The sequence below is a fragment of the Musca autumnalis genome, unplaced genomic scaffold (assembly GCF_047663935.1).
Source record: "Musca autumnalis isolate F117 unplaced genomic scaffold, ASM4766393v1 scaffold_5, whole genome shotgun sequence".
Lineage (NCBI taxonomy): Eukaryota > Metazoa > Arthropoda > Insecta > Diptera > Muscidae > Musca > Musca autumnalis.
Window position 1 is genome coordinate 114,617,560 of NW_027412088.1, and position 72,089 is coordinate 114,689,648.

The window sequence follows — 72,089 nt, forward strand, 5'->3', positions numbered from 1 at the left end:
CATACAGTATCTCCACCTTAGGCCATGTTTATATTATAGCCTTTTGCAGGGTTAACATTTTTAATGAGAATTTTTTTGAAGTATACGCAAAGGAAATGGCATTTGAAACCCAGTGGGTTTGATAAATCCGGTTATATATAAACGTGTACTATTAAATTGTGGATAGGAAAGTAAATAATTGTTCCGCTTTAGTTCAGAATATTTTATGGTGGAAGATATAAAATGTTTGGCCCGGCCGAACTCAATGTCTGTTTAATTGTTAAATATATAGAGGAGAAATTTTGCGGAGTAGTTATATGAAGGTTATGCCTAAATTTCGAAAATTCAGCCATTTTGATAAAATATTACGGCTATAACCCTAAAAATAATGAATATTGGGCCGTACCGATCTACGGGAACAGGATCAATGTGTGGACCTACATATATCGACAAATTTCTGTAGGTAGTCTACCTCCAATCCATTTCGAATAAATAATGTATATAAAATCGGGCGGTACCGTTCTATGGGAACCCTATCAAAATGTGGACCCAATCCGAACAATTTTTGCAAGAAAGTGTTCGAACACTAGGAAAACCGATAGCCAAATTTTTACCAATTTCATTGAGAGATGTGACCAAGCCCCAAAAAATACCAGAAATCAGGGGGTACCGTCCTACACGTACAGAAAAAATATGATTCATGCCACCATATTTTGAAAGAATAATATGTATTCTAGATATATGGTAACGTCTATCATACTCTAATAATATAATTTTTAAAGTATTTTAAAATAACATGGTAGTTGAGCTGATCATATAATGTTCATATTCTTACCACTGCATTTTTGGAGCAGTATACATGTTGTAATATTTGATTGTATGGGAAAATATTATTTTGGTGATGGTTTTTAAGTATGGTTTTTAAGTATTTTAAATTCAGTTTTATTCCTTTTAGAAAGATTTCTATACAACAAACAAATAAGTAAAATAAAATTATATTCTGTAAGTGTTGATTTTGTTCAAACATAGAATTATATTCATTAAAACTAATTAATACTTTTAGTTTCAAAAAATAACAGTCTTCTAATAGGCATATGTAGCTTATGAAATTTGATTCTAAATGCAGTACATTTATATGTAAGAATTCATTTTGGTAATTAACTCTAAAAGCCTGATAGTGAGAATCAAATCCGTGTGTCAAAAGCATTTGAAGGCATAATACAAATTTATCATCAATTAAACAAATATGAGTGATTAGCCCAAATAATGGTATATTGTCATCAGCGTTTCTTTGTATTGGAGATACGAAAAGGTACTTATAAACTGTTCTGAATAAATTGTATGATCTCCAGCATTTTCTATGGAATGGCCCATTTCAATTTTGCCATCCAAATTATCGGAATAATTTATCAAGAAACCAAATAGTTGAATTTGGTATTTAAAGTATATGATTTTTAAAATATTAATTCTGTTATTAGAGCTGTTTATAATTTTGTTTTTAATTTCTTGTGAACAGACTCAAATCTCATTGAGGAAATGTGTTTGAAAGGCCCAACATTTTTCATAATATTTGAGTAGTGTAGCAAATTATGAAATTTTGGTTGCAAGGTACATTTTGTAAGCTTCATATACAAAGAATTGTGTTCACATACTAATTGGTGAAAGTGTTCGGGTACTCCTTTCTGAAAACCTGTCTCACATGCTATGGAAACTATTTGCCTCAATAATATATAAAGTGATCATTCCTCGCAATCAGGAACTAAATCTCCTACCATTAAACTTAAACATTTAATAAATACTAACGTTTCGGAAGCTGATAATTTTAGTTTATTCTTTTTCTGAATATCTGGACTTAATATAGGCGGCTTATTTCTACTAAAAATGTTTAACATTCGATAATTTAATTGTTCCAAACTGAAAAACCCATAGTCTCTTATAAAACGGGGCAAAATGAAGATAGGGACGTAGTGACACGTCCCCTCCAATAAATCGTGCATTAAACTACACTATAATTTCTCGTTACATTAAACTTTTTCAAATTGTTATTTTTATTCTTTTTATATGTTTTCCCTCAAAAGAAATTGCCTCGTCAAATTCTATTGTTAAGCTCATTTATAAACGCTTCGAATAGGGATTTGTTACCAAATCTGGAGCTTTGTTACCACTGGAGCTGGATGATTGTGACTCTAAATCATAGGTAATTCTTGATGGTGAGGTAGAAATATGTTCACCTATAAAAAACAGAAATTATAATAAATTAGTATGTACAATGTTTAACAACATACCACTTGATTTTACATCTAGTATAAAATCCGTCGAAGTATAAAACTGTTGCACAAAATCGGTAAATACATCTTCTTTTATAATAAATTGTTTATTGAAATTTACCACTTAGGGTGTCGGGGACAGATTGTAAGTTTTCTTGACTGGAATGTAAATGTATAAAAACAAAGATTTCAATGATGATTAAAAGAAATCTGCCGACGGAGATATACCTCAGCCTGTGCAAATTGAAACACTTTTTTCACAAAAAAACTTATGTATTTAGGGGGTTTCAAAATTTTGGTCGAATGAACCGACAAAAATGTTGATTAGGATTAAAGTTCAAAAATTTTGCAGAAAAGGTACATAAAGGAATGGACCGACATAGACCATGGGGGTGCCATAGGGGATTTTTACACCCTTCGGGCTGTTTTCTCAAGAAGTATGGACTTGCCCCTGAAACAACTTTTACCATCGTAATTGGGGCAGCGAATGTAAGTTGCTTCAACAAAAATCAATATCAGGTCTTAAAGTGAACTTATCCAAAATTTTGTGTGGGAGGTACGGGATGGAGTGGACAAGTATAGTCCATATTCGAACATGATCTATATCTGGTAGATATTATGAGAATGTGTAAAGTGTGGACCACATCGGTCATTCCCATCAAGAGTTATCGTGCGCACAATTTTTCCGAATATTTTTGAACTTTTGTGGGGTTATTACCAGGGTTTCGGAGTCGAGGTATTTTTGGGTCGACTCCGACTCCGACTCCAGACCAATTTTTTTCACGACTCCGGCTCCGACTCCGACTCCGGGTCGACTCCGAGTGTAATTTAATAATGTAATAGTTTTAACTTTTTCCATTATTTGGGCCCATATAGGCTAATCTGTAGGGTTTTCCTAACATATTCTTTAGAAAGAGCATTCGTTCGGATATAATACTCAACTACAGAACAGAAATATGAAGTAAAATTAATACCTATATTGTTTCGTCTGAATCTTACTTTACAAAACGGCAACAAAATACAAGATATAAAGCATTTGTCGGTTTTACCGGTTTTTTTGCACGAGTATATTCTGCAAGGAACTCTTCCACGTGAAAAAATTTTTAAGCTTTTAAAATATGTGAAAATATAGTGGCAATACAAAACAAGGACTACATGCGATAAAACTTATAAGCAATTCATGTATGCCAATGTTTTAGAGTGCTTTGAGAGCCTTAAGGGGTGACATCCAATTGAAAGCCCAGTAAAACCCATTTTCATGAATTTTGTCCAAGAAAACTTTTGTGACAGATGTTTTCTTCATCAGAATGAGCATAACTTAATCTGCTTTCTGAATTTTTTGTTAAAAATATTAAGAAGTTTTGTGGCACATCGAAATATAGTAGCACCCTATAAAGTATATATATTCTTGATCAGCATAAAATTCTAAGTCGATTTAACAATGTCCGTCTGTTGAAATCAAGATACAGCTCGCAAATTTTAAGATAGAGCTCTATAATTTTCTTCTATTACTCCTAGGGTGGTTGGTATTGAAAATTGGCTATATCGGTCCACGTTTTGATATAGAACCATAGAACCGTACCTCCAAATTTTAGATATTTTGAAGGTTTTAGCTTAATTATACAACCGAAATGGCTGCGGGTATACAACTTTCCTTCTGAGATTTTTTGGTAAAGGCCCATGTCTTCATATAGCCTCCATAGAGTGGTACATCCCGATTTACGGTATTTTCAAGGCTGTGGCCTAAAATGGATGAAATTTTGTATTTAGTCTTCCATGGAGGTATTAAATATTCTAGAAGAAAATTATAAATATATTTTCATGTCGTCATATAGCCCCCATAATAGCGTACTTCTCGATTTTTGGTATTTTTAAGATTGCGCTCTCAATAATCGAAACTGCTGAAATTTGGTATTTAGTCTTCGTTTGGGGTTGTACAATTTCCACCTAAAATTTGTCGGTATTACTCTACGATTTTCGGTATTTTGCTCAACCGAAATGACTGCGGTTTTGTATTTAGTCTGCGTTGTAGTTGCAAAACTTTCCTCCAGAAATTTCTCGCTAGAAACCTTTGTAGAACGTACTCCCTATTTTCGTGATGTTGAAATTATTCTTCGCTAAGGTTAAAGAACATTGCAAAAAATCAGACAGTATAGGTCCACGTTTCGGTATAGCTCCGATATATATTTGTATTGAGGCTACAAATATATATCAGTTTTTCTTGAAATTTTAAGTCAAAAGTGTCTATCGAATTGGTTGTTAATTTGAATTTTGCGTTCCCAGAAGATAGAAAATTTTCCCACAAAAAAACTATCCATATATGTATATCTAGGCTTAGGCCTAGCCTCCACGAACCGGTATTGCCCAATCTTATGTTTTTCAAGGTTTTTTTTTTATTTAAGTTTCGAACCGAATTCCGTTAACGGCCGTTCTTACTATTTATTTAAGTGATTAATCGAACGATTTTGTAAAAATATTAGATTTTACGGAAATTGGTCATACATAAAACGGACAAACAAAATTTGAAAAATAAAATCTATCGATTAATTATTAGATTTTGATGTCATTGTTAATTTCTTATAACTAGGATTTTATATAATCTTTTGTATAGGCTCATCACAATATCAGATAAGGATATGAGGTTGTAAAAAATGCATGACCCTAGCAAGCATCTGAAATTCATACATAGTTGAGCCGCTCAGTGCACACATTGATTAGCTCTACTTTTAAAAATATTAAATTTAAGTGTCAAAGCTTATATAGAAGACGTTAAATCTCCAATTATAATTCGATTGTCAAAGATCTTTTCTTTTGGTTTCAAAAAATTAAAGGATCAATTGGACCAAAAATCAAGAATAGATATGATTAAAATAGAGATGAAAAGACTAGACTTCAAAGGATAGTAAATATACTGTAAATCTTCCTCTAACTTAGTATAATATTCCGTTTTTAAAAATAAATAATGGTTTTTGAAAAAAAATTTGGTGTCCCGAATTTAATGTTATATTTCTATAATGTAAAAGAAAATTCGCCCGGAGTCGGAGTCGAGTTATTTTTTTCGACTCAGACTCCAACTCCGACTCCAGCAAAATTGCTCGACTCCGACTCGTAGACTCCGACTCCGAAACCCTGGTTATTACCTGAAGGAGTGGACCGATATGGCTTATCTACGAACTTAAACTAAGTTTGGAAACAATATTACGAAGGCCAAATTTTGGCCGGAATCGGCACATCCGTTCGAGAATTATCTTGCGCTTCCACCCATAAACATGGTGTCATAGGGTTTGTTTTTCAACTTTCAGGCTATTTTTTCAGGAAGTATGGACTTGCCCCTGAGAAAACATGTACCTTCGTATAGGGGACAGTGAATACAAGATGTTACAACAAAAACCAAGGCGATTCGAGAGCAGGTCCTAAACTTAACTTTTCCGAAATTTTGTGTGAGAGGTACTCGAAGGAGTTTACAGATTGAGTCCATATTGGAACCTCATATAAGTCTAGTAGAAATTTCATAATGTGCAAAGTATGGACCAAATCGGTTACTCCCTTTAAGAGTTGTCGTACGCACAAATTTTTCGAACATTTTCGAACTTTTGTGGGGGAGGTACCGGAAGGAGTGGACCGATATAATCCATCTTTGAACTTGAACTAAGTTTGGACAAAATATTACGAAAACCAAATTTTGAACCGAATCGCCAGATCCGTTCGAGAGTTATATTGCGCTCCAACCACTACACACGGTGTCAGAGGGTTTTTTGTAACTTTCAGGCTATTTTCTCAGGAAGTATGGACTTGCCCCTAATGAAACTGACAGCGTCGTATAGAGGACAGCGAATACAACTTGCGTAAACAAAAATCAAAGCGATTCGAGACCAGGCCCTAGAGTGAACTTTTCCGAAATTTTGTGTGAGAGGTACCCGAAGGAGTTGACCGATTGAGTCCATATTGGAACTTATCTAAGTTTGGTAGAAATTACACGATGTGCAAAGTATGGACCAAATCGGTTATTCCCTATAAGAGTTATCGTGGGTACAAGGTTTGCGACAATTTTTGAACATTTGTGGGGGAGGTACCTGAAGGAGTGGACCTATATGGCCCATCTTCGAACTTAAATCGAATCTGGACAAAATATTTCGATACCCAAAATTTGAACCGAATCGATTGATCCGTTCGAGAGTTATCGTGCGCACCAGCCTGCCAGACAGACAGACCGACGGACGGACATTGCTAGATCTTCTCAAAATTATCTGAAACGGATATCGTACAAACATACTTGAGGTCTAAAACCATTATTTCGATGAGGCACATTTTTGGTCGTATCAAAGTGTAAATACCCTCTTTAGCCTAAAGGCGGAGGGTATAAAAAGTCGATTGCACTGACTTGCCGTCAATACTTAAACTTCATAACAAGAACATTCAGAAAAACAAAAGGCAATAACAAATACAATATGATGTTCTCTCTGCCGTCTCTCTGCGTGTTCCATATGCCAGGGCGAACAGATGTTTATGCTAAAAAACAGCAACAACAAATGTTTATGTTGTATCTTGCTTTGCTTGTTATTTTGATCACTTGTATGCGATTTATTATACCCTCCACCATATGGAGGGTATAATTAAATTTGTCATTCCGTTTGTAACACATCGAAATATTCGTCGGAGACCCTATAAAGTATATATATTATTGATCAGCATAAAATTCTATGTCGATTTGACTATGTCCGTCTGTCCGTCCGTCCGTCCGTCAGTCCGTCTGTCTGTCTGTTGAAATCAAGATACAGCTCGCAATTTTAAAGATAGAGAGTCAAAATTTGGTACAAAAGTTGCTATTACTTGCAGGATGGTTGGTATTGAAAATGGGATATATCGGTCCACGTTTTGATATAGCCCCCATAGAACGGTACCTCCCGATTTTCGGTATTTTTAAGGTTTTAGCTTCATTATCACACCGAAATGGCTGAATTTTGGTACGTAGTCTTCTTTAGGGGTACAAAACTTTCTCCAAGAATTTTGTTGGTGTCGGTCCATACCTTCATATAGCCCCCATAGAACGGTACCTCCCGTTTTTCGGTATTTTGAAGGTTTTCGCTTCATTATCACACCGAAATGGCTGAAATTTGGTACGTAGTCTTCTGTAGGGGTATACAACTTTCCCCTAGAATTTTGTCGGTGTCGGTCCACACCTTCATATAGCCCCCATAGAACGGTACCTCCCGATTTTCGGTATTTTGAAGGTTTTAGCTTCATTATCCTACCAAAATGGCTGAAATTTGGCACGTAGTCTTCTTTAGGGGTACAAAACTTTCTCCCAGAATTTGGTCGGTGTCGGTCCATACCGTCATATAGCCCCCATAGAACGGTACCTCCCGATTTTCGGTATTTTGAACGTTGTGGCCTCAATATTCCACCGAAATGGCTGAAATTTGGTATTTAGACTTCGTTGGAGGTACTCAAACTTACCCTTTAAATTTGTCGGTATAGGTTCACGCCTTTATATAGCCCCCATGGAAAGGTACCTCCCGATTTTTCGTGTTTTGAAGGTTGTGTCTTCAATATTCCACCAAAATGGCTGAAATTTGGTATTTAGTCTTCAATGTGATATAAAACTGTTCGCCAGAAATATGTCTGTACAGGTCCACTCTTTCATATTGCCCTATTTCTGACTAAAATTCGTCGGTATAGGTCCACGTTTCGATATAGCCCCCATAGAACGGTACCTCCCGATTTTCGTAATACTGAAGACTGCGACGTCAATATCCAACCAAAATGGCTGAAATTCGTTATTTCGTCTTCCAAGAGTAATAAAATATTCCAGAAGAGTATTATCAGTATAGGCCCACGTCTTCCTATATCCCCATAGAAGCGTACTTCTTGATTTTCGGTATTTTTTAAGTTTTAGGCACATTCTCATACCGAAATATAGGAAATTTGGTATTTATCTTCTTTGAGCCTAAAAACTTTCCGTAAGAAATTTGTCGGTATAGATCGACGTTTTGAAATAGCCCCCATAGAATGGTGCCTCACATTGTTTTACCGAAATTGCTGAAATTTAGTATTAAGTCTTCTTCATACACGAAAGGAAACAAATTATTCCATTTTACTTCAATACAACTGGTGGTGGAGGGTATAACAAGTTCGGCCCGGCCGAACTTAACGCCGTTCTTACTTGTTTTAGATTCACTTTGGCAGTTTTGTTGAGATGTGTGTTTTACTTACTATTTGTATGTAAGTCAAGCTTAATCTCATATTTGTTGTTTTCAAAAAATTGGGTTCTTTGTTTCAATACAAAGAACTAAGAGAACTGATGAGTCCAAGTGGCGTTGGACGAAACTAGTCTACTAGTCTTCTCTGCCATCCCCTAAAGTAATCAATTTTAACTACATCCCACTTTAAACTTGTTTTTTTTTTTAATTTGAAAACAACAAATATGAGATTAAGCTTTACAAACATACAAATAGTAAGTAAAACACACATCTCAACAAAACTGCCAAAGTGAATGAAAATGTATTTTATATGTGTTTTATTTACGTTTACTTTTGAAACCAGGAAATGGATATATTGCTTAAAAAACAAAATACAGGAGAATGGGGTTAACTCGGTCAAATGATTGGCAAATTTGGTTGCGAAAAGTGTCTAGATTCTCGAGAAGGTTTAAGTTTCACTTTCACGCTACAAATGGACAGTATAAGCTCTTTCTACGCTGAAGACACAATGAAAACCCCCGAAATATTGAGCCTGGAAGAAACACGTCGCGACAAATCAGTGACATCAAATTTAAAATATTTTAGTGTCTGTTTTGATAAATTCTGTCAACCTATTCGATTTTGGCGTAATAACTTCTTAACATTCGAAACTTTATTTAAGGGGTTACTCCTTCTTGTCACTTTCGAAAAAAATTGATTGCCTTTTTTGAAGTAAAGGGTATGCTGCAAAGATTTCAAGTCCATCGGAGCAAAATTGGCTGAGATATGAGCATTGGAAGGGAATAATTTATTATGATTTGTATGTAGCATAGAAACTTTAAACGAGTGTTTCTCGAAATGTCATTTTTGATGTCGGCGCCAATGATAGCTCGAAAATGAATTTATCGAGATTCTTTTGGTTTGGTGAGCTTATTCAATATATAAAAAGCGAGACAGATTTGTTTTGTTTATTGTTTGAAGATTCAATCTCATGTGATAGCTTAAGTCTGGAGTATTCCCTCAATGGCTTAACTTTATTTGATGTGTTTCAACATTTTCTGCCCGATTTTTTTTTTTTACAAAAAAAAAGCGCTTAAAAACGCCCACAAAAATATATGGGCGATCTTCGTAGCTATCGTTGGCACCGCAAAACGCTTTTACAAAAAAGGGTTTCACAGGTACCCATTTAAAACAACACTATGCAATTACAACAATACTATGCAATATTTTTTAACAACAAAAATTCCCACATTAGTAAAATATGTGCCCTTTCAGATAAATGAAACAACTACTTAAAAATTGGTAGTTTCTTTTGAGGAATGCATGAAAAATTACTTTTTTTGGCCTGCACAACTGGACTAACCCCTTAAGAAATTCGCTACCTCGAAGATCTCAACACAATTACAATTTTCATCTTTCTGAAATAATTTAAATGAAATGAAAAGGCTCCAAATTGTAAAAGATTAGATCCGTTGCCGTACTTTGCAAAAAAAAAACAGCCAAAAATGAGTTACACATATACATTTGATCAAAAAGTATGAGAACGGAAAAATGGCAGAAACGTCAAAAACTGGAACAGATGTAAAAGTTGGCGTACCCTTAGCCAGTCAAAAGCCGCAAACATGTTTCAGAGATTCCATTATGAAGAAGAACATACTTATTGATGCTAAGAGAAAAACATTTTCTAGTTTTTAGTGCATTTATAAATAAAACATTGTAACTTAATTTTTCAATTATTTACTTTCTAATTTTTTAGTAATTTTTTTTTATATTCAAGTATTGTTGTCCAAACCTACAAAGTGTGCAAAGTTTTGTAGTACGTTTATATATAACCGGACTTAACAAACCCACTGGGTTTTAAATGTCAATTCCATTGCATATACGTCAAACAAATCCGCATAAGGAAGGTTAACCCGACGAAAGCCTATAATATAAACAGCATATTAGTTCGATTGGTCAACTGTAAATAGTTAAATAAAACACTGCAAAAACACTTAATTTTTATTTTTATAGTTGACTGTTTAAACTTATCCCATGTTTATGTACTTCGAAACGAAAATGTATGCGCATTAGGCCGGGGCGATTTTAGAACCTTATTGGGCCCTTCGCGTTACTGGTTCCTGGGAATGAACTGAGGAAAAAAGTCCACTATACCATAGGTCTACGGTGAAAATCGAGCCTCCCGATTTTGACTTTAAGTTTTTTATCCACGTTTTTTGACATTTTGGCATATAACGGCTAAACCACTGAGATTATCGATCCAACGCAAAGACAAAAATTATAGCCAAGATAGTAATTAAAAACTATCTAATACATCGCAAAAACTTTGAAATGCTCCTTCAGGCGGTTTTGGCCTTGAGAAGGTGCAAACTTTTCGGAAAATGTCGATAAATGGCACAGTGCTACAAAAGTTGACCAGAAAAAAGTCAAGCGTTCTGATTCAAAATTCTATTGTGTTGGGATCCATGGAGAACGAAAATGCCTTTAGTTCATTTGGGTCACTTCGTTTTATTTTTTTATAACGATAAAAGTAGTTAAAATCTGGGTTTTTTACATTTTCAAATTTAAACGGGCATATCTTCTTTTTGTAACAACGGATTTCTATTGATCCTTCTTCCTTTTAAAGGGGTGAATTATATCTTTCGAACAAGCTGTTATTTTCGGTTAACAAGTGGCTAAGTTATAGTGGTTTAAGTCTGAAAACCCCCACAAATAAACTATAATTGAATTTCTCATAATTTTCAAAAATATTTAAAATTTTTTTTTTGTTCAATATTTATTTTGAAAATTGTGAGATATTCAGTTATATTAAAATTCATGAATCACCGCGAAATGTTCATGGTAGACTCCTATGTGCATATCTCGACGAGATAAAGCGATTTTGGGATGTGTGTCCGTCCGTCCGTCTGTCCGTCCACTAGAAAATGTAATCAAGCTACTGGCCGCAATTATGGACCAATCGTCAAGAAATTTTGTATGGGGGTCCGGTTCTGACCAGAATAGAAACGATTAAATTTTTAGTGTAATGACTAAAATTTTAGTATCTTTACTGCTGGAAGACATGTTCCTCCTACGTAAGTCATATTTGAAAGAGGAACTCTCGACCTTTCAAGGATAATGCCAGGCATATTGGATAGTAATAGGATGGTATTTAGCGGGCGAAAGTCGACATTTTTGTGGGAAATATTCAAATTTAATTTTTATTGCATATTTTTAATTCTTGGGGCATATTCAGACAAATTAGGAACGCGAAACATGAAAACTAAATCTTAACCTCTCCCTTGATGAAAATTATAGCACAATAGCGGTTAAATAACAGAACTACTGAGGAAAATATAAGTGGGTTCCTTTATCGTTATGGTTTGTTTGCAAGTAAGTATATTTACCTACAAAATGACGCAATCATTCTGGAAAAATTAAATTATTTGGTAAAAAGCAACGCAATACCTCAAAATATTGGTCTTTTTATACCTCAGCATTTAGGCTAACGAGGGTTTATACACTTTGATACGACTAAACATGTCAGCAAATTTCACACTTTATGACCTTGTAATTGGACCATGCTACTTTCTTTACGTGTCCCATTGGAAGTTCTACTATATTGAAAGCATATTTCTGCAGCACGGTTAAATAAATAGGAAACAACGTAAAACTACAAAAATACAAATCTCAAATTTAAAAAATATTTATTTATCAAATATTTACATATATTTTTTGTTTTCTTTTTTGAATGAAAATAATGTTCGAATTGAATAAGATATATACCAAGAATTTTTGTTTGCTAACAGAATGTTATTTTGCTAGTTTGCTTTAAGTTTTTTCGGGGTCTTCAACTCCACTTGTAAACACTAAAGCTAATTTATTTATTTTTTACATAATAAGCTCAATTTTAATGAAAGAAAGAATGCCTATGTATTCTTTCAATATGTCGATTCTAGTTACCATTTAACTAGAAATCAAAACTGAACAGGAAACTAAAATACCCTGTTGAATGCCTTGGAGAAATATCTCATTAAGTAACTAATATTTTTATCTTTCACAGTTTTATTTCATTGTAGTTGTTTACTAAGCCAGAAATATCAATTAATAACAGGTATTAATTTGGATTGTCAATGACACACAAATGGTATATATAATAATATAATAATATCTTGATGTAAACGAATCGAAGAAATAATTATTCATTGCAAATGTGATTATAGATAAATCCTTTCCAATAAACAATTCGGGGAAAAAATCAAAGCCTATATAAAATGTCAATAAATTATATCGACGATAATTTTTGAATTATAACTAAAAGCAATTCGGTAGCAATCACTAGGATTAAATTAGCTTGTCTACATTGCACAATGGTCCCAAATCCAAATGCGATGGATTCATATCTTCCAAGAGGTCAAAATACCAAATTTCAGTCGAATCGGTCTTAAAGTGTCGCTAAAATCCACAAAATATCTAAAATCGGACGGTACTTTTATGTGGGGGCTATGACAAAAAATGGACATATTTTCAAAAAAATTATACATACTTGTTTTCTACACTCTGAAACCCTTAAACATACATTTTAAGGAAAATCGGTTGATAGATGTGGGTATTACCGTTCGTACAGTCACAACAGGTATTTACAAAAAATTCTCCCATCTTAAAATAGAAAAATCCACTTTATTTTAACTGTGGCAAATTTGAGCACGATTTGACTTCTGAATTTATTAATACAGACCCCGTGCTAGCTTCCAAGTTCGATTTGGAGGTGGACAAATTTGGACATTTTTTAACAGTTTAAGTATATTGAAAGATCGTTCGAGTGAACAGACGTGTTTTTATTTCGCTCCGTCAATCTGAGTTGCTTCTGTGTTTTTTTAAGAACATTATAAACTGAAACAATGACCACACCACCTGCAGTATTGTGTGCAAAATGTTTTAAATCGGCAAAATCAAATGCTATCTCTTGCCACATTTGCGAAGCAAAATTCCATTTTTTATGTGTTCAATTGGATGGAGAAAAAGAAAAAATTATTGATCTGTTTAAAAACTATAAAAACATTGTTTTCAATTGTGACGGTTGTCTGAGTGCTGCTGCTAATATGGTCTCTATGATTTCCTCTCTATCTCATGAATTGAGACAAATAAAAGAGGCAACGCTAGTCGCTCTTGTTGATGATGTGAAAAATGTGCATAAAAGGTTCGATGAACTTTCGAAAAACCTTGAAAGAATATGTAAGCAACCACCTAAACACACCAACTTAAATGAGCCATCAGTATCTAATGCGAGTAATAGAGTTAACCGCCAAAATTACAACAACATTATCACTGAACAACACACTGTTGAGAATCATCAGTCGCATCATTTACAATGTGATGCTTCTTCTTCACTCTCATACCCAACTGCTTTGTCGGAGGCTAGATCAAACCTGTATGACACTGATTGGACGAAAGTGCATAGACTCCATAGCCGACCAAGAAGAGCGAGCGCTTAAATTGTTTATGTGTGGGTAAAATTACACTGACAGAACAGGGTGATGATTTTCATATTGAGTGTGAAATGAAAAATATATTGTTGGCGCGTTCGCTTTGTATGACTTAAATTAAAAATAATATAAATAACTTCATAATTTGAAAAGTATTTTTCTTCATATGTTAATTTTTTTGAGAGAAAAAACTAATTGTATATAAAAATGATTTTTTAAGACTTTCTAAGCATACATAAATTTTTTATTGTTGCATTGCAGACGAGGCATTCTGCGTCATTAAAAATATTAATACAAAACAAAAATCATTTTCAAATTCTTCCCTCCACATATTTGCTGTACAACTGCAAAATCTTTTCTGTGTACCCAAAAATAAACAAATAAAGCGGCATCAACCTGCTTGCATGAAATTCAGTACAAGACTGAAGTAAAAAAAATCAAAACATTTGCTCTCTTACTTTGCGTTCGGGTCGCGTGTGTGTGATTTGCCGAAAAACTTCGTAACCAAATCAATACCCACGAACGGGTTTTAAATTTTAAATGTTCTGCCGAAAAAGAAATTCCTTCATTTGTCTTCATTCAATACAAGTGTGACGCCAGATCAAGTTATTGCGTATATTGAGAAGCATTCAGGCATTCCTAAACAGCATATGGAATGTTCTCTCCTTGTTAAGAAAGATGTTGATGTGAACACTTTGAGACATGTCAACTTCAAACTTGGAGTTTCAACTAGTTTTTATGCAGAGCTGACCAAACCAACATTGTGGCCCGTAAACGTTAGTGTTCGCCCATTTATTTTTTTCGAAAGAAAACCTGCAACCCTTCTAACAAATTAATTAATGTATCTGGCCTAAAAGTTTTTTACCAAAATGTCTCAGGTATGCGTTCCAAGTGCAATCTGCTATATAACTTCTCTGATCAATCGGATTATGATATTTATATAATTGTTGAGACTTGGTTAAATGCTGATTTCTTTAATGGGGAATTGTTTAATGTTAATTTATTTAATGTCTATCGTAAGGATAGAAGTTTTCAAGCCACAGGATTATCTCGCGGAGGAGGTGTCTTAATAGCTGTTAAAAAGCATCTTAAGTCTTATACATCTAATAATGTTAGCATTGATAGTTTGCTCGACCAACTTTTTGTTTATATAATATCTAATAATAACTTGAAATTATGCATTGGTGTTTCATATATCCCTCCAAATAGTACTTATGAAATTTATTGTGGTCATATTAACAATATTAATGCTGTGCATGAGAAATCGGATATTAACACTCATTTCTGTATTTTCGGTGATTTCAACTTAAATAATATTGTTTGGACAAATGATGGTAATAATATTACTCCTTGAAATATGAACAAAGATTTTGAAATAGACTTAATCGATTCATTGCTAAGCATTGACCTAATTCAAGTCAATAACATTTACAATAAATTGCACAAAATACTAGATTTGCTGTTCATACCGTCAGAAATAAAATATAACATACATGAGTGTTTAAATTCGTTCTCTCCCAGTACAGTTCACCACTCAGCTATTATTATTGAACTTCTAACTTATTCCTTTATGAAATATAAATTAAATAATAGTATTGATCGCTTTGATTTTAAACATGCTGATTTTGTTGCACTTAATTCATCGTTAAGTATGATTGATTGGGTATCTGCTTTAGAGGGTCATAACACAAATGAAAGTTATGATATTTTTCTGAAAATTGTTTTAGATATTTGTGACCAATTTATTCCTAAAAAGGAGAGGACAATCTTATCTCATCCATGGTACAATAAAAATTTAAAGAAATTGAAAAATCGCCGAAATAAATTATATAAAAGGTTCTTAAGTTCATCTGATTTGCTGATATTCCAGGAATATAAGTTATGCCAAAGGGAGTTTAATTTCTTGAATAAATTTCTGTATAATCAATACATCATGAGCATCGAAAATCAAATCAAACAGAATCCAAAATGTTTTTGGAATTTTATAAAATCCAAGAAACAATGTACTGATATTCCTTCTTCGATGGTCTATTATGATAAATCTTCGGACTTTCCAGAGGGCATCGTTAATCTTTTTGCAGACTACTTTAAATCAACATTTGGTAGGTCTTCCATTGACAATGGTAATAGTTCTTCTTTTCAATTGTCTCATAATTCATTTGATGTCAACTTAACCAGAATAACATTATCTGAGAGTGATATTCTTCGTGGTATCCATAACGTTAAAAATTCCGTTAACGTAGATGCTGATGGTATATGTGCAAATGTTTTGAAATCCTGTGCCTCTTCAATTTCTTTACCGCTTCAAATACTGTTCAACAAATCTCTTTGTGAAGGCGTATTTGCCGATAAATGGAAATTCACTAACATTAATCCTATTTTCAAAAAGGGTTCCAAAGACAATGTTTTATCGTACCGTCCGATATCCAAAATTACAGTAATTTCCAAAATCTTTGAAAATATCATTCACGAAAAATTAAATTTTGCGTTCAAATCAATAATTATTCCGCAACAACATGGCTTTTACAGCAATAGATCTACGATCTCCAATCTTTCTGCGTTCACTGACTATTGTATAAGATCGCTAGGATCTGGGTGCCAGGCTGAAACTATTTATACCGATTTTTCAAAAGCGTTTGATTCAATTTCGCATTCTTTATTAATACATAAATTGTATAATTTTGGTGTCAGATCCAATTTTCTTAATTGGATTAAATCGTATTTTTCCGACAGAAAGTGTATTGTAAAAGTTGGTGCTTATAGTTCTGTACCATTTACTCAAACTTCTGGTGTCCCTCAAGGAACTATCTTGGGGCCCTTATTTTATAATATCTTCATTAATGATATTTCCACATGCTTTAATCATTCAATGTTTCTTTTATATGCCGACGATTTAAAAGTCTTCCTAAAGGTGAATTCTATAATGGATGCTTTAAAATTGCAATATGACTTGGACAATCTGCTAACATGGTGCGGTGTCAACTCTTTAAATCTGAACCTTGATAAGTGCTCACATGTGTCCTTTAGCCATTCAAGAAATCCTCTACATTTATCATTCTATCTCGGTAATCATGTTTTAAAGAAGTTAGATGAGTTTGAAGACCTGGGCATAATTTTTGATAACAAGCTCTCGTTTATTCCCCACTTAGATCATATAATACCCAAAGCCTATTCCGTTTTAGCTTTCATTAAACGAAATTCTGCGGACTTTAAAGATCCATATACCACTAAGTTGTTATATACTTCCTATGTTCGATCCAAACTAGAATATGGATCCATATTATGGAGTCCATTTTCAGTTACACATATAAAGAGAATTGAAAGAATTCAAGTGAAATTTATAAAATATTGTCTATCATATTTGAACTTTACTCATCCATTGCCTAGTTATGAGTCCCGTTGTCTCTTAATCAACTTAGAGACCTTAGAATTCAGGAGAAAGTTTCAAGCTATGATGTTTATATTTGACTTGATCAACTCAGATATTGATTGTCCTTACCTTTTAGAACAAATACCGTTTAATGCTCCATGTCGTCAGTTGAGAAATATCAACATTTTTCATGTAGATTCCCATAGGTGTAATTACGTAAACAACAGCCTTATTAATAGGGCTCTCTCAAATTATAACTCATTGAATAGAATTACTATCGTTGACTTTTGTGCAACAAAACAGTCTTTGAAAGACAACATAAAACGATTTATGTATTAATTACTTTAGAATTAAGTGAAACAAATATGTTATTAGACTAAGATATTTATCCACAGCCTGTAAAGAATTTGAATCTATTGGCTGAAATAAAGAAATAAATAAATAAATAAATATTTAAAAAATATTTGTAAAAGTAATTTTTAATATATATATATATATATATATATATATATATATATATATATATATAAACGCTAATTTTAAAAATTTCATTGTTCTTTTTGTAAATATTATGAAAGTACTCATTAACAGCTTCCCGATTCATACTAACTTTGGTCTCACTTCTGTATATTTGTGCAGCGACGCAATACAACAAAAATTGTATATTTTACAGCACAAAGTCTGTTTTATTTTTACATAAAAAGTGTCAAATTTGATACTGCGCCAATCAACGAATACTAACGCTATTTACAAAAACTAATTATTTTCAGATGACTTTATGTGTTTTTTATTATTCTGTGCAAAAAAAATTAAAATTTCGAAACTTCAAAAATCGGGTTTTGTCCAAAAATTTCCTGATTGAAACTTATGTGCAATGTTAACATGGCAATATAGCAACATGTTGATCGTTATTATTTGTTCAATAGAAAATCCAATTCAAATATTTGTTTGATAAATAAAATTTGGTTTCTAACGCATTGAAATACTGCCCATAGATACACATTTTATTATACTCTTATGAGGTGCTAAAATCATCCTAGATATGTAACTGTTGACTTTGTAATCAGTTCGCAAAATCAACAAAAAGTGCTGTAAGTAAAATAGATTAGACACTTTAAGGCCTATCTTAAATTAAAGTTAAGTTGTCTTAAAGATAGACAAATTACATTTATTTTTCAGAAATAAAATGATATTTGGATATTCAGTAAAACGATGTCGTCGTTTCCATTTCCATTTAAATTCTAATATTAAATAAGCATAAGCAAGCAGCAAAAACATGAAGCAATCGCAAATTTATATTTTTTATTTATTCTTATTATCGCTTTTACTTGCAAATACTTCGCAAATTTTTTACACCTTCTTGCTTATAATTAAACATGCAACAATTACAATTTTAATCTCATGCCCTACAAATGTATAGAATTTCTAAATATAACACTGTGTGTAGTTTTTTGAGTTATGTTTTATTAACCATATTCTGACTCCACAGTGTGATAGAACACAAAAAACGAGAAGACACGTGTCTCGCCGTTTTTCCCTATCTCATCGACTTTCGCGGTTATAGGCCTCCAAAGTTTGAGGCTTTGATGTAAAAAGGAAAACTTCATCTTCAAGGTCAAAATCGCCATGGTCAAATTTCTTTTAAAGTTTTTTCTCAAGTTTTGTTATACATCTATCAAACCGATGAGATTTTAATCAAACAACCAACTACAAAAGTGTGCCTCAGATCTCAATAAACATCTTTGTAGAATATACGAACTCTGTAGAAACGGATCTTAATGGTCAAAATAGCAAAACAATTGCGATTTTATCCTCTTTTCGCGTCTTCTGCTCCATAGATACTAAACCGTTCAAAATTCAAGACAACAATCAACAACAATAGTGTAGGAAAGGCTTCAATAAAAAACTTTTTGAAATATGCGAAATGTCTATGAAAGGTTCTTAATGGTAAAAACAGCAAAAATCTTTTGAAAATATTAAATTTGTATACTTTTTTCTCCGAATCTGGCCCAAAGATACCTAACCGCCCAAAAATTAAGGATACAGTCAACCACAAAAATGTACCTAAGATTTCAATAAACGACTTTTTAGAACATATGGAGATTCATAGGGCTGAAATTCACGAACAATTAAATTATTTTTAACATTCCCCCTTCTCTGGTTTGGAAATAACAATCTGTTAAAAACTCAAGGAAAGTGGAAAGGTTTGTTATTTACGGACCTGAACAGGAAATAATGATCTAAAATAATCGAATTTAGAGCTTGAAGGATCGTTCTTAGAATCTTCATTTGTTCTAGAAACTTGTTTGTTGAAATTTAAGAACCGTTCATATACATTTGGCATGTTCCAGAAAGTTGTTTATTGATGCCTTTGCTACACTATTGTGGTTGATTGTTTTCTTGAATTTTGAACGGTTTAGTATCTATGGAGCAGAAGCCGAGAAAAGAGGATAAAAATCGCAATTGTTTTGCTATTTTGACCATTAAGATCCGTTTCTACAGAAAAAAATTTTAAAACAAATTTGACCATGACGATTTTGACCTTGAAGATGAAGTTTGATGGATTATATGTGTTCACATTTGTTGTTCTTTAAGACAAGAGCTACAACTTTCCCTCTGAGATAAATTCGAAATTTCCTAACGGTTTGGAAGATATAGGCCTGACTAAATGACCCTTTTTACATCAATGCCTCAAACCTTTGGAGGCCTATAGCCACGAAAGTTGATGAGATACGAAAAAACGGCGAGACACGTGTCTTCTCGTTTTTTGTGTTCTATCACACTGTGGAGTCAGAATATGGCTAATAAAACATGACTCAAAAAATTATACACAGTGTAATTTATGCATTTTTTTAAATAATAAGCTCAATTTTAATGAAAGAAAGAATGCCTAGGTATTCTTTCCATATGTCGATTCTAATTACCATTTAACTAGAAATCAAAACTGAACAGGAAACGAAAATACCCTGTTGAATGCCTTGGAGAAATATCTCATAAAGTAACTAATATTTTTATCTTTCACAATTTTATTTCATTGTAATTGTTTACTAACACAGAAATATCAATTAATAACAGGTATTAATTTGGATTGTTAATAAAACACAAATGGTGCAATGTCTTGCGGAGAAAACAATAACAATATAATAATATCTTGATGTAAACGAAACGAGGAAATAAATATTCATTGCAAATGTGATTATAGATAAATCCTTTCCAATAAACAATTCGGGGAAAAGAATCAAAGCGTACCTAAAATGTCAATAAATTCTATCGACGATAATTTTTGAATTATAACTAAAAGTAATTCGGTAACAATCACTAGGATTTAATTAGGTTCTCCACATTGTTAACATGACAATATAGTAACATGTTGTTCGTTATTATTTGTTCAATAGGAAATCCAATTCAAATATTTGTTTGATAAATAAAATGTGTTAGAAATTGAAATAATGCCCATAGATACACATTTTATTATACTCTTATGAGGTTCTAAATCATCCTAGATATGTATCAGGTCGCAAAATCAACAAAAAGTGCTGTAATTAAAAGGTCTATCTTAAATTAATAATAAGTAATTTTAAAGATAGACACATTTTTCAGAAATAAAATGATATTTGGATTTTCAGTAAAACGAAGTCGTCGTTTCCATTTCCATTAAAATTCTAATACTAAATAAGCAAAGAAAAAAGATAACGTGTATCGGCGTTTTAAAAGTTTACATCGGGAAGTACCCTAAATGCGTGGGGGAAGTTTCCTCTATTTGTATATTTTTGGAAATATTCGAGTTAAGATTCCTTGGAATCCTTGCATTTTAGGCATATAGCGTCTTTGGCAATATTACTGCCAACAATACGAAAAATCTTTAAGGTACAAAATTTAACCCTCAAGTTGGTCATTAAAGTGGTATTTTTGTTCACTTTTCCAAAAATGTTTTAAATCCCATTTAAAATGAGATCGAATCGTATCCGAATATTCTACAAAAATAACACAATAAATGAAGAAAACACAAAAATATTTTTTAATGAAATTTGTTTCGTTCATATTTAGCATGAAACTAGTTCTAGACAAATAGTACCAAAAGAAGAAAAATTCTACACAAAATTTCATTACAAATCTCGGAATAAACTACTTATCTAGGTATAATAGTTTTTATAAAAATAACACCAGAAATTTATATATTAACTAGCTGACCCGGTTCCGCGTTGCTGGCCCGTCGTTTTGGATTTCCGTGTAAGCCTAAGTAATCTATCTACAATTTATCTATCTAATATTGACCCCTCTAGATTTTCGAATCGAATTGACAATAAGTCGATGTTTTGGTATAACCCTCATGAAATGGTATTTCCAGATGTAAAATAGAAAATTACCTTTATTATAGCCTCGACCATAAGATGTGTAAGGGTATAATTAACTTTATGATTCTGTTTTCAACACATCGGAATATTCATCGTAGAACCTATAAAGTATGTATATGTATATTCGTGATCAGCATAAGAAATAAGTCGATATAACGATGTCCGTCTATCTGTTGAAATCAAGATGCAGCTCGCGATTTTTAACATAATTTAGTACAGAAGTTTCTATTTATTACTCTTAGCATGATGGGTATTAAAAACTGGTTGACATGAAATGACAATAATTTGCTATTTAGTCTCCCTTAGAGGCATGAAACATTTCTGCAAAGAATTATAGGGGTTAAAAGCCAGCATCTATAAAAACATTAGCATTAGCTGTACACTTCACAAAATTCACACACACGGCTAAATAAGCAACCGAACGCATATTTATTTTTGTACATTTTTGCTTATTTCGTTTTTTTACGACTAATATTGTTTTCGTTAGGCATAATCGACAACCACGCTACATATTTTGCAGTCGGCTGACCATTCGTCGCAGCGAATTAGCAACCGAGTGTGTTTTTAGTGATTAGGGTTGCCAACGCAGTAATGAAGAAGGTGTCATTTAATGTCAAATGCCCCCATCATATCGTAAAACCTAAAGAATACTAATTATTATTGTTTAAAAATAAAAAAAATATATTTTGAACGGCTTCAACAAAAATTCACATGTCCTTTGAACGAAAAAGTGGAATTAATTATATCGTGATTTTTAATGCATTACACTGGTAACCCTGATCTATAAGTTGTTTGCTGAAAACATGGCTAAGCCTTTGAAACTTTGTTGCTTATTCTCTGATATGTGTTGATCATGTGAGCATTTTAAACCCTGATTATAGGCATATACCCACGTTTTTAAAGAGCTACCCTGCAGGAGCTACAACGGTACCTCCTGAGTTTCGCTATATAAAACATAGAATATTTGGTACAGTTGCAGGTTTTCATGATCTTCATATAACGGTAGCTCTCGATCTTCGGTATTTTCAAGTTTATATCCACATTTTCAAGTTATATCCCTTGGAAGTAAAAACATTTCTTCAGAGAATTATCGGCATATTCAGAGAATTATCGGCATTATCCACGTTCTAACCCAGCTACCATAGATAGGACGGTACCTTCCGAGTTTCTATATTTTGGAATTTTTAGTGTCATCATCCCACCGAAATGGCTACAATTTGGTGTTTAGTCTTCGTTGTGGGTATAAAACATTCCCGCATAGAATATTCGGTAGACGTTTTGTATGTAGCCTCCATTGAACGATACCTTCCGATTTTCAGTATTTCAAGGTTTTAGCGTCATTATTCAACAGAAATGGCTATATTTGGTATTTAGTCTCCCTTGGTGGTATCAAATATTTTAGCAGAGAATTGTCGGTATAAATACACGTTGAATATAAAACGATACCTATAGTTTTTTTCAGTCAAACTTAACGTCGTCGAACTTTTTGTTAAAAAAGTGCTGTTTCATTGAAAATGATATTATATAACACTCCTAAACATCAAAACATCACTGATTTATAAAAATGACTTCAAAATGATAGTTGAATTTATTTAAAATTTTAAAAACGTGGTCCTGATCGAGTTTTTCCAAGCATTAAAGTCAATGTACATGGCATGTTTGCTGTACCACTTACTAAATTTGTAAATCTAATCAGTAAGAATACAGTTTTCAAAAATTGGACGCAGTATTCTGCTTCCAAAACACACATCAATGACAGATTTGTTTTTTATTGAATACTAATACGTCTTATAATCACTAAGATTTCGCGATTTGTTAAAACCCGTTGTGGGGGAGGTCCTCCACGCCCTCCATTTTCGGTATTCTCCCACCTTGTGAACCTACACACAAAATTTCATCAAAGTCGGTCCAGCCGATTCGGAAGTTTAATTTAGAACATCATGTCAGTCTTAAAGAACTTTATATACATTTAGAACTATTATAGATACACCGAATTATTGTCCCATCATTTTAGTGACCAATGCACATTTTTAAGACGTTCTAGTTATTTAACCACCATTCAAATTAGGTTTTGCCTGATTTCTCAATCGATTGTTTGTAATTATGGGGTTGATCGCGCTTTCCCACTTATTGAAGTCAATGTTTATAGCGTTTTTGTAGTCACGCTTACTTAAATTAAGGATATTATCTATAATTATACATTTTTTGAAAAATTAGGCTGACCGCGATATTTAACTTCTGTGGTGACCATTCAGGATCAAGACAGTTATTACCATTGTATTGCAAACAATTTTTAAGCAATACGTTCAAAAACATCTTTGATTTCACGTTTTCTTAAAAAAATTTGTGGGGGAAGTACCCTGGTCACTCCACTGACCAGTATAAAAAATACCTAAAAACCTATTCTCAGACCTAAAAATTCCACATACAAAATTTCATTGAATTCGGTCCAGCCGTTTCGGAGGAGTTTAATTTCGAACATCATGGCAGTCTCGAAGAATTTTATATATATACTAGCTGACCCGGTCCGCGTTGCTGGCCCGTTTTTAGTTTTCCGTGTAAACATTTATAACCCATCTACATATTTATATATCTACACATTTCCAAATTCAATTCGAATCATTTTAGTTGTAATTAGAGAATTCCATTTTTAATTCGTAAAATTTCCTATGTAATTGAAGAATTACATTTGTAATTCGAAACATTTCAATTGTAATTCGAATTTTTCCATTTGTAATTCGAATTATTCCATTTGTAATTCGAATTTATCTGTTTGTAATTTGAATTATTATATTTGTAATTCGAATTATTCCATTTGTAATTCGACTTATTTTACTTGTAATTCGAACTATTTTATTTGTAATCCGAATTATTCCATTTTTCCTTTCTTTTTTATAAATGGAATAATTTTATAAATGGTACAATTCGAATTACATATGGAATAATTTGAATTGCAAATAGAGTAGTCGAATTACAAACGGAATAATTTCAATTACAAATAGAATAATCAAATTACGAATGAAATGTTGCGATTTTCGAACCGAATTGACTATGCATACTTCTTTTCTTGAAACTTCATAAAATAATTTTTTTTAGCAAAACTCTCATGTAATTGTATCTCCAGATTTAAAATAGAAAATTCTTTTAATTATACCCTCCACCATAAGATGAAGAGTATAACTAACTTTTTGTTTCCGTTTGTAACACTTCGATTTTTTTTGATCAGAATAAAAATGAGTTAATGTAGCGATGTTCTTCAGTTGCAATTAAGATACAGCCCGCAATATTTAACATTGAACTTAGTAATGAATTTCTCCTAGGATGTTTGGTATTGGAAATGGGCTATACCGGTCCACGTTTTGATATAATCCCCATGGAACTGTACCACCCGATTTCCGGTATTCGCCATTAAATAGGATTTAGTCTTCCTTGGGGTATAAGCATTCCCATTCAGTGTCCAGTTTTTGATAAAGCACCCATGTTGGGTATTTTCAAGATTTGAGCCAAATTATTAAACTAAAATGGCTATAACTTGGTTTGTTGGTGTCCGTTGGGGGTCGTAGATACTCCTGCATAGAATTTTCGCTACAGGTCCACTTTTTGATAAAGCTCCCAAAAACGGTACCTCATGATTTTCTATAGCAAAGAGGTTTTACCTAATTTTCGCACCGAAATGGTTGTTGTTGGTCTCCGTCGGGGGTCATTAACATACCTGCAGAGTCTTGTCGGTATAAGACCACGTTCTGTTATACATAGCTACCATAGAACAGTTTGGAGGTTTCCACCGTCATGGCTACAATTTGGTATTTAGTCTTCGTTGTGGGTAGAAGACATTCCCAAATAAAATATTCGGTACATGTTTAGGTTTTTATATAGACTACATAGAAAGGTACCTCCCGATTTTCAGTACATGCAAGGTTTTAGCCGCATTATTCAACCGATATGGCTATATTTGGTATTTAGTCGCCCTTGGAGGTTTCAGCCACATTATTCCACCGAAATGGCTAAAATCTGGATCCAATATAAATTGTGGTGAATGGTAAAAAAGTTCGGCGCGGTAGAACTTAACGCCGTTTTTACTTCTTGTTAACAAAGTGCTGATTCACTGAATACGTTATTATTTTAAGCTCCTTAACATGAAAAAGTGATTCATGAAAAATGAATTTAAAATGCTGGTTAAATTTATCTAGAATTTGCTGTATAAAAACGCGATCTTGATCGAATTATTCTAAGCACTGAAGTCAACATTCATGGCATGTTTTCAGTAAGAATAAAGTTTTCAAAAATTGGACGTAATCGCGGCATTATGCTTCCAAAACACCCATTAATGGCAGAGGCCACCATTGCTGATGTATTGAATACTAATATGTCTAATAATCTCTAAGATTTCGCGATTTGTTAAAACGTTCCCCTATTCACTCCATTTTCGGTATTCTCCCACCTTATGAACCTACACACAAAATTTCATCAAATTCGGTCCAGCCGATTCGGAAGTTTAATTCAGAACATCATGTCAGTCTTAAAGAACTTGACATACATTTAGATAGATTGTAGATACACCGCATTGTTGGCCCGTCGTTTTAATGACCAATGCTAATTTTTTTGACGTTCTAGTTATTTAACCATCTTTAAAATTAGGTTTTGCCTGATTTCTCAATCGATTTTTTGGAACTTCGGTCAAGCGACATTTAACATTATCAGGGTTGTACTGTATATCAAAATGTGGGGTTGATCGCGCATTCCCACTTATTGAAGCCAGCGTTTATAGCGTTTATTAGTCACGCTTACTAAAATTAAGTATATTATGTATAATTATACAATTTTGGAAAATTGGGCTGACCGCGGTATTCACTTCCGAGATGACCATATACGATCAAGACAATTATTACCATAGTATTGCAAGCAATTTTTAAACAGTACGTTCAAAAATATCTTTGATTTCACGTTTTCTAACAAAAATTTGTGGGGAAGGTACCCTGGTCACTCAACTGACCAATATAAAAAATAGCTAAAAACCTATTCTCAGACCTAAAAACTCCACATACAAAATTTTGTGGAATTTGGTCCACCCGTTTCGGAGGAGTTTAATTTCGAACATCATAGCAGACTCGAAGAATTTTATATATATATAGATAGATGGTAGAAATATTTTTTCAAATTTGTTAATATTGATTTTGAATGTTTCCATACAGAGTCAAAATCTCCCAAAGTACTTCACTTCTTGGCGGTAGTGTCAAGAGAAGAAATGTTCCAAATCAAATTTCACTATGAGTCCCTGAACAAAAGCAATCTGTACTCATAACATATAATATCTTTAGGAGCCCTTGCTTTTGATATATATTTTAATGCAATGTTTTACGAGTTTTGTCCAGATTTTCTATATCCTAAGACATTAAATTACGTATTTTTAGTACTCTAAACTAAAATTACTCCTCCGGTATAAACCATGGGCTCTAGATATTGTATTTTAAAATGCGGGGGAGGTCTACGGTTATAGTATATTGAAAATATATATGATATATAGGTCCTAGCATACATGATTTTGGCATGACTTTAGAAATTTCATGCAAGGATTTCCAAAACGGGGAAATGGGGGAAACTTCCCCCACGCATTTAGAGTACTTCCCGACGTAAAGTTTCAAAATGCCGATACACGTATCTTCTTTATTCGTCCCTCTTTCATAATCTGTGCAGGGTTTCTTGTAATTAAAAAAAATGCTCTTTGTTGTACAGTGTAATGAACGTATATAACTAGAAATTTAGTATGGGAATCAAGGTTTTGAAGTGGTGTTGATTTAAGGAAATGATTTTGGAAATTCGTATTTACGTGTACGAAAAGTACTACATGGTACTAAATCCAGCGTAGTATGTCTACCATCGTCAATGTTTAGTATTGCAACATTATTGCAACGCTAGATTTAAGTTTGTTATTATTATTTACACATCAAAAAACACTCCCTGAAGATGGAATTTAATTAATTCCGAAATATTGGAGAAGAAATAAAGAACACATAAAGACCTCAAGCTCGAAACAAGAATTTTCGTTTATTTTCAATTATATATCTGTTTTCAGTGACTTCAAAAAATTGTCCATTATTTTGATAAATTCAAATTTTAAAATCATTTTGTGCGTGAGGTTTTTTCACCGAATCACCTTATAAATAAGATTTTATGTAATCTTAAGGGAAAACTCATCACGCTATGATACAGGGATATGAGGTTGTAAAAAAGTCATAACCCTAATGTGACACCCTTGGAGTAAAAAATCGATATGAGAAATAAGTCGCGTTAATACATTATGAGAAGAATCGGTTAAAATAACCGCTGGACAAAAACAAAAAACAACAATTGAAGAGTTTTCCTCGCTCCAGTAGTTGGACTTAAATTGGCTAATCTGGCGTAAAATGACTCTTACATGAAATAACTCTACTAAACACTCTCCTATTTTGTTAGACTTTTTAAAGGCAGCTATAATTGCGTTTTTTACGTGAACACATATTTTTTGGAAGACAGATTTGTTTACCCCCGCTATTTGTACATTGGGGTTATGCCTTTTAGCTTTTTCCAAAAACGATTTCCTGTTGCGAGAACGAATGAACTAAAAATGGTCCGGCACGAAGCACTTTGAAATTATATTTTTGTGAAAAAAAATAGCAAAAAAATATTTTCTGTTGCACGAGTAAATGAACTTTTGATATTAATGACTAAAATATGAAACTTTTATTGCATTTAAAACATTGATGCTCAAAATATTTCGTACATTAGTAGTGGTAAACGAACATTCCCATTTTTAAACCACGGCAGATGAAAATAAAGAGAGAATATGTGTGGTTTATTTGTACTTTTTCGTATATGGGCGAGCATCGATGATTTAAAAGGTCACGCACTAACCACTTTTAATTGATAAGATATATGAAATAAAGATATATGTGATGTAAAATGACATACATATATGATTATAAAATTGGTTAGAAACAAAACCAATATATCTTGTTACAATGACTTCAAAAAAGTGTTCAAATGGCTGATAAATAAAAAATTTTAAATCACTTTGTGCGGAAGGTTTTTTTATCGAATCACATTATAATTAAGATTTTATCTAATCATAGGTAACAGCTCATCAAAATATTATATATGGATATGAGGTTGTTACTTTACATAACATTTAGAAAATGCATTCTAGAAGTTGTTTGCATTTTCAGTGTAATGTTCCGTATATAATTTAAGCATAATTACTTACTTAGCTGGCCTTTTACAGAACATTTGTTCCATAAGCCAAACTATTTTCTTTTCTTTCTCCATTCCTCTCTATTTGTAATTTAAACATCACACAATTTGTAATAATTAGTTTTTCCAACGAATATTACAAATTTAATTCCGATTTTTGGGTTAAGCACTTGAATGCAGGCCTAAAGGCCTCGACACATAAGAAGCATGGCATTCTTGCTGAAGTCATATCTGCTAAAATACTAAAGACCAAGTTCGACCTAATTAAAAGATTTCAGAATCACATTTGAATTAGGTCGAAGTTAGTCATTTACAAGATATGACTTAAGCAAGAATGCCATGCTTCTTATGTGTCGAGGCCTCATGTTAAGGCAAATGACAACGTATGTGTAAATCGAAGGATTCTTTCTTTTTATCACCTGTTGGGTCTGTTGTTCAATCTAACATAAAACATAGTAGTTTTGATAACCAATTTTTAATATTAAGAAAATCAAGTTAAATGTCCGCGGCTCACTTACTCGAGATACCAACATATGTATGTATGTACATATATTCCACTTTGAAAAAGATTTTTCGTTTTAACTTCTTGACTTGTAGCGAACATTGAAAACTTATTCCTTTTCACAGTCAGTACAATAGGTAATAATAACTATAATTTTGCCTTAATTTATGTTTATGTGAAAAAGGGAATTACAAGAGCACAAGGTAATATTATATGTAAGAATGGGGAGGTGGCTAGCAAACAATAACCTAATGTTTTCCTTTTCTTTCTCTGCACTCTGGACAAAGTTCGCGGCGCTTCAAATTATCAGTCACAGGTAAAGTTGGTCGTTCTATTCAACACACAATTTTAAAAAGACCAATTACCTCGCAACCCGTCTTACAAGAGCGTGTACAAAATGTTAGAAATTTACAATTTGTTAACAAAAATGCTTAGAATTGAAACACATTACTCACGGTAAGCTTCCAAAATGAAACATAAGCAAATCAAATACTATTTGTGGTCCTTTGAAATTTGCCATGCAATGTCTACTGTTACCAGTGTTAATGTAAAAATGTTGAAACAAACTGCAAATGTGTTACCTATGGCAAAAAATGTACAATGGAAGCGCACCGTCTTGAAAGAATATGAAATATATATGAACATTTCAAGAAAGTTGCAACTTCAATAAATTTAAATAAAGCTACTTACGTGTGAACGCACACAACTCCACATCAAGAAGTATTCGAGGGACCCACAATAAAACACTTAATATTTATGTAGCATATAATACCAAAAAAGTAAACCGCATCACCAACATTTCTATTCACAATGGATCCGGTAAAAGGGAAATGTAATTCATTGCGTGATGTCTTTCAAAACACAAAGAGGTTAACGTCATGCCGTGTATTCATGATACAAATTTACGATTATATATTTGGTTACATATAAGCTGCCGGTTAATTCGCACATACCGAAACAGCCGAAGTAGACTTCCAAATGCTGTGACTGTGACACTGGTTATTCAACCTGTGGTACCATATTTTAAAATACACTCTCTCTCTGACTAGAATAGCACTTCCATTTGCAATTAACTTAATTAACAATAGCTTAGACAGCGTTCATGATAACTGTAAAATGTTTTGTTTTTGCGTGCAATGACTCAAAAAAAAAAAAAAAAAAAAAAAGCACAGACTCTATGTAGAAATGTCCCGCAAGATCTACACATCTTATTTATTAAATTAAATTCTTGTTTTGTATGGTCTAAATGGTATATACAGAGAAGGTATGAACGGCGTTAAGCTCGGCCGGTCCGAACATAGTTTTTACGAGTAAGTTTTCAATCTTCAAAATTCCACTTAACAACCAATTCGGTAGAAAATATAACCAAGATTTAAAAAAATTCTTAAAGGGGGTCAACCTTATATGGGATCTATACCAAAACGTGGACCTATATTGACTGATTTTTCGCAAGCGATGTTTTTTTCCTGCAAAAATGTTTTGTACCTTTAACAAAAAGTAAATATCAAATTTCAGAATTTCAGTTAAATAATGTGGCTAAAACTTTCAAAATACCGAAAATCGGAAGGTACCGTTCTATGAGGTCTCTTTGAAGCCGTGGACCTATACCAACCAAATTCAGGTGGAAAGTTTTACACCACCAGCGAAGCCTGAATGCTAAATTTCAGCCATTTCGGTATGATAATGAGGATAAAACCTTCAAAATACAGAAAATGGGAAGGTACCGTTCTATGGGGGCTACATCAAAACGTGAACCACCGCAAACATAAAACTTTAAAGAAATGTGTGGGAAAATTTACTTTTTTCAAAACCTTTTTTTTTGCTATTTTTCGCAGATTTTGGCATTTTTTTTTTTGGGTTTTATCTTTTTCTGTCATGTGAATTGTTAAAATCAGTTCTGCGGTTCTTGAGTTATAAGCGTAGTAACTAACACCATTTGTTTTTATATATATGTATTTAGATAGATGTGGAAAGGATATTATACGTTTGTTTTTCCGAAAATTCCTGTAACACCGCGTAAACCCCCATGCGCTATACCCAAATTCATATCTCGACAATATAAAACGATTTTAAAATGTGTGTCCGTCTGTCCGTCCATTAAAAATTGTAGTCAATATCCAGGCCGCAATTATGGACCAATTGTCACGAAGTTTTATATGGTGGTCATCTTCAGCCCAGAATAGACACCTATTGCAGGGACGTACGCAGGATGGGGGGTGGCAGGGGGCCCGTAAAAACGTACCTCATTTACATTTGTGTAAAAAATAGTTTCAAATTTTTTGTTTGACATTTTCAAATTTTTCTGAATTACTTCTTTATGCCTATCGTTCCAGTATAAAAAACGGAATCGGATTTCCGTAATTAATATACTCCATATTTGCTAGGTCATTTTCGAGGTTTATGGAACCTGTATCAAAAAAATATTACATCAAATGAAATATCTAGTGTACAAAATGTATCATATATCAAGGTGTTTTCATTGACTGTAAGTCGAAAACCAATTAGAAATTTATTTCGACAAATTTGTTGTTCAAATTTTTTACGGTATTGTGGTAATACTGGGTACCGCCGGGAATAATATAAACACAGTTATGTCCTGCTTTCGAAAATATTAAAATTATGTATGGCAGACGTTGCAGAAATAATTATTCACAGTTTTCCCTTCGGTTTTTAGGGTTTTCGTTTGATCGGTTTATTGAAATCCGATGCCTCTGTTCCTTTTTATACCCTCCACCATAGGATGGGGGTATATTATGTTTGTCATTCCGTTTGTAACTACTCGAAAAAATCATTGTAGACCCCACAAACTATATACATATATTCTGAATCAGCGTGCAATTCTACATAGATATAGCAATGTCCGTCCGTCTGTGGAAATCACTCTAGCGTCCGAACGGATTGACGTAGGTGAATGACATTTTGGGAAAATCTATTATATGTACGTAGGACTTTTGGTATTGAAAGCGGGCTATGTAGGTCCACGCTTTCGTATAGCCCCCATACAAAATGACGCGTGACGCGTCGTCGTTTTAAGGCATTTTTAAGATATTTGTCCGATTTTACCACCGAATTGGTTGCAATTTGGTATTTTGTGTCTCCAGAGGCCAAAAAACATTCCTACCAAAGTTGGTTTATATAGGTCCACGTTTTGGTATAGCCCCCATATAACGCCCCACAAAAAGTACGCGTCATTTTAATATATTTTGAATGACTGTTTGACTGTAACTTTTTATTTTGTATTTCCAGAGGCTAAGAAACATTTCTACCATAACATGTTTATATAGGTCCACGTTTTTATATAGCTCCCATAGGACGAAATCCGCCGATTTTCGGTATTTTGCAGGTTTTGGCCTCATTATCACACCGAGATGGTTGAAATTTAGTATGAAGTCTTCGTTGAGGGTATAAAACTTTCCCCCAGAAATTTGTAGGTATAGGTCCATGCCATCATATAGCCCTCATAGAACGGTACCTTCAGATTTTTGGTATTTTGAAGGTTGTGGCCACATTAATCCACCGAAATGGCTGACATTTGTGGTGGAGGGTATAAAAAGTTCGGCCCGACCGAACTTAACGCTTTTTCTACTTGTTTGATTCCAGTTTTTATCGTCTTCTAGAAACTCTCAAATAGAAATAAATCTCTTTACCACAAGTATTTGCTAGAAATCATTTTCTACCCGAATTGCTAGATCGTGGAACTCGTTGCCTCCTCAGCAGACTTTCAAAAACAGATTAATGAATTATTTCAATGAACTTCATTTATTACCCTCTATTGCAGAGAGAAATGTTTTTCAAAAGGAACTGACAGAGTTGCAAAATTTTACTAATAATTCCCTTCGCCGGGATGAAATCATGATATTGGTAGCGATCAGTAAAATTTTGCAACACTGTGAGTTCGTATTGAAAAACATTACTCTCTGCAATAGAGGGTAATAAATGAAGTTAAGCCATTTAGGAATACTCCAGCTTAAGCAATCAAATGAGATTGAATCTTCAATAATAAACAAAACAAACAAATAAATTTTATTAGAAAAACGTAAGCATTTATTTATAACTTCCACAATCGTTAAAAAAAGGCCACAAAATTCTGAAAACTCCCAGAATATAAATTTTGGAGAAAAGTATATTTTCTGTGAAGACGAATTTCGATCCGTCGATAGATAAACGTCTCAATCCACAGAGGCGGCAAAGCATACTGATACGGTTTACTGCCTTTCCAAAATATAACACTATGCGACAGGAAAATTATTAACCATATTCTGACATGGCAGCGTGATAGAAGACCAAAAATAAGAAGATACGTGTCTCGCCGTTTTTCTCTATTTTATCAACTTTCGCGGTTATTGGCCTCAAAAAGAACTATATCCACTAAACCGCCAAGAATTTGGATGCACTCGTCGTTAAGAATAATAATTGTGAACACATTAAATCCACCAACCTCATCTTCAAGGTCAAAATTGTCAAGGTCAAATTTTCGTTACAAATTTTACACGGATTTTGGATATCAAACCAATCAAAATTGAAGCAAACAACTAACTACAAAATTGTTCCTCAGATCTCAATAAACAACTTCCTACAACATACGAACTCTGTGGAAACAGTTCTTAATGGCCAAAATTGCAAACGCCTTCTTTTTTATATTTTATTTTTTTGGAGTTTACGGACTTAATCACTTCGGTTAAAGAAGGAAAGTTTTTTGCGTTTTCTAACATAAAAAATATTTGCATAGGTTATGGACACAATAGCAGAAGGTAGATGGGATTTCGATTTGAATTATTCGATACAATTCCAATATGCACTCGCCGATGCGAGTTATTCTTCTTTTTGGAGGTATTTAATCCATAGAAGTCGTTTAGTGTCTATTCAGATAAATAATTTAAAAGAGATAATAAAATACCTTGACATATTACAGCATTCCAAATTCCAATTAAAAGGTTTATAAGATGAAATTTACGGAGGTCAAAAATTTATCCAACTAAAAACTTTTTGAAACATGGGACTGTAATTAATGGGCGATATCTCGATAAGCATTAAAACGTGGATCTATTTTAATCACTTTCAGTACGGAGGTTCTCCAACCAAAGGAATCCCAAAATCCGCACAACAGTGGCAAATCTCTGCGGAAATTAGAAACCAAAATGCAAATTAAATGCAAATGTGCCAATTTAGAGCGAATGTGGATGAACCAAAATGTGAGCATACATATGTGGTTAATAAGCTAAAAATACGGATAACCATATCAAATGTGGTCTTATATGTTTTATTACCAATTCAAAATATCCAAGAAGTAATGCATAATACATATTACTCTGTACCAAATTTCAAAATTGTTTCTTAAGTATTGTGAACTCTTTCTCTATTGATTTTATATAATTTTTTCAATAATTAATAAAAACTCAACTGACAACCTTTAAAATAGCGTTACGTAACCCTTCCCAACATTTTAAAATTTCATGATTTTTCGTCAAGGTGGGCCCCCCCAACTTGACCAAAAATCATGAAACTTAAAAATTTTGTGTATCGTTACGTAAAGCTACTTTAAAGTTTTTTTTAACGATTTTATGTATATTCAATATTGTCACAAATTTGGAATTGAAAATGAACCATATCAGACCACGTTCGTTATAGTCCTCATACAAAAATTTTAACAGAATACTCCAAAGAGAATTTCAATGCATACTGCCCAGAATTCAACCACAGCGAAAGCTTTCGAAAGATTTTCTATAATTCGAGGCTATTAGCATAATTTTAAAAAATATCGTCAGTAATATGGATTTTGGAAATCCTTTTGGTGGAAGAACTTCCATGCAAAAAGTGTGAATATGTCGAATAGATATATACAGTGTTTGGAGGATATAAGCATTTCGACGCGAACATAACGCCGCTTCTTCTTTAAAGTACATACATTACACACTAACTTCAGTGCCATTAAAAATGTTGTGTATTATTGTAAGAAAATAATATTCTTTAAGTGCATAAAACACCACTTTACTATTTTACCACAGGAGCCGGGCGATGCTATATACGACTCATAGACTCCGAATCCTACTCGCCGTACTGTTTGAGACTTCGCAATCCCTTCTGTCGGCACAGCGGAGGCAAACTTATGAAAATTCATAACTTTTATTATCTGGAAAACATGACCCTCAGCCTGTGTTAGTTGAGACTATTATATATATAAAATATTCATACAAAATGTTCATAAAGGCAGTAAATCAATTTTCTAATTTAGTCCGGTCAAAATAGATATGCGTATAAGGGGGAAATAGCAAAAATTCCCACAAAGCTGAATTTTGGTGGAGAGCTAGGGTTAGCCATTAGAAGCAACGTCCTAAAAGTCCCCATCGATCCCATGTGTGCAAAACAAGTTTTCGGGGTCAAAGGTAATTTTTGGAGGCATTATTCAGTTTTTTTTAATTTTTCTCAAAAACGGTAGGACATAGCAAAAGCCGGCTAAAGTAAAAGTTGTAGATTCAATAATTGTCTACAAGAGTGGTCTTTATGATACTTAAAAAATACTTACCATTTTCGACATATCGCGATCTAAAGGTCAAATAAAAAATTAGCCGCGTAAGTACATTATGAGGCGAACCGGTTAAAGTAACGACACTATGTGGTAGATACTTCCGTAACCTTTCAGACGATATCCACTTTGCAGGAATCGGTTCAGCAGATCCGGGTCTAACCCGGTTTTTAAATTTGGCCTTTCGGGTCGAATAGCCGGCGAACCGGATCCGCAACCGTTGATAATTATACATTTCCGTAATCAGCGCAACAAACCTTACCTTCAGACAAAACTTGAAAAAATCGGAGAGTTTTCGTTGGGGTCGTTCCCTTTGGGCTTTCGATTACACATGTGGGTTAAATGGGCTATTTTTGCTTAAAATGACTCTATCATTGAATAACTCTACTAAACAAGCTCCGATTTTGTTGGAATTTTTGTTAGAAATAGCTATAATCTCGCTCTTCAAGAAAATATATATATTTTTGGGGGACAGACCCGATTACTTCGCTTATTTTAGCCGGTTCGTCTGAATATGTGCATATTTCCCTTATAAGTGCATAAAAATCATGTGTTTTTTAGAACAGCTATATCTCAAGAATGGTTCCTTCTAGGAAAAAAAATATAAAGGTCAAACTTGTAGATAATTTTATAATTATAATTATAATAATAATTAGATCAACCGTTATCAAAAAATAAATCCGAAAACCAAAAAACCCTTAAAATTTGACCTTTGACCCCGAATAATTTTTTTTTGCACACATGGGATCGATGGGGACTTTTAGGACGTTGCTTCTAATGGCAAACTCTAGCTCTCCACCAAAATTCAGCTTTGTGGGAATTTTTGCTATTTCAATGTCTATTTTGACCGGACTAATTAATTGGTTTTCGAGATATACTCCACGGAAAACCCTTGATATGTCGTACATATTGTCAATAGACACTTCATTTTATGTACCTACTGAATTTGTAATCGTTTTGAAAACAATATGAGTTTAAAGCCTCAAGACCTTTATATTCATTGCAGAATTCCAATACACTAGCATGGCACAACGAAGGAATTCAGTTTTACTGGAAGAATCTCTCAAAAACTGTTTTCAAACAAAAAAATTTAAATATTTCTTCAGACAACTTGTTGATATAGTACATTTTCAGTACAGAACCTTCAGAACAATATCATTTTTCATTTGAAATTTCAAAAACAAAAATTATTTTAGGGACATAATCGTAATAATTTGTTAAAGTAGCTCAAAAAATTTTGTCGGACCAAACCATTTCGGAGGGGGCCCGGGCCCCCTGTGTCCCCCCCCCCTGAAGCCTTTTGATATTGGTGATGGTCGGATAATATTCAGGGGTCGGAATGGGAAAAACTTATTTGGAGAAAAAGTCAACGTTTTATTTAAAAGCGAATATCTCCGCATCTATAAGGGGTGTATCAAAAGCAAAACCTGCTAACCTAAAACGAAAATATCACAATAGTCGCTAATACAACCCAACTTTTCATTTTTGCGATTTTAATTATAATGACAAATATCACAGCTTTGGTTGGGGAGCTTCCAAAGCAAAGCCTGAATATGAAAGTAGAATATCCCACCTATACAATGATGCAAAGTAGGTTGGCGTAGGTGGCCAAATAACGGAGATATAGCAATAGTCGGTAATACATCCCATTTTTCAGTTTTTTTCGCAATTTCGATCAGATCGTCACGAAATTTTGCGGGTTAATGGGGGTCCCACATTAATGGTCGGATAATATTCAGTGGTCGGAATGGGCAAAAACTTATTTGGAGAAAAGGTCAACGTTTTATTTCAAAGCCAATATCTCTGTTTCTTTTGAAGGTATATAAAAAACAAAACCTGTCAAGGAAAGTAGAAAATATCAACTTTACATCGAGATATCGCAATAGTCGGTAATTCATCTTATTTTCCGATTTTTTTTGTGAGCACGCTACAGATGCGGGTCCCACAGGGGAAGAAGTCTAATAAGTTTGGTGATGATCGGATAATATTCAGGGGTCGGAATAAGGAAAAAGCTTATGTGGAGAAAAGTCAATGTTTTTTTCTTATGCGAATATTTCCGCTTCTGGTTGGAGTATTCTAAAAGGAAATGGAAGAAGAAAAGATCCCCTTTATACTGATGCAAAGTATGTTGGCGTAAGTGGGCAATCAACCGAGATATCGCAAAAGTCAGTAATATATCCAATTTTTACATTTTTTGTAATCACGCTACAGGTTGGAATTCTGATAGGATAGTCACGATATATTGGTCAGCCTTAAGGCTATCTATCGTTTATACACTTTGATTAGGCCAAATATGTGCCTAATCGAAATAATGGTTTTTGACCCCAAGTAAGTTTGGAGAAAAATCCTTTTCGACAATTTGGTGTCGATTTAGCCCTGTTCGTCTGTCTGGTTGGCTGGTGCGCAGGTTCCACCGATTCGAACCAAATTTTGAAATGGTGTGAGGAATAATTCTTGAAATGAGCAACCGAGTTGGTCCCAAATTAGCACATCATATTATTCCTTCTTGATATATGGGCAAATCACAGAAACAGTCTACCAGCCAAAAAATTTTTTATTTTATCTAAATTAATTTATTTTCTCACAGAAGATTAGACTGGATATCTAATTTTAGAAATATGTTAAAAACTTTTTTTCAATCATTATTGACACAAAACTTATTACAAAATTCTACCCTACCTCAGGTTTTTTAATTTTATACAAAAACTAGCTGACCCGGTTCCGCGTTGCTGGCCCGTCGTTTTGGATTTCCGTGTAAGACTAAGTAATCTATCTACAATTTATCTATCTAATATTGACCCCTCTAGATTTTCGAATCGAATTGACAATAAGTCGATGTTTTGGTATAACCCTCATGAAATGGTATTTCCAGATGTAAAATAGAAAATTACCTTTATTATATCCTCGACCATAAGATGTGTAAGGGTTAGAGTTTCTGGTCGGGAATTCCCGGCCCGGGATTTCCCGGGAATTCCCGAAATTTTTGAACGGGATTTCCCGGGAAAATTTTTTGAAATTCCCGGGAATACGGGTATTTGTATTTTCATGTATAAGTCATATATTATTTGCCTTATAGTTATTTAATATTGGAAATATAGTAGAATGGCGATAATTCGTGCCCCGATTATTCGTAATTGCGGGCTCATTGGAAAAATGCCATAATTCGTATAAAATATGTATGCATTGGTCTTCTCGATAATTGGTGTTTTTTAGAATTTGAAGTCTGTATAGCCTCACATAATTCTTAATTTTTAGTTTATCATGGTTGTTCTAGTCTAAATTTTTATTGGTGGCATTCTTGAAGGATATTAATTGGCTAAGATATAAAAGCTGTGATCCATTCGAATTATTGTTTGCAATATAAAACAAGTAAAAAAGTATCAGTCGGCTTTGCCGACAGATGTATACCCTCAGCATGTGTATATTGAAACAATTTATTTGGTTTTAAAAAATTTGGGCGTTTGAACCGACAACAAGTAAGAAAAGCGTTAAGTTCGGTCGGGCCGAACTTTTTATACCCTCCACCACAAATTTCAGCCATTTCGGTGGATTAATGTGGCCACAACCTTCAAAATACCGAAATTCGGAAGGTACCGTTCTATGGGGCTATATGATGGCGTGGACTTATACCTACAAATTTCTGGGGGAAAGTTTTATACGCCTAAAGAAGACTAAATACCAAATTTCAGCCATCTCGGTGTGATAATGAGGCTAAAACGTTCAAAATATCGAAAATCGGGAGATATTGTATTATGGGGGCTATATCAACACGTGGACCTATATAAAAATTTTATGGTAGAAATGTTTCTTAGCCTCTAGAAACACAAAATACAAAGTTACAACCGATTCTTTGGTCAAATGGGTCTAATACATTCAAAATATATTAAAATGACGCGTACCTTATAAGGGGCCTTATGTGGGGCCTATACCAAAACGTGGACCTATATAACCCAACTTTGGTAGGAATGTTTTCTGGCCTCTGAAAACACAAAATACCAAATTACAACCAATTCTGTGGTCAAATGGGTCTAATACATTCTATATATATAAAATTCTTCGAGACTGCCATGATGTTCGAAATTAAACTCCTCCGAAACGGCTGGACCGAATTCAATGAAATTTTGTATGTGGAATTTTTAGGTCTGAGAATAGGTTTTTAGGTATTTTTTATACTGGTCAGTGGAGTGACCAGGGTACTTCCCCCACAAATTTTTTTAAGAAAACGTGAAATCAAAGATGTTTTTGAACGTATTGCTTAAAAATTGTTTGCAATACAATGGTAATAACTGTCTTGATCCTGAATGGTCACCACAGAAGTTAAATATCGCGGTCAGCCTAATTTTTCAAAAAATGTATAATTATAGATAATATCCTTAATTTAAGTAAGCGTGACTACAAAAACGCTATAAACATTGACTTCAATAAGTGGGAAAGCGCGATCAACCCCACAATTACAAACAATCGATTGAGAAATCAGGCAAAACCTAATTTGAATGGTGGTTAAATAACTAGAACGTCTTAAAAATGTGCATTGGTCACTAAAATGATGGGACAATAATTCGGTGTATCTATAATAGTTCTAAATGTATATAAAGTTCTTTAAGACTGACATGATGTTCTAAATTAAACTTCCGAATCGGCTGGACCGACTTTGATGAAATTTTGTGTGTAGGTTCACAAGGTGGGAGAATACCGAAAATGGAGGGCGTGGAGGACCTCCCCCACAACGGGTTTTAACAAATCGCGAAATCTTAGTGATTATAAGACGTATTAGTATTCAATAAAAAACAAATCTGTCATTGATGTGTGTTTTGGAAGCAGAATACTGCGTCCAATTTTTGAAAACTGTATTCTTACTGATTAGATTTACAAATTTAGTAAGTGGCACAGCAAACATGCCATGTACATTGACTTTAATGCTTGGAAAAACTCGATCAGGACCACGTTTTTAAAATTTTAAATAAATTCAACTATCATTTTGAAGTCATTTTTATAAATCAGTGATGTTTTGATGTTTAGGAGTGTTATATAATATCATTTTCAATGAAACAGCACTTTTTTAACAAAAAGTTCGACGACGTTAAGTTTGACTGAAAAAAACTATAGGTATCGTTTTATATTCAACGTGTATTTATACCGACAATTCTCTGCTAAAATATTTGATACCACCAAGGGAGACTAAATACCAAATATAGCCATTTCTGTTGAATAATGACGCTAAAACCTTGAAATACTGAAAATCGGAAGGTATCGTTCAATGGAGGCTACATACAAAACGTCTACCGAATATTCTATGCGGGAATGTTTTATACCCACAACGAAGACTAAACACCAAATTGTAGCCATTTCGGTGGGATGATGACACTAAAAATTCCAAAATATAGAAACTCGGAAGGTACCGTCCTATCTATGGTAGCTGGGTTAGAACGTGGATAATGCCGATAATTCTCTGAATATGCCGATAATTCTCTGAAGAAATGTTTTTACTTCCAAGGGATATAACTTGAAAATGTGGATATAAACTTGAAAATACCGAAGATCGAGAGCTACCGTTATATGAAGATCATGAAAACCTGCAACTGTACCAAATATTCTATGTTTTATATAGCGAAACTCAGGAGGTACCGTTGTAGCTCCTGCAGGGTAGCTCTTTAAAAACGTGGGTATATGCCTATAATCAGGGTTTAAAATGCTCACATGATCAACACATATCAGAGAATAAGCAACAAAGTTTCAAAGGCTTAGCCATGTTTTCAGCAAACAACTTATAGATCAGGGTTACCAGTGTAATGCATTAAAAATCACGATATAATTAATTCCACTTTTTCGTTCAAAGGACATGTGAATTTTTGTTGAAGCCGTTCAAAATATATTTTTTTATTTTTAAACAATAATAATTAGTATTCTTTAGGTTTTACGATATGATGGGGGCATTTGACATTAAATGACACCTTCTTCATTACTGCGTTGGCAACCCTAATCACTAAAAACACACTCGGTTGCTAATTCGCTGCGACGAATGGTCAGCCGACTGCAAAATATGTAGCGTGGTTGTCGATTATGCCTAACGAAAACAATATTAGTCGTAAAAAAACGAAATAAGCACAAATGTACAAAAATAAATATGCGTTCGGTTGCTTATTTAGCCGTGTGTGTGAATATTGTGAAGTGTACAGCTAATGCTAATGTTTTTATAGATGCTGGCTTTTAACCCCTATAATTCTTTGCAGAAATGTTTCATGCCTCTAAGGGAGACTAAATAGCAAATTATTGTCATTTCATGTCAACCAGTTTTTAATACCCATCATGCTAAGAGTAATAAATAGAAACTTCTGTACTAAATTATGTTAAAAATCGCGAGCTGCATCTTGATTTCAACAGATAGACGGACATCGTTATATCGACTTATTTCTTATGCTGATCACGAATATACATATACATACTTTATAGGTTCTACGATGAATATTCCGATGTGTTGAAAACAGAATCATAAAGTTAATTATACCCTTACTAGAGTTTGGGAATTCCCGACTTTTTTTCATTCCCGGGAAATCGGGAATGAAAATTTCTCATTCCCGGGAACCCGGGAATTCCCGGGACTATGGTAATTCGAATTCGTGGGGCATAGACGTGACAGAGATTATTCCTGACTAATTAGCGGAGGTTATATAAAATATCTTTTTCCAACTACCATCCTAGCAAAGCTTCCTTGATATCAAAGAGTGCTGTCCGATTATATTTTTAAAGTCAACTATATTGTATGTTCTTCTTATGATTCGAAATGCGTGTTGATCATATAACAAATCCGTTTATAACGAATTTTTAAACGGTTGACCTTTTGGGTACACGGCTTCACAATGGCAACACGTTGGCACCAATGATATAGAGTCGTACTTACATGAACATACATACCATTGTTATTACTGGGTTCCAATCCTAATATGCTCTATTTGTCACTTACACATTGTTATGCCCTCAGCCTTTAGGCTAAGGAGGGTATATACACTTTGATACGATGAAAATGTGCCTCATCGAAATAGTGGTTTTAGACCCCAAGTATGTTTGGACGAAATGTGTTTCAGACAATTTTGAGTCGATCTAGCCATGTCCGTCCGTCTGTCTGTCTGTCCTGCTGGCTGGAGCGAACGATAACTCTCGAACGGATGAACCGATTCGGTTCAAATTTTGGCTTTAGTAATATTTTGCCCAAACTTAGTTTAAGTTCGAAGATGAGCTACATCGGTCCACTCCTTCCTGTACCTCCCCCACAAAAGTTCGAAAATGTTCGGAAAGTTTGTGCGCACGATAACTCTTGAAGGGAGTTACCGATTTGGTCCATACTCTGTCTAGCGTAAACTTTCTACCAGAGTAAGATGAGGTTCCAATATGGTCTCAATAGGTCCACTCCTTCGGGTACCTCCCACACAAAATTTCGGAAAAGTTCAGTTTAGGGCCATCTCTCGAATCGCTTTGATTTTTGTTTTAGCAACTTGTATTCACTGCCCTCCATACGACGGTACAAGCTTCATCAGGGGCAAGTCCATACTTCCTGATAAAATAGCATGAAAGTTGCAAAAACCCCTATGACACACTGTGAGGTGGTTGGAGCGCAAGATAACTCTCGAACGGATCTGTCGATTCGGTCAAAAATATGGCCTTAGTAATATTTTGTTCAAACATAGTTTAAGTTTGAAGATAAGCAATATCGGTCCACTCCTTCAGGTACCTCCCCCACAAAAGTTCAAAAATGTTCGGAAAATTTGTTCGTACGGTAACTCTTGAAGGGAGTGGCCGAATTGGTCTATACTTTACACATCCTAATATATCTACCAGATATAGATCAGGTTCAAATATGGACTATGCTTGTACACTCCATCCGGTACCTCCCACACAAAATTTCGGATAAGTTCACTTTAAGACCTAATAACGACTAACTAACCCCCTATGACACCATATGTTGTGGCCGGAGATCCACTTCCATAACGGTCAATGTCGATCCATTCCTTTTAGTATCTCCTCCGCAAAACTGTTGATCTTTAATCCTAATCAACATTTTTATACCCTCCACCATAGGATGGGGGTATATTAAGTTTGTCACTACGTTTGTAACTACTCGAAATAATCATTGTAGACCCCACAAAGTATATATAATCTTGATCAGCGTACAATTCTACATCGATATAGCCATGTCCGTCCGTCTGTCCGTCTGTCCGTCTGTGGAAATCACTCTAGCGTCCGAACGGATTGACGTAGGTTGATGAAATTTTGGGAAAATATGTTATATTTACGTAGGACTTTTGGTATTGAAAGCGGGCTATGTAGGTTCACGCTTTCGTATAGCCCCCATACAAAACGACGCGTGACGCGTCGTCGTTTTAAGAAATTTTTAAGGTATTTGGCCCATTTTACCACCGAATTGGTTGTAATTTGGTACTTTGTGTCTCCAGAGGCCAAAAAATATTCCTACCAAAGTTGGGTTATATAGGTCTACGTTTTGGTATAGCCCCCATATAAGGCCCCATATAAAGTACGCGTCATTATACCCTACACCACTATGTGGGGAGGGTATTATAAGTTGGTTTTGGCCAAAAAGTTTGTAACGCATAGAAATAATGGTCGTAGACCCATACTTATATATACCAAAATGAATGTCTCGACGAGCTGAGTCGATCTGGCCATGTGTGTCCGTCCGTCCGTCTGTCCGTCTGTCCATCTAAACCTTGTAATCACGCTACAGGTCGCAATTTTGATCGGATTGTCACGAAATTTTGCATATTGATGGGGGTCCCGGAGGGGAAGAAGCCTATTGATTTTGGTGATGGTCAGATAATATTAAGGGGTCGGAAAGGGCAAAAAACTTAGGTGGGTAAAAAGACAACGTTTTTTTCCAAAGCGAATATCTCAGCTTCTATATGGGGTATACCAAAAGCAAAACCTGACAGTGAAAGCAGAGAATATCACCTTTCTAATGATGTAAAGTAGGTGCTCGTAGGTGATCAAACAACGAAGATATCACAATAGTAGCAAATAAAACCCCAATTTTCATTTTTGCGATTTTAATTATATTGACAAATATCACAGCTTTGGTTGAATATTTTCCAAAAGCAAGGCCTGACTATGAAAGTAAAAGATCCCGTCTTTACAATGATGCAAACTAGGTCGGCGTAGGTAACCAAACAACGGAGATAACGCAATAGTCGGTAATACATCCCATTTTTCTATTTTTTTGGAAATCACGCTACAGGTCGCAGTTTTGATGGAATCGTCACGAAAATTTGAGGGTTAATGGGGATCTCACACATGAAAAAGCCTATTGATTTTGATGGTAGTCGGATAATATTCAGGGGTCGGAATGGGCAAACATTTATTTGGAGAAAGGTCAACATTTTATTTCAAAGCCAATATCTTTGTTTCTTTAAGAGGTATATCCAAAGCAAAACCTGGCAAAGAAAGCAGAAAATATCACCTTTACAACGATGTAAAGTAGGTTGTTGTAGGTGGTCAAATATCAGAGATATGGCAATAGTCGATAATGCATCCCATTTTCCGATTTTTTTGTAATAACGCCACAGGTCGCAATTTTGATCGGATCGTCACGAAATTTTGGGGGTTAATGGGGGTCCCAAAGAGAAAGAAGCCTACTGATTTTGAAGATAGTCGTATAATATTCAGGGGTCGGAATGGGCAAACACTTATTTGGAGAAAGGTCAACATTTTATTTCAAAGCCAATATCTCTGTTTCTTTAAGAGGTATATCAAAAGCAAAACCTGGCATGGAAAGTAGAAAATATCACCTTTACAACGATGTAAAGTAGGTTGTCGTAGGTGGTCAAATAGCAGAGATATGGCAATAGTCGATAATGCATCCCATTTTCCGATTTTTTTGTAATCACGCCACAGGTCGCAATTTTGATCGGATCGTCACGAAATTTTAGAGGTTAATGGGGGTCAAACAGAGGAAGAAGCCTTCTGATTTAAATGATGGTCGGATAATATTAAGGGGTCGGAATGGGCAAACACTTATTTGGAGAAAGGTCAACATTTTATTTCAAAGCCAATATCTCTGTTTCTTTAAGAGGTATATCAAAAGCAAAACCTGGAAGGAGAAAAGAAAATATCACCTTTACAACGATGTAAAGTAGGTTGTCGTAGCTCCTCAAACAACAGAGATATTGCAATAGTCGGTAATGCATCCCATTTTCCGATTTGTTTGTAATCACGATACAGGTCGCAATTTTGTCGTCACAAATTTTTTGGGAGTTGATGCGGGTCCCACAGAGGAAGAAGCCTATTGATTTTGGTGATAGTCGGATAATATTTAGGGCTCGGAATGGGGAAAAACTCATTTGGAGACAAATTCAAAGTTTTATTCTTTGTGAATATATTGGCTTCTAGTAGGGGTATTCCAACGGAAAAGTCTGTCAATGGAAGATGACAATATTACCTTTACATTGGTGTAAAGCAGTTTGGCGAAGGTGGTCAAACAAGGGAGATACCACAATAGTCGGTAATGCATCCAATTCTTCCATTTTTTGCAGTCAAGCTACAGGTCGTAATTTTGTTCGGATGGTCACGAAATTTGGGTTGCTTATGGGGGTCCCAGAGAGAAAGAGGCATAACATTTTTGGTGGTAGTCGGATTATATTCCCTAAAAGAAATGTTTACCAGTGAAAAGCTTTTGCACAGGGGTAGTGGTGTAGGGTATCACATGGTCGGCTACGTCCCGACTATAGCCTTTTAGTTTATCATGGTTGTTCTAGTCTAAATTTTTATTGGTGGCATTCTTGAAGGATATTAATTGGCTAAGATATAAAAGCTGTGATCCATTCGAATTATTGTTTGCAATATAAAACAAGTAAAAAAGTATCAGTCGGCTTTGCCGACAGATGTATACCCTCAGCATGTGTATATTGAAACAATTTATTTGGTTTTAAAAAATTTGGGCGTTTGAACCGACAACAAGTAAGAAAAGCGTTAAGTTCGGTCGGGCCGAACTTTTTATACCCTCCACCACAAATTTCAGCCATTTCGGTGGATTAATGTGGCCACAACCTTCAAAATACCGAAATTCGGAAGGTACCGTTCTATGGGGCTATATGATGGCGTGGACTTATACCTACAAATTTCTGGGGGAAAGTTTTATACGCCTAAAGAAGACTAAATACCAAATTTCAGCCATCTCGGTGTGATAATGAGGCTAAAACGTTCAAAATATCGAAAATCGGGAGATATTGTATTATGGGGGCTATATCAACACGTGGACCTATATAAAAATTTTATGGTAGAAATGTTTCTTAGCCTCTAGAAACACAAAATACAAAGTTACAACCGATTCTTTGGTCAAATGGGTCTAATACATTCAAAATATATTAAAATGACGCGTACCTTATAAGGGGCCTTATGTGGGGCCTATACCAAAACGTGGACCTATATAACCCAACTTTGGTAGGAATGTTTTCTGGCCTCTGAAAACACAAAATACCAAATTACAACCAATTCTGTGGTCAAATGGGTCTAATACATTCAAAATATATTAAAACAAGTGAGCAAAGGCTATAGTCGGGACGTAGCCGACCATGTGATACCCTACACCACTACCCCTGTGCAAAAGCTTTTCACTGGTAAACATTTCTTTTAGGGAATATAATCCGACTACCACCAAAAATGTTATGCCTCTTTCTCTCTGGGACCCCCATAAGCAACCCAAATTTCGTGACCATCCGAACAAAATTACGACCTGTAGCTTGACTGCAAAAAATGGAAGAATTGGATGCATTACCGACTATTGTGGTATCTCCCTTGTTTGACCACCTTCGCCAAACTGCTTTACACCAATGTAAAGGTAATATTGTCATCTTCCATTGACAGACTTTTCCGTTGGAATACCCCTACTAGAAGCCAATATATTCACAAAGAATAAAACTTTGAATTTGTCTCCAAATGAGTTTTTCCCCATTCCGAGCCCTAAATATTATCCGACTATCACCAAAATCAATAGGCTTCTTCCTCTGTGGGACCCGCATCAACTCCCAAAAAATTTGTGACGACAAAATTGCGACCTGTATCGTGATTACAAACAAATCGGAAAATGGGATGCATTACCGACTATTGCAATATCTCTGTTGTTTGAGGAGCTACGACAACCTACTTTACATCGTTGTAAAGGTGATATTTTCTTTTCTCCTTCCAGGTTTTGCTTTTGATATACCTCTTAAAGAAACAGAGATATTGGCTTTGAAATAAAATGTTGACCTTTCTCCAAATAAGTGTTTGCCCATTCCGACCCCTTAATATTATCCGACCATCATTTAAATCAGTAGGCTTCTTCCTCTGTTTGACCCCCATTAACCTCTAAAATTTCGTGACGATCCGATCAAAATTGCGACCTGTGGCGTGATTACAAAAAAATCGGAAAATGGGATGCATTATCGACTATTGCCATATCTCTGCTATTTGACCACCTACGACAACCTACTTTACATCGTTGTAAAGGTGATATTTTCTACTTTCCATGCCAGGTTTTGCTTTTGATATACCTCTTAAAGAAACAGAGATATTGGCTTTGAAATAAAATGTTGACCTTTCTCCAAATAAGTGTTTGCCCATTCCGACCCCTGAATATTATACGACTATCTTCAAAATCAGTAGGCTTCTTTCTCTTTGGGACCCCCATTAACCCCCAAAATTTCGTGACGATCCGATCAAAATTGCGACCTGTGGCGTTATTACAAAAAAATCGGAAAATGGGATGCATTATCGACTATTGCCATATCTCTGATATTTGACCACCTACAACAACCTACTTTACATCGTTGTAAAGGTGATATTTTCTGCTTTCTTTGCCAGGTTTTGCTTTGGATATACCTCTTAAAGAAACAAAGATATTGGCTTTGAAATAAAATGTTGACCTTTCTCCAAATAAATGTTTGCCCATTCCGACCCCTGAATATTATCCGACTACCATCAAAATCAATAGGCTTTTTCATGTGTGAGATCCCCATTAACCCTCAAATTTTCGTGACGATTCCATCAAAACTGCGACCTGTAGCGTGATTTCCAAAAAAATAGAAAAATGGGATGTATTACCGACTATTGCGTTATCTCCGTTGTTTGGTTACCTACGCCGACCTAGTTTGCATCATTGTAAAGACGGGATCTTTTACTTTCATAGTCAGGCCTTGCTTTTGGAAAATATTCAACCAAAGCTGTGATATTTGTCAATATAATTAAAATCGCAAAAATGAAAATTGGGGTTTTATTTGCTACTATTGTGATATCTTCGTTGTTTGATCACCTACGAGCACCTACTTTACATCATTAGAAAGGTGATATTCTCTGCTTTCACTGTCAGGTTTTGCTTTTGGTATACCCCATATAGAAGCTGAGATATTCGCTTTGGAAAAAAACGTTGTCTTTTTACCCACCTAAGTTTTTTGCCCTTTCCGACCCCTTAATATTATCTGACCATCACCAAAATCAATAGGCTTCTTCCCCTCCGGGACCCCCATCAATATGCAAAATTTCGTGACAATCCGATCAAAATTGCGACCTGTAGCGTGATTACAAGGTTTAGATGGACAGACGGACAGACGGACGGACGGACGGACTGACGGACGGACACACATGGCCAGATCGACTCAGCTCGTCGAGACATTCATTTTGGTATATATAAGTATGGGTCTACGACCATTATTTCTATGCGTTACAAACTTTTTGGCCAAAACCAACTTATAATACCCTCCCCACATAGTGGTGTAGGGTATAATGACGCGTACTTTATATGGGGCCTTATATGGGGGCTATACCAAAACGTAGACCTATATAACCCAACTTTGGTAGGAATATTTTTTGGCCTCTGGAGACACAAAGTACCAAATTACAACCAATTCGGTGGTAAAATGGGCCAAATACCTTAAAAATTTCTTAAAACGACGACGCGTCACGCGTCGTTTTGTAGGGGGGCTATACGAAAGCGTGAACCTACATAGCCCGCTTTCAATACCAAAAGTCCTACGTAAATATAACATATTTTCCCAAAATTTCATCAACCTACGTCAATCCGTTCGGACGCTAGAGTGATTTCCACAGACGGACAGACGGACAGACGGACAGACGGACGGACATGGCTATATCGATGTAGAATTGTACGCTGATCAAGATTATATATACTTTGTGGGGTCTACAATGATTATTTCGAGTAGTTACAAACGTAGTGACAAACTTAATATACCCCCATCCTATGGTGGAGGGTATAAAAATGTTGATTAGGATTAAAGATCAACAGTTTTGCGGAGGAGATACTAAAAGGAATGGATCGACATTGACCGTTATGGAAGTGGATCTCCGGCCACAACATATGGTGTCATAGGGGGTTAGTTAGTCGTTATTAGGTCTTAAAGTGAACTTATCCGAAATTTTGTGTGGGAGGTACCGGATGGAGTGTACAAGCATAGTCCATATTTGAACCTGATCTATATCTGGTAGATATATTAGGATGTGTAAAGTATAGACCAATTCGGCCACTCCCTTCAAGAGTTACCGTACGAACAAATTTTCCGAACATTTTTGAACTTTTGTGGGGGAGGTACCTGAAGGAGTGGACCGATATTGCTTATCTTCAAACTTAAACTATGTTTGAACAAAATATTACTAAGGCCATATTTTTGACCGAATCGACAGATCCGTTCGAGAGTTATCTTGCGCTCCAACCACCTCACAGTGTGTCATAGGGGTTTTTGCAACTTTCATGCTATTTTATCAGGAAGTATGGACTTGCCCCTGATGAAGCTTGTACCGTCGTATGGAGGGCAGTGAATACAAGTTGCTAAAACAAAAATCAAAGCGATTCGAGAGATGGCCCTAAACTGAACTTTTCCGAAATTTTGTGTGGGAGGTACCCGAAGGAGTGGACCTATTGAGACCATATTGGAACCTCATCTTACTCTGGTAGAAAGTTTACGCTAGACAGAGTATGGACCAAATCGGTAACTCCCTTCAAGAGTTATCGTGCGCACAAACTTTCCGAACATTTTCGAACTTTTGTGGGGGAGGTACAGGAAGGAGTGGACCGATGTAGCTCATCTTCGAACTTAAACTAAGTTTGGGCAAAATATTACTAAAGCCAAAATTTGAACCGAATCGGTTCATCCGTTCGAGAGTTATCGTTCGCTCCAGCCAGCAGGACAGACAGACAGACGGACGGACATGGCTAGATCGACTCAAAATTGTCTGAAACACATTTCGTCCAAACATACTTGGGGTCTAAAACCACTATTTCGATGAGGCACATTTTCATCGTATCAAAGTGTATATACCCTCCTTAGCCTAAAGGCTGAGGGCATAACAATGTGTAAGTGACAAATAGAGCATATTAGGATTGGAACCCAGTAATAACAATGGTATGTATGTTCATGTAAGTACGACTCTATATCATTGGTGCCAACGTGTTGCCATTGTGAAGCCGTGTACCCAAAAGGTCAACCGTTTAAAAATTCGTTATAAACGGATTTGTTATATGATCAACACGCATTTCGAATCATAAGAAGAACATACAATATAGTTGACTTTAAAAATATAATCGGACAGCACTCTTTGATATCAAGGAAGCTTTGCTAGGATGGTAGTTGGAAAAAGATATTTTATATAACCTCCGCTAATTAGTCAGGAATAATCTCTGTCACGTCTATGCCCCACGAATTCGAATTACCATAGTCCCGGGAATTCCCGATTTCCCGGGAATGAAAAAAAGTCGGGAATTCCCAAACTCTAGTAAGGGTATAATTAACTTTATGATTCTGTTTTCAACACATCGGAATATTCATCGTAGAACCTATAAAGTATGTATATGTATATTCGTGATCAGCATAAGAAATAAGTCGATATAACGATGTCCGTCTATCTGTTGAAATCAAGATGCAGCTCGCGATTTTTAACATAATTTAGTACAGAAGTTTCTATTTATTACTCTTAGCATGATGGGTATTAAAAACTGGTTGACATGAAATGACAATAATTTGCTATTTAGTCTCCCTTAGAGGCATGAAACATTTCTGCAAAGAATTATAGGGGTTAAAAGCCAGCATCTATAAAAACATTAGCATTAGCTGTACACTTCACAATATTCACACACACGGCTAAATAAGCAACCGAACGCATATTTATTTTTGTACATTTGTGCTTATTTCGTTTTTTTACGACTAATATTGTTTTCGTTAGGCATAATCGACAACCACGCTACATATTTTGCAGTCGGCTGACCATTCGTCGCAGCGAATTAGCAACCGAGTGTGTTTTTAGTGATTAGGGTTGCCAACGCAGTAATGAAGAAGGTGTCATTTAATGTCAAATGCCCCCATCATATCGTAAAACCTAAAGAATACTAATTATTATTGTTTAAAAATAAAAAAATATATTTTGAACGGCTTCAACAAAAATTCACATGTCCTTTGAACGAAAAAGTGGAATTAATTATATCGTGATTTTTAATGCATTACACTGGTAACCCTGATCTATAAGTTGTTTGCTGAAAACATGGCTAAGCCTTTGAAACTTTGTTGCTTATTCTCTGATATGTGTTGATCATGTGAGCATTTTAAACCCTGATTATAGGCATATACCCACGTTTTTAAAGAGCTACCCTGCAGGAGCTACAACGGTACCTCCTGAGTTTCGCTATATAAAACATAGAATATTTGGTACAGTTGCAGGTTTTCATGATCTTCATATAACGGTAGCTCTCGATCTTCGGTATTTTCAAGTTTATATCCACATTTTCAAGTTATATCCCTTGGAAGTAAAAACATTTCTTCAGAGAATTATCGGCATATTCAGAGAATTATCGGCATTATCCACGTTCTAACCCAGCTACCATAGATAGGACGGTACCTTCCGAGTTTCTATATTTTGGAATTTTTAGTGTCATCATCCCACCGAAATGGCTACAATTTGGTGTTTAGTCTTCGTTGTGGGTATAAAACATTCCCGCATAGAATATTCGGTAGACGTTTTGTATGTAGCCTCCATTGAACGATACCTTCCGATTTTCAGTATTTCAAGGTTTTAGCGTCATTATTCAACAGAAATGGCTATATTTGGTATTTAGTCTCCCTTGGTGGTATCAAATATTTTAGCAGAGAATTGTCGGTATAAATACACGTTGAATATAAAACGATACCTATAGTTTTTTTCAGTCAAACTTAACGTCGTCGAACTTTTTGTTAAAAAAGTGCTGTTTCATTGAAAATGATATTATATAACACTCCTAAACATCAAAACATCACTGATTTATAAAAATGACTTCAAAATGATAGTTGAATTTATTTAAAATTTTAAAAACGTGGTCCTGATCGAGTTTTTCCAAGCATTAAAGTCAATGTACATGGCATGTTTGCTGTACCACTTACTAAATTTGTAAATCTAATCAGTAAGAATACAGTTTTCAAAAATTGGACGCAGTATTCTGCTTCCAAAACACACATCAATGACAGATTTGTTTTTTATTGAATACTAATACGTCTTATAATCACTAAGATTTCGCGATTTGTTAAAACCCGTTGTGGGGGAGGTCCTCCACGCCCTCCATTTTCGGTATTCTCCCACCTTGTGAACCTACACACAAAATTTCATCAAAGTCGGTCCAGCCGATTCGGAAGTTTAATTTAGAACATCATGTCAGTCTTAAAGAACTTTATATACATTTAGAACTATTATAGATACACCGAATTATTGTCCCATCATTTTAGTGACCAATGCACATTTTTAAGACGTTCTAGTTATTTAACCACCATTCAAATTAGGTTTTGCCTGATTTCTCAATCGATTGTTTGTAATTGTGGGGTTGATCTCGCTTTCCCACTTATTGAAGTCAATGTTTATAGCGTTTTTGTAGTCACGCTTACTTAAATTAAGGATATTATCTATAATTATACATTTTTTGAAAAATTAGGCTGACCGCGATATTTAACTTCTGTGGTGACCATTCAGGATCAAGACAGTTATTACCATTGTATTGCAAACAATTTTTAAGCAATACGTTCAAAAACATCTTTGATTTCACGTTTTCTTAAAAAAATTTGTGGGGGAAGTACCCTGGTCACTCCACTGACCAGTATAAAAAATACCTAAAAACCTATTCTCAGACCTAAAAATTCCACATACAAAATTTCATTGAATTCGGTCCAGCCGTTTCGGAGGAGTTTAATTTCGAACATCATGGCAGTCTCGAAGAATTTTATATATATATAGATATATACATATATATATATATATATATATATATATATATATATACTAGTGGACCCGGCGAACTTCGTCTCGCAGTCATTAAAGGTACATTGAAGTTGATTATTTGCCCTGCAATTCATTTATTGTCGTGGTTATTGCGAGCCGAATTTGAAATGAAAATACTTAAATTCGAATACATTTTATATTTGTTGTTATGTATGTATAATTTTTTTTTATATCTTCAAGCACAATGGAGGGTATAATTAAAGTTGTATTCCGTTTGTAACACTTCGAAATATTCTTCGGAGACCGTACAAAGTATATATTATTGATCAGCATAAAATTTTTAGTCGAAATAGCCGTTTGAAATTAAGAAACAGCTCGCAGAGCTTTTATTTTGGTACAGAAGTTTATATTACTCCTAGGATGTTGATATAACACATTTTCAAGGCTAAATCGATCCATGTTTTGATATAGCCCTCATAGAACGCCACCTCCCGATTTTAGGTGTTTTTAAGGATTTTAGTCACATTTTCTCACCGAACCGGCTTAAAAATTTCGTATTAAGTCTTCTTTGGAGCTACATAATGTTTCCCCATAAACTTTTCAGTATAGATCCACGTTTTGATATAGCCTCCATAGAAGGTACCTCCCGATTTTCAGTATTTTGAAGATTTTAGCCACATTATCCTACCGAAATGACTGAAGTTTGGTATTTAGTGTTCGAGATGGGTAATAATTCATACCGAGTATTGTAGGTATAGATAGTGGTTATAGGTCCCATAGAAGAGGTACATTCGTTTTTGAAGCTTTTGACAAACATTATTCATTTTAATACACTCCACCATAAGATGTTTGCCATTCCGTTCATTCATTCATTCATTACAGCACTACATTTTGTCTGAGAATAAAGTATATACATATGTATATTTTTGATCAGCATACACTTCTAATTCGATTTAACTATGTCCGTCTATCGGTCTGATGAAATGAACATAGAACTCACAACGAATTAAATTTTATTTAGTCATTGGTAGTAATCCTAAGATAATTTTCTAACTGAATTAGCTTTAATCTCACATTTAAAGTTTCCAGTTGTCAGAAAACTCCACGAAAATTTGTTGGCATACATCCCCATTTCGGTATACCCTAAACATTTGTTTAAAAAATTTTAGACATTGGTCCATATTTTCTTCTGACCGAAAGTGCAGTAATTTCGTATTGTGGGTTGTCAGATTGGAAGGTACAACCATGCCGGTCGATGCGATTCTAAGTGGGTAGAAAACCTCGACACAGAAAATGATCAATATAGGTTCTTATTTTCGTATATATCCCAATTGAAGGAACCTCCAGTTTTTATGACCTTTGAAGGTTGTACGCGCATCGTCCAAATGGAATGAACGTAACATGGTATTTCGGATTCAGAATGCGTAGAAAATATTGGTGTCTCATTCGTATTAAACCTGGTTTAAAAGAAAGTTAGCAGTTAGCATATTCCACGGCTCCTGGAAATAAGCCGTAGAGTTTAGTATTTTCAGAATCGAACAGAAACTAATGGTTCCGTTTTATTAAGGTACAACTCGTGGTGGTGGGTATAAAAAATTAGGCCCAGCCGAACTTGCTTCTTTTGGTTTAAAGTACCACAATGAAGAGAATTTGAGGCATGCATTGATCTAATCAAAAGCTTTGGAAAGTAATGTACATTGGACGGTTTTCTCAAAAACATACGATCACAGAATGGACATACCTTCAACCAACCTTTTGCATTTATTATCTGTCTTCATAACCACCTCGGATTCGCATATCGTTATTCATATTAAATATGGATGCCTCGATTACGCACGAACTCTATGTATTGATGTGAATAATGCAAGTTGTTGAGTTGATGAAAATAAAAATGTGGTAACAAAGATCCAATTCGATGGTAAATTTGGCCGTGGGTATGTGGGGTCGATGACAATGAACACAACAATCAATTTTAGGTTACGTAGATAATTATAACCACATCAATAGAACGGCCAGTTAATGTCAGGTTCAATCCGCGTTCTTTAATAATGTTTACTGCCAGCGTTCCAGCGTACTTCCTATTAGATATTCCAAAAATAACAATCCAGAGAATGGTAACATCAATTGAAGCTGCTAATAACCTCTTAAAATTAAATTAAAATTTTCGCAATTAATTTGCACAAAGAATTGTTTGAATAAAATGAAAACTGACATTTATTGAATTAAATAAAACAATTTTTTAGAAAAATTGACATAGAGATCTTTTAAAAAGTCAATAGCATGTGGTGCATTTTCGCCAAAAAACTGTAAAAAAGTGACACGATATAATCCGAACGCAAAAGCTGGAGAGAAATGTGTGGAAAAATTGACATTCTTCAAAAAATATTTTTGCACATTTTTCGCAGATTTTCGCGATTTTTTTAGGTTTTATCCTTTTCTGCCATGAGACCATTTCGAATTGGTGCGAATTGTCAAAATCTGTTCAGCCGTTCTTTAGTTATAAGCGTAGTAACTAACATCATTCTTTTTTATATATATAGATATATATATATATATATATATATATATATATATATATATATATATATATATATATATATATATTTTTTTTTACATGTACATATTATTACTTTAGTGTTAACATAAGTGGTAAACTCAAAAGCTATATTGTTATTCACTCAATTCTCTTAGATTTTGACAGAAAAAATTATCTTTTACTATTTTGGAAAAAGTGAAATTAGGTATGAAAAGACAGATCCAAGTGGTGTAGCGTTCGTCACGAAAAATTATGTTTTTTTTATACTGTGGGCAGAAATTTCTTTTTTTTTTTAATTCAGCTATAAATTTAAATTAAACTAATATCCTGCTTTTAAGGAAATAGAAAAAAATTTACAATAATAAAAAAAAATTACAGTGCATTAATTTCTGTAGCGTTCGTCACGATTTGAGTTCTCCCAAAAAATAAAAAAAAAATTGCCTTTTAATTCTGTTTTCACTTTCTCTTGTATTCTATTTTCGTCACGATTTGAGTTCAGTTAATTGTTAAGAAACTTAAAAAATGAAGTGATATTTCAAAGTTATATTTATTTTCTGATGGATGTGCAAGTCAATTTAAAAACAAATTCATTTTAAGTACTATAACCTTTTTCAAAGAAAAATTTGAGTGGAATTTTTTGCAACTGCTCACGGAAAGGGTGCAGTAGACGGAATCGGAGCTGTCGTAAAGAAAAAAAATTTGGAAAATGGTAAAAGCTCAGAATATTGTTCTTAATAAGGCCCATGATTTTTTTAATTGGCAAAAATGAATACAAATTGTATTTTCATTTTATATGTAAGCAGTAGTTATATACAAAAATCAGCTGGAATTCTTTCGGAGAGATGGGCTAGCGTTAAGAGCATTCCCGGAATTAAAAGCAAACATTATTTTTCGTCATATAACAAAAATGCGCTCGAAATCCCACTAACGTCAGATTCATTAAAACATAAAATTTATTTATAAACTTATACGCATTGATAAACTTATTTATATACATAAAATATGACTTAACGTTATTTACAAGAAATATACATTGTTTCGTTAAAATAAATACACTGGTTTTTATTTACTATATACTGGAAAAAAATTTAGCGTGCATCACGTAGCGTGCGTCACATTAGGTTCGCTGATTTTGGAAAAAAAATACAAAATTGTTTGCCTAAAAATTAATTGTTTTAGAATTCTCTTATATTCATCTTTCTTTTAAAATTTTCATTTTGTGTGCTTTATTATGCAGAATTTGCTAAAAATTATGAAAACATACCACAAAGTCCACTTCCACTTTTTGTAGCGTGCGTCACAATAACTTATAATCAATTTTTTCCGCTAATTATACTTGTTAAAAAAAATTTTTATAGCATTTGAAAGTGCTCTCAAATTCTATTAAATACCATGTATAGATTCAATGCATCTATCTGGAAAGTTCAAAAAATGTTAATATTTTTGCGTTAATATTTACGCGTACAAATGTAGCGTTGGTCACGCAGGATTTACCCATATATAGATCGGGTTCGAATATGGACTATTCCGACCCACTCCTTCGAGTACCTATAGCACAAAATTTGGAGAGAGTGAAGTTTAAGAGCTCCTATCGGATCATTTTGAATTTTTTTCAGCAGAAGTTTGAATCAAAATTTGCTTAATTATTCTTATTCTGCGTTCTTATTCTTATTCTTTGGTCAATTCGGAAGAAATCAACTAAAGATATTTTAAAATGCTTTTTATTTATTTTTTTCATAATACAAATTTTAAAATAACATATAACGTGTCGCAATAATATAAAATAAATTCCGTGGAAAACTGATGCCCACGGCAAGTGGTGTACAGAATGTTCGGCATGTTCGGCACGTCCGACTATAGCCCTCTCTTACTTGTTTAACATTTGTTTTGTTGTTTTATTTAGGAATTATCTTAAACATCTTAATTTCTTCATTTTGCGATTTTTATAATGGTTTAGCAATTAGAGTAGTTTACAAATTGGACCAATATTAACCCACTTAGCGCCGAGAATTTTTTTTGCGAGAAAACTTAAAACTGTTTATGAAAATTATATTTTTGAGACTTTTTAAGCATTTTTTAAAAAATAACTTTTTTCTCTAAAACTTATAGTTTTTCTGTAATCGGGCCTTCTTTTAAAACTGCCAAAAACTTTGGAGGGTAATATTGGTGTATCCTTACATGTCAATCCCTTGGTTTTTGATTGAGAAAATACTCTTACTATATTCCTAACAAATCCCTGACTTTATATGATTCTAACATTTATGAATAAATTTTTATCGCATATTTAAATTTTTCATCAAAAGTCGAAAATTACAAAAAAGTCAATTTTTTTGAATAGTTTGGGTTTTAGGCCAATTGCGTGGAAATGCGTAGGTCAAATGAAGCGTTATAAGCGTGAAATGACAGATAACAGACAATACTATAACAAAATGCAAAAAACCCCACAAAAATGTTCGAAAAAACTAGAGTTTTACGACAATTTTTACAACCATTTTTTGTGGCGTTTAAACGACCAGTGGCTTTATCTGGGTTAAAGAGGTTATGAGTATAGACTAAGGAATGTATAGACAGAGAAATCATCTCACTGAGTTTCTGTCACTAATTGTGAATTGAGTCAGTTTGCTATGCACTCAATTTTTAAAACGGATCTACATCCTCATAAAATTAACAAAATCATGCAACTTTTACCCGCAAGAATTGTTTTTTAAAAATGCAATTGAGTGAGAATACTGTGCAGATATGCAAGGGTGACGCCCAAAGAAAAGAAGCAGACTACAATTTCTCTGTATATACATTCATTAGTCTATGTTATGAGTATTTCTTTGCATATAGTTTTTACAGAATTCCACTTTTTCAAGGCGCGATATCTCTAGAATCGTTATTCAAAATAAATTATGAGCAGCATCACCACAGCAAAAAATAAAGGAAATCAAAAACCTCATTTTTAAAATGTGTCCGATTTTACTCAGAAATCCCCATATTAATATTTCGGTATGTTACAAAGGTCAATGAAATAATTGGGTCATATCAATTCAGCTTTAGACCTGACAAATCCACTTTACGACTAATTCTGAAGAAGACCCAGGGGAAACAGATTGACACTTACCATATAAGGCTGCATTCGGCGGCCCTATACATTAAGGCCAAGCCAATATGAATTTGGTCCCCCGCCAGGGATAATAATCTTGGCGTGATGCGAGGGCTTATTGTCACAGTTCCCACACTCAACATTCTGGAAGTGTTGAGTTGGGGAACTGTTACCGAGCAAAGGTTATCCACTTAGCGGTCTCCTACGTATTAAAGATTCCCTAAAGGCGGGGTGTCAGGCGAACTCTTGCAAATCGGTGTACCAAGGTTTGCAGTTAGGGTACCAACTGTATTAGAACGGAGCCTCTTTGGTACCTTGGCATCTCAACGCAGTACAGACTTAGTAGTCAAGTCCTTGCCATGGTACTGGAGGGCTATGCCATGATTGACCTCTTTTCCCCACTAAATCTATGACGCATGGATAACAACAAATTAAACACAAATAAAAATAGGTAAAAAAACTTTTTAAGTTAAACGGTTTTATGTTAAACATACATTGCAATGTTTAAGATAAATGTACTAAAAACCAAAAAAATAATAAAATAGATACAGTCGTGGGAATTATAAACATATGCATAGACTAGACTAAAATAAAACCGTGGGGCACGTCAGTTGTCTACAATCGTTGATTAAAATGTTTGTTTTGTAATGTTACACTATAATTAGGCAGTTGTTCAACCGACAACGATGGACGTGTGATAAGTACGGCTAGAATGTGGAAACAAGCTAGCAAGCTCGATTATAAGCGAGTTTTAAGGTTTCATAGTGGTGAGCGAGTAGTACTTTGTCGATTAAAGACAGACTACGAGCAGTGAAACGCTTCCTCGCCAGGCAGCAGTGTGAATGTCCAACGATAAACTAGTTGAAACATCTCTTTTATTTACATGGAGTGTATAACTATTGGAATTTCCATGAGCAAGAAAATAGTAACTGCCTAACGACGAATTAAACGATTCTTCTATCGCACATTAAGTCGATAATTTGTAGACAATTGACGTGACCCACGGTTTTATTTTAGTCTAGTCTATGCATATGTTTATAATTCCCACGACTGTATCTATTTTATTATTTTTTGGTTTTTAGTACATTTATCTTAAACATTGCAATGTATGTTTAACATAAAACCGTTTAACTTAAAAAGTTTTTTTACCTATTTTTATTTTCTAGTTTTTAGTTTTTATTTCGCATTCTGTTTAATTCATTTAGTGCTTCATTATTGCAAGGTTTCTTGCCCGTTAGTTTAATGCAGTCCAACTCCTCTATACGTAGTCCCTGCAAAGATCTTACTCTACTAAGAGCCACGTAGGCTGGACCTTCTTCAAACAGTTTCGCACCTAAGTATACGACTGGGTGATCCACAGTGCTGCCCTGCATTTTATGTATTGTAGAAGCCCATGATAGTATTAAAGACAACATTCTTCTTTCAGCCGTCCCGTAATTGTACTTAGCTAGAAACTGTATGGCTTTCGGGTGTATAAAATGTACTGTATATTGCACTGTATTCTTCTTGTCAAGCCCTTTTATTTGATACCCATATACCCAAAATTGTTGTCAGCCATTTGGTAGCGGCGGCCATCTTAGATTTCAATTTTGCATAGTAAATTGTATTCTACTTGTTGAGACCTTTCATTTGATACCCATGTTGATGGGATTGATAAAACCTAAGTTATCCGCCATTTTGTAGAGGCCGCCATCTTGGATTTTAATTTTATATAGTACATTGTATTCTACTGGTTGAGCACTTTCATTTGATACTCATATTGATGGGATTGATAAAATCTACGTTATCCGCCATTTTGTAGCGGCCACCATCTTGGATTTCAATTTTTTTATAGTATATTGTATTCTGCTTGTTGAGCCCTTTCATTTGATACCCATATTGATGGGATTGATACAACCTACGTTATCCGCCATCTTGGATTTCAATTTTTTATAGTAGTATTGTATTCTGCTTGTTGAGCCCTTTCATTTGATACCCATATTGATGGGATTGATAAAACCTACGTTATCCGCCATTTTATAGCGGCCGCCATCTTGGATTTCAATTTGTTATAGTATTTTGTATTCTGCTTGTTGAGCCCTTTCATTTGATACCCATATTGATGGGATTGATAAAACCTACGTTATCCGCCATTTTGTAGCGGCCGCCATCTTGAATTTATAATGATAATGAATAAATATAATTGTATTGTCACCAAAATCCAAAGTGTATACAAAATTTCAGATTAATCGGTTGACAGGAAGAGGGTGAAATTTGAATTACTAAATTTGACCCAAGAATAAATAATAAATAAAACAAACGGGGTGAGCTAAATAAAACCTTTTAAAAACACATTAAACCCATATCCAACTGATGACAACACAACAACGCAGAAGATTAATTCTTCTCTTTGTACCACGTCTGGGGTAACCCAGCCAACGGTTGACGGGACGGACATAAGGTGCTCTGTCTAGCAGTCACTGACAGTTTGGCTGAGCAAAGCCGGGAGCTTCTAGCTATACTGGAGCAGACGTTGGCCCTGCGCCTCAGTCAGGGTGGCTATTCTACTGGGGCCGAGTACGGCTCATCGGATGATGAAATGAACACCACAGTGGAAGCAGCCACCTCTTTGAACTCAGGACCAACCGACGCACGAGCAACCCAATCATCGACAGCAGCCGATGATACTGGCCTACAAAAACAAGATGCTGTTGAGGAAGGAACTACGACCAAAATCCCGGCCGATTGGTCAATTGACCAAAAAGAGGAGGGCGTACCACAGAGCAATGTACTTCCTTAAGAAGTACATAGGCAGGGAACCCTCATCTATCACATTGTGGGAATGCAAACTGATTAAGATCAATCTCAAGGTAGTGAACAAGATCAAAAGTTCTCACCCTCACTTACCCAAGAGAAATCCCGAAATCAACAAGCTTTCTCTCTTAACGGCAACTGAAGAGGTTAGGTCAATGTCTACATAGACTCCCATAGCCCCCAAAGGCCAAACCGGGAGCGATGTTGACATGACCCAAAAACCAATAAATGATTCGCCACTTTCGACCACACCGCCATCTTCAAAAGGATGTCCCGCCACTCAGACAGGACAAACCTCAAAGAAGAAGGCAGTCAAGATGAAAGGGACGAAACATAAGAGATCCAAATCTGGGAAATCCGACCAGGCACCGGCCTCCACACCTGGGGGAGATCCTACCAAAACCCATCCTTCTCATCCAAAAAAACCCATCCTTCTCCACCAAAAAATTCGGTGAAGAGAGGTCAATGCAGAAGCCACTCCCCAGTGCTAAGAGACCTAACCCAAGTCAGCAAACCAAAGTGTCTACCTCCCCAGGCGGTTGCCCCAAGACCTGGAGCAGGAAAGATGCCGCAGCCAGTTCAGCCTTACAAGCTAACTTGAGCCAAAAGGAATCTTCCGGTTCTCATCTTAAGGCCAACAGCACGGCAAAAGAACAAGTAGACCGATGGTGCCGGATGAGCTTAGACCAGCGGTCATCGATAGATATGACCCTGATTGGATAATCAGAGAGGATCGATGGCTGCTTATCGAGACTCGTCTGCCTGACATCGTGTTCTTAGGCTAAGGGGGACCTTTAAAGTACTCCCAATTTGTCAGTGCCGCTCCAAACAGAGGGGTCAGGATCATCTGTTGTGAAAATAGGGAATCTCTCGATTTCCTCACTTCCACAATAGAGGGCCTTGGCAAACTCTGGGAGGGATGTCAACTGGCAGTCGTTGCTGTTAAAGAGATCCCTTTCAAAAGAGTGTTGTCAGCGTGGGTGCCACCTACATCTGTGGATCAGGCGCGCACATGGAAACTGGTTAGCCACAATCTTGAATGGAGGTGTTGCCATCAAGGCGTCAATAGACACTCAGGGGCAAGATTACCTAAGAACTCGTGAGGGCAATCTACATTTTGGTCTAATGCATAATGCATATTAATCTGCAAAGCGGCTGCTGCTGAACTTCTTCTAGCCCTCAAGAAGTCTGAAGTTGACATCGTCTTGATTCAGGAGCCTTATTTATACAATAGGATTGCTGGATTAAGCGATAGCAATTACACCACCTTCGCCACATCCAACGGGGACAAGGTAAGAACCTGTGTAGTTGCTAAAAAGAGTCTTAAACTAATATTTCTCTCCAATTTCAGCGGAGGTGATATTACTGCTGTAAAGATGGAATGTAGCTCCCAGAGAGCCACCGGGCAAGGACGTGGAGAAACTCGTCATTTCCACTGGGGCAGCAGAGACACAAATGCCAGAGGCGAGTCCGTATTCGAGTTTATTTTAAAACATAATCTTAGAATATGCAACAGGGCAAACGAATATATATTTCAAAATATAACAAGTAAAAAAGTATCAGTCGGCTTTGCCGACAGAGATATACCCTCAGCCTATATGAATCGAAACTTTCATCTACGTACAGAATTTTGTAGGTCTTTTTGGACATTTGAAGTTGCCGACAAAAATGTGGATTAGGATTAAAGTTCAAAATGTTGCGGAGGAGGTACTTGAAGGAATGGACCGACAGAGTACATTATGGAAGTTGACCGTATTTTGGGGTCATATATTTCCGATTGATATAGCGCCCACTAGTCACTTTAGTGGGTCATAGTATAACTTTTGTATCGGTATGGACTCGCTGTAAACGGGACCATAACGAACAGCATCGGTATACACTAAGTTTGTACAAAATATGACGAAGACCAAATTTTGAACCAAATCGGTTGATCCGTTCGAGAGTTATCTTGCGCTCCAACCACTACACACGGGGTCATGGGGGTTTTTTTGCACCTTTCAGGCTATTTTCTCAGAAAGTATGGACTTGCCCCTGATGAAATTTGTACCGTCGTATGGGGGCAGTGAATACAAGTTGGTACAGCAAAAACCAAAGCGATTCGAGAGAAAGTCCTAAACTGCACTCTTCCGAAATTTTGTTTGGGAGGTACCCGAAGGAGTCGACCGATTGTGTCAATATTGGAACTTCATCTAATTCTGGTAGATCTTTCACGATGTGCAAAGTATGGATCGAATCGGTTTCTCCCTTCAAGAGTTATCGTGCGCACAAATTTTCCGAACATTCTCGAACTTTTGTGGGGGATCTACCGGAAGGAGTAGACCTATATAACCCAACTTCGAACTTAAACAAATTTTGGACATAATCGTTTGATCCGTTCGCTCCAGCCAGCCAGCCAGACAGACAGACGGACGGACGGACACTGCTAAAACGCCAAAAAAATTTCTGAAGCGGATTTCGTACAAATATACTTGGGGTCTAAAACTATTATTTCGATGAGGCACATTTTGCCCGTATGAAAGTGTATATCTCTAATATTTTTGAAAATTTAACATAGCTGAAGCCAAGGTTAACCCTTGTAGAACACGCGACTTGTGATTGTATATTATACAAATTAAATATTTTTGGATAAAATAAAAAATTTTTGGATGTGGCAAAAAATATTGGCCTTAAAAAATAATTTGCGTGGAAGCTGTATGTTAAAAAATAAGTAAAAAATGGGTTGAAGCCAACTTGCCTTTTTTTGTTTTCTCTCGATTTGTGATTAAACCACACTTCCCACGAGTTTCCTGTCAAAGTAAAAGCAGAAGCAAACTAAATAAGGATAATCTCACTAATGTTTTACTTTTCAAAATTTCGTCTGCTTCTACCATTAAATGATGCTGACATTTAGAAGCCAGATTTATAGTGTTTTTTTTTTTGAAATTTTCTTCCAATTTCATTCCGCAAACAAGTTTTTCAAAAAACCATGTATAGGATTGTAGTACTTGCGATTCTGAGTTATTTGTTACGAATGTTGTGAATGTAGTCTGCACAACTTCATAGAAATATGCATCCAAATGCGGAAATTTTGTGCGAACATTTTTCTAAAAATACTATTTTTCGGGCCTAATTGTCATTCGATTTCTTCGTACTTGATTGCACATTTTAGTTTTTTTACGTTCCTGATCCAATAAATCATTCCCCGTGAAAATCTATCTACTAAAAGCGAGTTACAAGAAATTTCAAAGTAGAAAAATCACCTAAAATTGTTTTTGGAAATATCGCGTATTTTATCGCGTTTTCTGCGGTTCGTTTCCACTGCAATGAAACAACTAGTACAGCATCTTCGATTTAGCGGAAACAGAGATTTGAAAACTTCACTGATAAGGGAGCTACATTAATTTTATCCCAAAAAATAGTGTGTGATGCTACATCCACGGTGCTTGATTGATCGCCTTGAAATAGATATATATCGATATAGATCTTCATGGTGAACACTAAAATCGGATGCGGACAAAAATTGTATGCACTTTGCGCAAATTAGCGATATTTTATAGATTTTTTAATGCTAAGATGCAGCCGATGCTACATCTTAGCCTCCAATATAACTTTCGAAAAATATATACAAACACTGTGCAACATTTTTAAGGTGATCTTGTGCAAACAATTCGAACTGAGGATTTTTGAAAGTAGAGACCCGAACGACAAGAAACCCTAGTTGGGTTTTGTTGTGTCAGATCCAGCTGGGATTTTATGGCCCCATCTAAACATGGTTAAATATTGAATTTTTAAAGAAATTCGGGGATATATCTCTGAAACCAATGCGAATCTTCTTCTGACCTCTGAAGCAAATTTGTAGATAAGGTCAGGAATAAAATATTTGGAGAAATAACGAACTCGAAAAACTACATTTGTTGCCTCAAATTTCGAAATATATGCAAAAATGCCACAATTTTTATATATTTCGCACCGTATCTCCAAACCGTTAATTTTTTTCTTATGGAAAAATATTCCCTGGAATGTAATACACAATTCTTCAGAACATGTCATTGTTGCAAAATGTCTCTATCCCGTTGTTTTCAGTACATTTTTCAACGACGATTTAATAAAAATGTCAATAATGTGGTGAAATCCGAAATGCGAGAATAAACTGTTGGTGTGAACTGTGTTTGAAATACGTGTTGTAAAAGATATGATGCAAAATACCGCTGAAACAACATGAAGTAAGCATTTTAGAGTTTCAGAATGTTCTAAGAAACTGTTGAGAACTTTATTTGGAAGATTTTTGCAAAAGGTTACTTGGTTCAACTCCCAATAGTTTAGCCGATACTGACTAGAATTTCAGCAATTATGTAAAATTTTCTCTATTTTATAGATTTTGATGCCCTAGATGGAGTATTTCTTATGTGGTTTTTTTCAAAAGATTAGTTCTACTAGTTCCTATTCGTTTCTGAGATAAAGGCCTGCTAAATGCAAAAAAGTGTAGATTTAGCCCGAAAATTAAAAGATATAGTCTTGCTGTACATGAAAATCACATGCGGACAAAATGATTTTAATAATTACGCGATTTACACGTATTTTAAAATGCATACACATTAAAATGGTTTATTTGACCTCTATTTCCATTTCAAAAACAATTGTAAAATACACTCAACAACCCATTTATCTTCCTCAATGGGAAAACTTTAATATGAATGTCTATAAAACAAAATCTGTCTATTTTATTGGGAGATTTAAGCCAAATGAAGGAAGTATTCCTGCAGATTTTTCCAATATTTTCTACAACATAATGCATGTGAAAAATTATTTTTTCAAAAAAAAATAATTTTTTTGATGAAAATTTTTGCTTATTTTGGCTGTAACATGGAAACTATAATATTAATCTGTATGATTTTAGTTTCTGTGAAGTTTTAATCCACAAAAAAAATTTTAGATAATTTTATGACCGCTAAATGGGCTTTTATTTTGAAAAAAAAGTTGACTTAAATTCTATAATTTATCAGTTTTATGTACATACATTCCGCGAATACTGAGTAACATTTTACATGTATTATGCAGTCTACTCGCTGAAGTCACTTCGAGAGAACTTTTTAGTATCAATTGTGTTCATTAAAATAATTATTTCCTTTTATTTATTTACCATTATAAAATCAAAATCCGATTAATTAGCGTTTTTGTAATATTTTTTCTTAAAAGACGAAATAAAACCGCCATAACTTTTGTCCGCAACAACCAAAAATTGGCTCGCGGGCAAATTCGTACTGGGGAATTTTTCTCTTAAACTATGTACCAAAAATCTTTGATGTAGCGCGAAAAAAATGTAACCTTTTTTTTTTGAAATGGAATATGAAATAATTGACAATATTTGTGATATACCCTCGTTAGCATAAATGCTGAGGTTATTGATATAACCCTCATCAACAAAGACGAATCTTTAATCAGTAACTCTCTAATCAGTAACTGGAGGGTATCGGAAGAATGTTCCTTTTCGGATCATCGGAAGATACTCTTTCAAGTCTGCATTAACGGTATTCGACAACCACCATACAGAAATCCACGGAAAACCGACTGGAACAAATTCAATGAACTAGTAAGCTCCAAGCTTACCCCCACCCTACCCTATAACAGCCACCGAGGTTGATAGTGCAGTGAAGTATGTGACGGAAGTTCTAGTGAATAGCTATGAGACCGTCTGTCCACTTACTCATCCAGGCAGAAGATGTCAACCGGTCTGGTGGTCGAAAGATCTAGCTAATCTCAGAAAGACTAGCAGAAGGCTCTATAACAAAGCCAACAAAACGAAGTTGTCCACAGATTGGAAGAACTACAAAGTGTCTTTCAATAGGTACAACAGCGAAATAAAGAAGGCTAAACGGAGATGATGGGTCAGCTTTAGCGAGTCTATAGAGAGTGTAAAGGACGTAGCCAAGTTCCGTAGAGTACTCTCGAAGGACCCCAAATCCATCGGCAGTATCAAACGGGATAATGGCATATGGACTAACTCCGGTCTAGAAACTCTGGATCTCTTATCCAAAACCCACTTTCCCAACTACATGGATGCACCAGATCGCTCAGGGGATCCACCCATGTTCAACCAAGCCACGGGGGAGGTGAGATTCATCGAGTAAAGTGGGCGGTAAACACTTTTAAGCCCTTTAAATCACCTGGTCCAGATGGTATCTTCCCTGCAATGCTACAAAATGCACTGGAGGTATTGATTCCACACCTGGATCATATTTTTGAGGTCTGTCTACGTATATCGCTCAATACGGCTCTGTGGAGGGAGGTCACTGTGACAAAGCGGGGAAGTCAAGTCACACTCTTCCTAGAGACTACAGACCACACAGCCTATCTTCCTTTCTATTGAAAACTTTAGAAAGATTGCTTGACCTTGGAATAAGGTCCAGGATTGAAAATAGTGTTATAAGTCCTGCCCAACATGCCTACATCATAGGTTTTTTTGGTTTTATCGAGAGGAATATGATGGGCTCAACCTACACGTTAACAGCCTTTCTTGACATAAAAACAGCTTTTAATAACGTTAAGCTTGAATCCATCCACAATTCACTCTAATTTAGATGTTTCCACTACACTGATCAATTGGATCGATAGAATGCTTAGCGGCAGGATAATCAATTTAAACAACGGTAAGACCTCCATTGGAAAGTCTATCACCAGGGGCACACCACAAGGTGGCGTACTATCGCCACTGCTGTGGCTTCTGGTGATTAACGAAATACTTAAGGAAATTGACCAACTACGTATAAATACGATAACTTATGCTGACAACGTGGTCATAATGATCAGCGGGAAGTTCCCACAAACACTATCGGAACTCATGCAAGGAGCTCTAGTCAAACTATTAAGATGGGCACACAACAATGGACTTAGGGTGAATCCATCTAAGACAGAGCTGGTTCTGTTTACGCACAAAAGAAAAGTCAAACCATTCACCCTACCAACGCTGGATGGAGTAGCTCTGAAGCTCTCTCTAGAGGCCAAGTACCTCCTGAACCATCAACTAACGTCGAAAAGGAATGTCGAAGAACGTGCCAAGAGAGGTCTTATAGCCCTTTATTCATGCAAGAAATCTATTGGTAAGAGTTGGGGATTAAAACCACGGGTCATATTATTACTTTGGTTCTTTGGTACGGTGGAATGCATTGAGTAAGAAATCCTTTCTCCAGAAAATAAATATCGTTCAAAGAGCGGCATCACTTTTAATTACCGGTGCCATGAAAATCACTCCACGGGCTGCCCTCAATGTACTACTGGATTTTCATACATTGAATTTCGTGGTGCAAGAGTTGGCAGCAAAGAGTGCTCTCCGACTCAAGGAGATAAATTCATGGTGCAACTCCAAATATGGCTACGCTGCTATTTTACGACGATCTGGACAATCAGTGGGATCGGAGGTAATCAGTGATTATATATCACCACAATTACACTTCGGGGAAATTGAAGTTCGGATACCCAACAGAGAGGCCTGGACCCACAACTCCCCACCTCTACCCGGAAAAGATGTATATACCGATGGCTCCAAGATGGAAAGGGGAACAGGAGCGATACCCTCAATCTGCTGCTCTCGTACAAGCTAAACGAAAGTTGTAGTGTCTTCCAAGCCGAAATCTTTGCAGTCATGAAAGCAGCAGAGTTTATGAGAAACATGGAAGGGGACATAGCTGAACCGGTGACTATCTATGTGAGTAGTCAAGCGGCCCTTAAATCACTTAGATCCCACTCAATTAAGTCTGCTGCGGTCTTGCACTGCAGGAAAGCTTTGGAGGCCCTAAGATCAATCGTTACCTTGTCCTGGGTGCCGGGGCATTGCGACATCGAGGAAAATGAAAAAGCGGATGAACTGGCGCGTTGCGGTTCTGAGTCATCCGACATTGAAATCGGCAACTCAATCAAGCCACCCTTGGGTCACTTCATGAGGCAGCTAGAACAAAGATACCAGAACAGGGCTGGCCGAACCCGGCTTTAGGATCTCCAAAGCAATCTGGCCCATCCTCTCCAAGCGAAGGACCACATCTCTACTTTCCATGGGGAAATCCGACCTGAAACTAACTGTAGAAGTAATCACGGGTCACTGCATAGTAGGGACAATGTCCTGCAAATGGGAAGGAGATAATGATGTTGACTACTGCAGGATGTGCGAGGATGAGGAGGAGACGGTGATGATCTAACACCTATTATTCCGATGCCCAATGCAAGGACTCGGAGTGGTATGGCTGTCTATATGACAGCTGCGCGTCCTTTAACCTAACCTAATATGAATTTGGTACAAAGCGACAAGCGTTAAATACCGATCTTGATTTCAAACAAATTATCCTTTAAAACAGATGACAGGATATACCAAAAAAGTCACATGTTTTCTTCTTTTGACGACGACAATGACATCATGGTTCGAACTTTAAATAAAGAAACATATAGCAACGCACAGGACGTAAAAACAACCAAGCGATATATCGATATAAAACAACAGTTTAGAAATACTTTGGAGTAAATAAGGAATTTAAAACAAAGAGGCATAGGTACATGGGCAGGCAGATAAGTGTTGGAGAGAACTTTTTCCAAATATCTGCAGACAAAAAATTGCCAAACGTAGATCAAGAACAAAACAAAATGTGCAAAAAGACTAGGGGTAACCACTTAATAAAAATGTATTAACAAAATAGCGTTTATTGAGGTAGATACGTGGAGTTATTTTTAGAAATCCTTTTTTCATTTCGAAAAACCGGTTATGAATTTTTAGTAGTTAGCATGTAGTGGGTTATAAACCAAGAATGCTCACAAAGTACAATCCCACGGCAACGGGTTCTTTCGTACCGGCTTGACCCGGAACAACAAAAACCAATGTTCCGGCCAGCGGCTGCCACCTCAATGTGTACATGTTTGTATTTGTACATGTTTGTATTTGTATTGGTCCGAGACGGGACGGAGGAAAACCCAGGACCAATATATCTGTGCTCAGTTTGTCACATCCGCATCTTCACCCACATCCAACCTTCGGTGAGATGCAATAGATAGGTGCATCTAAGGGGTTGCTCTGGACTCGTCCACGTGAGGGACTACGACAGGGACTATGTTGCTGCATGCTGTGTGAACACAGTCCCCAGTGAGTCGTCGTCGGATTACGACTCCCTCGTCGTCTGATTACGAAACTCCCCGAGACCCCTCGACAACAACCGCACACGCAGCCTTTAACGCCAGCCGTTGCTGTCCCAATCCCCGAAAATGCAGCCTTTTTGCAATTGAATTGCAATGGACTCCGAGGTAAGATCGAGGAGATAGTAGATTTTATGAGTCGGAAGAACATCAAGGTCGCGGCGGTGCAGGGAACCAAACTGAACAACAACCACAGCTTAGAGCATTGTGATGGTTACAATGCTCTGCGGAAAGATCGCACCAGAAGTGGAGGTGGGGGATTGGCTTTCCTATTGCACCAGTCTGTCCAATACAGACCTATCTCGCTTGAGCCTGTCTCTAATGACCCGTACATGGAATGTATGGGGGTAGCAGTCAGGTGTGGAGCTGCCGAGATAGAGTTGCTGAATGTATACATCCCGCCGAGAAATAGCTGTATCCCTGATTA